Here is a 72,089-nt window from a genome sequence, read left to right as displayed (position 1 = left end):
TAACATGCTATGTTACTAAGTTAATATGAGTGTAATTTACAACATACTGTGACATGATAATCACGTGAACATCTCATGAGAGCTGCATGTGCATGAACTTAATGACATTTCTTTGGACTGCCACTGCAGCATTTCATTACTCAAATAGCTTGTGTAACAAGTACATACAAGAATGAAATTGTGGAATACATTGCTCTGCATGGCACGTATTTCAAATGGCATGTTTACTGATGTATTTGTGCCTCTATTGTTGCCTTCAGATTGATACATAAGTATCAGAGACAGGAAACAAAAACAGGCAAAGGCCACTTCTATGCAGACATATTTGGGTCAGTATTTTACATCAGTATTTGTAAGCCAAAACCAGTAGTGGATCCAGAATATGGAAGATGTACAAATCTCGTCATTATACTTTCTCTCTGTAGGTTCCATTCCTGGTTTTGGCTCACAAATACTGATGCAAAATCCTGACCCAAATACTGCTGTGTGAAAGCAATCATAAGGAGAGGTAGAGGAAAAGTGGAAAGCTGAAAATGTAAAAAAAAGAGAGGATGAGAAAGGGAAGGAGAAAGAACAAGAAAGTTAAGTAAAATAGTAAAAGAGAGAAGTAGGAAGAATGATGAACAAAATCAGAAAAAAATAAAGAGGGGATCTGAGAAAGAGAAGTGTATGAGTTGGCGCTAGTATTTCTGTGTTATGTGGTATATAAGGGCTTCTAGAATTTTTCTGTTGTCTCCTCTTTAGAGATTAATAACAAAGTATATCCTGCAGAAATCCCGTGATACCTTCCTCTGTGCCTGAACTAGTAAAGGAATTAATGAACTAGTGATGTATTTTGTTGTTTTTTTGCCCTAAGGTGATCATCTTTGAACACAGAGTAATTTATGAATCTGTTCACTAAAAACCTTAATAATATCAATCAGTTTTTCAGGAGCAGCTCAGCACATTTATTATTACTAATATCATTATTCTGCTTTTACATTAACACTGTTTATGCATCCTGCTGGATTAGCGAATGCAAATGTGTTTTAGAAAGCTAATTCTGGGAATATAGACTAACAGCTGCCACCTTGCTTCTTTAATTAACCAAGTTCCACTGGAACAGCTACTGTGAATTTGCAACATGGCAGTGACTTTGATAAGCTAAGCAGCTGAATTAAGCTAGCCATGAAATAAGAAAAACTTTACAGCAAATATGGCTGTCAACACTGACTGTTAACCAGTTGCAGGAGTTACTTATACCTGTGTTTGTTTTTAACTCTTTAAGGACACAGCTCTTTTTTCATTTTTGTTTTTTCCACTCCACTCTTAAAAAAATCATGAGGGTTTGCTTTTTTGCAGGATGAGTTGTATTTTTCAATTATACTATTTAATGCACCATATAATGTACTGAAAAACGTAAAAAAAATTATAAGTGGAGTGAAATGGAAAAAAAAAAGTGCAATTCCACCATCTTTGGGAGTGGGGTGGGGGGTATCTTGTTTGTACGGTGTAAAATGACATGATAACTTTATTCTATGGGACAGGACAAGTACTACAAAAGCAAATTTATATAGTGTTTTTTTTTCTGTACTACTTTTAAAAAATGAAATATCTTTGAAAAAATTTTCTTTTTGCTGCCATCTTTTGACCACCATAAGGGCTTATTCAGACGACCGTATATCGGCCGCGTATTCATGCCGGCCGATATACGGCGTCCTTCTCTGCAGGGGGAGGAGGCTGGAAGAGCCGGGATCAGTGCTCTGAGCTCCCGCCCTCTCTCCGACAACTCTCCACCCCCTCTCCGCCCCTCTGCACTATTTGCAATGAGGGGAGGCAGGACGGGGGTGGAGCTAATTCCCGTAACTTGTCCGAGCATGCTCGGGGGGGGGGGGGGCAGCGGGGTGTAGAGAGAGAGAGAGAGAGAGATCTCTCTTACTCTCTCCCCCACTACCACCCGCTATTCCATGCCGCCCCCCTAAGCATGCTCGGACAAGAATGCAGTTACTCGAGAAGAGCGAGGCTCACTCAAGTAACTGGCTTATCCGAGAGTGCTTGCTCATCTCTAATCCTAATCTATGCTTGACACTGCCACTAACCCTTACACCAGACACTACTGTCCCTGAGTAACAATCAGATATCCCTAATGAAAACCATATCTCAGAACTTGTTCATGAAAAAAAAACAATGAGAGGGAAAAAAAATAAAGCTGAACTACAGATGTGACAAATTTTACATTATTTGTGATAGCACGGCGTATCACTTTGTGTGATATGAGTCAAGCTAAAGAAAAGCCTATCTGTATGAAACAAGACTAGGTAGATACAAACAGGGAAGGAGCAGAAAAAAAATCCAAGGTTAGTAAGCAAGGACTGGATTAGATATAACCATACAAAACAAGACTACACTGACAAGAACAAGTTAGAATAGACAAGAATACTAGACTTAAACAAGGAATACTGGATTTAAATGCATAGTTTCCATTATAACAAGCAGATCACCGCAGAAGCCCAAATGAGGATGAGCTGCAGCAATGTGGTTGTCCCATTCGTCCTGGACTGCCAACATGAACAAGGTATAGGGGGCAGCCAAGACGGACACGGGAAAGCACTGGTACAAGTGGCTAGATGCAGAACAGACAGAGAGCACCTCCGCAGGAAGGTGGAGGCCTGTGTATCTCGACCATGGCATGTAAATGCAAAATAAACTAAAGGAAGTTCTCTCCCTGAAAACCCCTACCCCAGGAGGGAGCCCTGCCTAATCGGGGGCTGATCTCTTCCAGCAGGTGGGGACCCACACTTGTACCTGGGCCACTACAAATCCCTATCAGGGAGCCCTGAACGCATGGGGTACAGAAATAAACAGAACAAGAACAGACAAACAATAGACACAAACAGGGAACAAGCCAAAGTACCGGAGCCAGACACACAGCAGCTCTGAGCAGGCTGACTGCTCAGGGATCACTGAAACTTAATCAGCAACTCCCAGACAGCAAGAGCTGGATCTTATAGGGAGGAGGGAGAAGCCGATTGGCTGGCAGACAAGTCAATCACCAGCCACACCTCTCAGACACTAATTAACCTAGACTAGAAAGCATAGGAGCTGTTAACCCTGGCTAGTCTTCCTAGAACCTACAGAAACTAGGTGTGCTGGCAAATAATTAACTATGTGCTGACTGAGATGTGACAGTGGTCAGCTAACGCATTCTAATGAATCAACTTTTGGCAGTTGCATAGAAACTGCCCCAACAGCCAGCTAGAAGACAGGTGAAGATGAAACAGCAGGATAATTCCTTCAGATTTTTTACAATTACATCATAGTAAATAATTCCTGTGGAGGTTCCCATTAAATAAGTAAAGATAGCAAAGGTAGTTAAGGCTAAAATTGCACTTCTTTCACAAGTATTATTGCACAGCCTTAGGCCGGCTTCCCACGGCCGTGACGGGCTCCGCCGCGGAATTCCGTGGCGGAGCCCGGCATGGCGCCCCCCAGAGACCCTAATACTGCTGGATCCGGCGTCTTCCGTCCCGCATGACGCTTCGGCACGCATGCGCAATAGAGCGTGTGACGCGCCGGCCACGTCATATGACACGCCCACAGCGTCACATGACACGCCGGCTGTGTCATATTACGTGGCTGCCGGTGGGCGGGGAAGCGGTTTCACGCTATCTTCCGCTGTGCTACAGCGGAAGATAGCGTGACAGACGGCTTTTATTGACTGCAATGGAAGCCGTCCGCTCGTACACCCGCGGAAAATAGAGCATGCCGTGGGTGAGGACGGGAGATTTCACGGTGCGGAATTCCGCACCGTGAGCATTGAGCTATTAGGTTCAATAGAACCTAATAACTGCGGGCAACGCGACGGAAATCCATCCGTGGGAAGGAGCCCTTAATCTAAGTTGTGCCGCCCACAGCTATTCAAGGATGCATCATCTAGTTATTATAGATGCAGCAAGCATGATGTTTAGTGCATTATGATAACTCAACTACAATGTGTTACAATGCTGTAAATTAAGTCACCACAATGCGCCAGTTGTGTTAATGATTGCTACATCTATACCTCAAGCTAGGTCGAAACAACTCCTACAGAAAATGTCACTTAGTTTATAAGAATTCTCTAGTAAAATGACCTTTAGTGAGAAAGTACAAGGAACTATTGTAGTTGCAGACCTGAAGAATCTACACTAGAATCCTGGACTGTGGGGCGAGACATCACTTTATTCCATGCAGCACTCCATAGCTTTCCTACACAACCTCTTTCTATTCTTTCATTTCTTCTTGGATATCTCACTGTTGCTAGACTGAGCGTACAGATGGAAGAAAGCATCAAACACATTTACCGAAGCAGTTACAACATTACATCTCCACCAACTGAAGGTCATTTCATTACTGTGCCCTACAACCAGAAATCTTCATTTTACATCTAGGCAAAGTACATAGTGCATGATTACAATTAGAATACATTTAGGAAGAAGCATCAGAGCCTACATAGTTCTTCTCATTAAAAAGATCACAATTGTGCATATCAATTTCTGCCATCTATATACATGGAGCCAAGTAATGTTTTTGCTTGTATAAAAGGGACAAATAGGTCATATATAATGCAACAAATAATATTTCCCCCAGTCGTCTCCACGACAGCACCAATGAGATTGCCTCCTCCTGGTAGGACAGGAACATACTGAGAGGTTAAAAGCTCCCCCCCTTCCCCACTTTCCTCAGTGTCTTCCTGTCCTGCCAGGAGGCAGGATCTATGAGAGGAGCTGGTGGAGAAGCCAGCGAAAGCATACAGGCGGATCGGAAGGCAGTGGCTCACCCTGTCATCCCTTCGCAGCCAGACGACTCCCGGGACGCCACATCAGGGTGGTAACCCCCGGGCCAGGTTCCTCCCGCGGCGGCCCATGGGGGGTTCAAAGCGGGAGCCTCAGTCCCCCTCGTCCTCCGGCAGAAATTACAGCGCGGCGCTCCAGGAAGCCCTTTGACGGCAGGGGGCGGGGCGCCGCATCTCACGTCCAGCGCGATGACGTCATCGCGTCTGCATTAGGAGCGGAGGGGGCGGGGCTTAGCGCAGGAGCGCGAAAATTCAAATAGGAACCTGAGAGAAGCCAGAACACCAGCATCACAGGTCGCAGGGTGTCTGCAGCACTGGTATAAAGATGAGTGCTCCAGCCCCAGAGACAGCTGAAACCTCAGCCTCAGCGGCCGTAAGTAGCCAGTGCGGCAAAAATACAATGCAAATATCCAGTATGTTGTGTATGGAAAAATTGCATGTTTACCCGCAAAAATGCTTTGTTTGTCAGGGGGATAAAAAAGACATCCCCCCCAGAACAAAACTGCGAAAGTGCGTGGAATGCGGGACGAGACTGCCAGCCACGTATCAGAGGCCTCTATGCAAGGCATGCGTGGCTAGGCTAGTCAGAGAGGAATCGGGGGGATTCCTGGATGACGTTAGAAAGCTGGTGAAGGAAGAGGTTCAATCAGCTCTAACGTCACTGCCGGCACCGCCAGCGAAACGCCAAAGAAAGGCATATGTTCCCGAGGAGTCTTCTGATTCCGAGAACTCCATCGGATCAGAGCAAGAGGAGCAGGCGGCCGAAGAGTCCTCAGAGGAGGAGGACTACAGGAAATATTTGTTCCATCAAGATGAATTGACGGAACTAATTAAATCAGTTAGGGCTACGTTAAAAATGGAACAGCCCAGAGAGCCGCGGACCCGACAGGATGAGATATTCAGTGGACTTGGGGAGAGGCGCAAACATACCTTCCCGGTCCACAAAAACATCTCTAAAATAATTCCGAGAGAGTGGAGTAAACCAGACGCAGGTTCCTACTCCGCTCGAGGCGTAAAAAGGAGACACCCCCTGGAGGAGGAAGCTTGCGCAAGCTGGGACGAAATACCTAAGGTAGACGTCCCGGTGGCCAAGGTAGCCAAGAGGACGACTCTGCCCTTTGAGGATGCCGCACAGCTAAAAGACCCCATGGATCGCAAGGCAGAGGGACTCCTAAAGAAATCATGGGAGGCAGCGGCAAACATCCTTAGGCCAGGGATCGCAGCCACTTGCGTGGCGCGGACCCTGGGGGTATGGTTAGAGCAGCTGGAACTACATCTGACCAACAAAACGCCGAGGGATCAGATCCTTAACTCCCTTCCCATCCTGCGCATGGCCACTAACTTCCTAGCGGACGCCGCGGCCGAGACCGTCAAACTCTCAGCAAAAGCCACAGCCCGCGCTAACTCAGCCAGAAGGGTGTTATGGCTGAGGTCATGGTCAGGCGACCTGGCCTCGAAAAACAAATTGTGTGCCCTCCCATTCTACGGCCAATTTCTATTCGGACCGGACCTAGATAAAATTCTAGAGAAGGCGGCCGACAGGAAAAAAGGGTTCCCTGAGGAAAAACCACAGAGAGTGAAGACCTTTCCCCGGGCCCCAATGCAGCAGCCCGAGGCCTACCGAGGCAAGGGCAAGACAGGCCGCTGGAGTTACCCCAAGGGGGGCAGAGGAAGGAATATCCTCTTCAACCCCCATCAGGGGGAGCCGAAGCAAAGACCCTGACGCCATCCCCGTAGGGGCAAGGCTGGGGAGCTTTGTGGATCAATGGGCCGCAATCTGCGGGGGCCCATGGATCCCAAAGATCCTACAGCACGGATACCAGATAGAGCTGGTATCCATCCCCAGAAGGAAATTCATTACCACGCGAGCCCCAAAAAAACAGCTACATTTACTAGGGCAAAGCGTGCGCGACTTGCAGCGGTTAAACGCAATATCTCCCGTACCGCGAAACGAGGAAACCCAGGGCTATTACTCCAGGCTCTTTTTAGTAAAAAAACCCGGCGGGAAACAACGGACGATAATAAACCTGAAAGACCTGAACACCTGCGTCCGATACAGGAGATTCAAAATGGAAACCATCTCCTCGACAATAAAGTTGATCCCCAGAGGAGCCTACATGGCGTCCATCGATCTGAAGGACGCGTATTTTCACATCCCGATCCACAAAGATTCACAGAAATACCTGCGGTTCGCAGTGGACATGGGCGGAAGAACAGAGCACCACCAGTTCAGATGCCTGCCCTTCGGGATATCCTCAGCTCCCAGAATCTTTACCAAGATTATGGCGGAGGTAGCCGCCCACCTGAGAGAAAAATCGATCCTAGTAGTACCGTACCTGGACGATATTCTATTAATAGCAGAGTCCAAAAAACTCCTAACCAAACATCTGGAGACAGTGCTACAACTTCTCCAATCATTGGGATGGATTATAAACTGGGAAAAATCCAGCCTAGATCCCGGCAAGCAGAAGACGTTTCTGGGAATAACTCTCGACTCAGAATCGCAATGCTCCTACCTACCCGAGGAGAGAATACAAAAAATCCGCAGAATAGTCAAAACCTTCCTACGAAGACGATTCTGCACAATTCGGGAGGCAATGTCTCTTCTGGGGAGCTTGACATCATGCATCCCAGGAGTAGCATGGGCCCAGGCCCACACCAGAGCCCTACAGGCCGTAGTCCTAGCCTCGTGGGACAAAAGGCAGTCCTCGCTAGGGGCAAGGATGTACATCCCAAACAGGGCAAAAACATCCCTGCGTTGGTGGACATCCCCAGAGAACCTGCGGAGAGGGGTTCACTGGCTACAAAACCCAGCCATCCACATCACAACAGACGCAAGCGCCTGTGGATGGGGAGCGCATGTGGGGAACCAATTCTTTCAGGGTCCCTGGCCTCAGAGGATAAAAGAACAATCCTCAAATTTCAGAGAACTACAGGCAGTTTGGCAGGTTCTACAGCAGTTGGGCAACTCGCTACAGAACCATCACATAAAAATACTGTCAGACAATGTCACCGCGGTCGCTCACATACGACACCAAGGGGGCACAAGATCTCCCCCACTGCAAAGCATCGCACAGAAAATCTTTCACTGGGCGGAGGGCCGGATCCTCTCGATCACGGCAACCCACTTAAAGGGGACACTAAATGGAAAAGCAGACTTCCTCAGCAGGAAGCAGATAGACCCAGGAGAGTGGTCCCTCTCCCCAGAGGCATTCAGAATCTTAACCAACCGGTGGGGGACCCCACAGTTGGACCTCTTCGCAACCAGGGAGAACACGAAAGTAGGCAACTTTTTCTCCCTCCGGCCAGGAGATCGTCCGATAGCGGTAGACGCCCTGGGCCAGGACTGGGGACAAGGACTGGCCTACGCCTTTCCTCCCATACCACTAATCCCCAGGGTTTTACAACACTTCAGAACCCAGGGATGCACGCTAATCCTAGTGACCCCCTTCTGGCCAAAAAGAAGCTGGTTCGGTCTTCTGACAACACTGAGCGTCCAGGACCCAGTCACCTTGCCTACCTGGACGGATCTTCTATCGCAGGGGCCACTGAACCACCCCGGCCTAGACAAACTCCATTTAACAGCATGGCTCTTGAGGAATCCTCGCTAAGACAGAAAGGATTCTCAGAGAAAGTAGTAGAAACCCTAATGTCCAGTAGGAAAAAGACGACCCACCTGATCTACCAGAAGGTCTGGAGAAAGTTTTCCTCATGGAGACAGGGAAGGGATCGCGGGGATTCTATCCCCGACACTCCGCTAATCTTAGAATTCCTGCAGGAGGGCTTAGAGATGGGCCTCTCCCCGAGCACCCTAAAAGTCCAGGTTTCAGCCCTTAGCGCTATCTGCGACACAAAATTCGCAGACGATAGATGGGTCCACAGGTTCCTAACAGCAGCAGCTAGATTACGCCCTAGGCCCATAAACCTGTTCCCAGACTGGAACCTTAATTGGGTTCTAGGGGCCATGACAGCGGTACCATTCGAACCGATCAAAGCGCTACCTATAAGAATGCTGACAATCAAGACCATCTTCCTAGTAGCCATTACATCCGCAAGACGGGTTAGCGAACTACAGGCCTTGTCCATCCGCCACCCGTTTATGAAAATTACAGACACCAAACTAATATTTAAAACAGACCCGGCCTTTATGCCGAAAGTAGTGTCAGATTTTCATAGGTCCCAGGATATAATAATCCCCTCATTCTTCAGCCACCCAAAAAACGAGGAGGAAAGAACCCTAAGCTGCCTGGACGTTAGGAGAGCAGTCCTAACCTACATAGATACAACGAGCCACTGGAGGCGGGACGACAACCTGTTCGTCCAGTTCAGTGGCCCAAATAAGGGTAGCAAAGCAGCGAAAAGTTCCATAGCCAGGTGGATCCGCCTGGCCATCATAGAATCCTATAAAGCCCTCGGGAAGGAGATCCCGTTAGCGCTTAAAGCCCATTCCACAAGGGCAGTAGCGTCCTCATGGGCCGAACACAGTTCAGCCTCGGTCGAGCAAATTTGCAAGGCCGCAGTCTGGAAAAAACCCCACACGTTTACTAAACACTATAGGGTAAAAGTGCAGCAGGACGAGGACATGGCCTTCGGCCGCAAAGTCCTCTCGGCAGCGATCCCACCCTAATAAACTTTAGTTGGTACGTCTCATTGGTGCTGTCGTGGAGACGACTGGGGGAAAAAGTGGATTATACCCACCTGATAATCAGGTTTCCAGTAGTCTCCACGACAGCACCCGTACCTTTCCCGCCCTAGAAAAATAAAATAATAAATTTAAAAATTAAAAAACCCCGGTTAGGGGAAAAAATTTAAGTTGAGCTCCTGCCCCGGCAATTCGTTAGAATCCACTGAGGAAAGTGGGGAAGGGGGGGAGCTTTTAACCTCTCAGTATGTTCCTGTCCTACCAGGAGGAGGCAATCTCATTGGTGCTGTCGTGGAGACTACTGGAAACCTGATTATCAGGTGGGTATAATCCACTTTTTCCTTCATACTTACCTTTAAACGGACTATGTCTCTGTCTGCATACCCCAGTCTTGATATTTATTAAAAGCGCTGACAGGAACTTTTTTGATTTTTTTTTTTTTTTTTTTCTTCCTATTAATGACCTATCCTCAAGAGTTCAATGAGTGCTACACCCGCAATACCAATCTGGGCAGCTGCACTACGGTCAGCGTGGTCTGCTTCATGCGCTTTCCATGGTGACGGCAACGCAAGGAATCAGCTGATTGGCTGTAATCCCGAGTCGTGGACCGCTGCAGATCACCTATTGATGGCATATCCTGAGGACAGATCATCAGTAGAAAAAAATAAAAAAATTCTTCAATACTTTCATTGTTTTATTATAGCAATACCTTTGAAACCCATGACAGTGTTAGCATATAAAAAGACCTTCAGGAGAATAGTGTGAAGCCTCATGTCCACCCACACAAGAGATCCCCAAATCAAGCCGCCCATAGAGAAGCATGGGTGGCCGTAAATTAATTTAAGCATGCAGATTTGATTTGCGGACCTTTTAGTCCGGAAAATAAATCGCAGCATGCTCCATTTTTGTGTGCATCCCACACTGACGGCTTCCATTGAAGTCAATGGAAGCTGTCTGATCCGTGGTATGTCCGCAGCTAACACTGCGGATGAACTGCAGATCCCACGAGAAGGCAGGAGACTTTAAAAAGAAAAAAAACTGTACTGCACATGAGTGAGCCGTGAGGACCATGCGCAGTACAGCGAACCCGTAAGGGGAGAGATACAGGTAAGCATGGGTCACTGGCACTGCAGGCAGGGCTGGATTCCATGTGGGATTCCCCATCTGCGGACATAAGGCCTGATTGTATGTAATGTAGATTATTTATTTTAAAACACCGCTAATTCCAGGGCACTGTACAAATGAAAACAGGGGTTTAAATGCATTACATATAGAAAACACAGGGACAATAATCATGGACTAATCGACTTACAGATTGATCCAAAGGGCTAGGACCCAGCCGGTGAGGCCTTACAGTCTGCAAGGAAGGGGCATGGAAACAGTCAGAGAGGGTAGAAGGTGCTCATGTTGTGATGGCAGCCGGGCTACTGCTGTTTGTAGGCGTTTCTGAAAAGGAAGGTTTCCAGGTTCTTTTTGAAGCTTTTCAAGGTTTTGGAGAGTCTAATGTGTTGGAGTTACAAGTTCTTGGATATGGCGATGCATGGTAGAAATCCGGGAGACAATTATGTGAGCTGCAGGCTGGAGAAGATCTTGCAGGGACCTAAGATTAGGTGTGTGGAGGTATCAGGATATTAGAACAATGATGTATGGAGGAGCCATGTTGTGGATGGCCTTGTAGGCCATTCATAATATTTTGTACTTGATTCTCTAGATAATGGGTGGCCCGTGAAGGGATTGGCAAAGAGTTGAGGAATTGGAATAATGAGGGGAAAGGTACATTAGCTGGGCAGCAGAGTTAAGAATAGATTAAAGGCGTGCAAGTATATTGGAAGCGATGCCTCAGAGAAGGATGTTGCAGTAGTCCAGGCGGGAGATGAGGGACTCGCATGACGTGTGGGCCTATGCCTAATGTCATCAATAGCTTGCTATAGTTAGTCTGACATGAAATTAAAGACAAACTTATAGAAATAGCTTTTGTCTGTATTATATTTCTTCATAAAACATTCGATACGCTAAAGCACAATATAAATTATGAAATATACCCTAATATGACCATAACTTATAATGTCTATAATCTAGATAAATGTTATAACCTGTGAATACTTTCTTGGTACTCTGATTTCTTGGTTCTCTCTCGCTTCCTTGATGTAATTTATAGTATTCCACAACTCCTTGCTTTCCACAATCCCTGTGATTTAATTGGTACTTATGCAATTTAACGGCCTTGTTTCTTCCATTAATCGTTCATAATGAAATAGCTTAATTGTTATAATTGGTAGCGTGTCTGAAATCCATTTTGAATTATTTTCCTAGTTAATACCGGGTATCCTGCGAGGGTCAGGAATTAATCATTCCTATTTAAAACACAACCAGTGCCAATTTATTATCCTTTTTTTTAACGTTCAGATATGAAGCTCTTTTTATGTGTTTCAAATGTATCATGTTTTTGATGAATGTAATAAAAAAACATTATGCGCTTTGAAATATTGTCTTTGCATAATGTTGTGTCTAGGATAACGTCATTTCCTTTCTGTTACCCAAATAATCAAGTTTTGTTACAGAGGTTTGTTCGTGCTTCATTTTGAGTTTTTTGCCTTGACCACAATTGCAAAAGTTGAAGAGAGTATGGAGTCAATGATGTAGCATTGTGTTGGAAAACCTTGAGATGGTGTGCATATCAGAGCACCCCTGCATTGTGTTACTATGCCAGTCTGAGACACCACAGATTCATAAGAGATATAAAGAGAGAACATAGATTTCAGAATACAGAATGCTGTGATAATGCTCACTTGAACCTGTTAAAGTAACGCTCCGGGCCTAAAGAAACAAAGGTGGCCTCACCAGCTTCTCTGACTGCCTGATGTAAACTGTGCATTAGTATACATCATAAGTCTAAGACACTACACCGGCTTTGATTAACCAATGCTGCCCACATGAGCCGTACTGGCCAGTCAGATATCAATGTAGTGTCTTAGACTACCAATGTATACTAGTGCCCAGTATGCATCAGGTAGTCATTGCAGCGCTCCAGACATCTTTCTTTCTCCAGGTCCAGAGGATTATTTTAAGGGGTCAACTTGGTCCTGTTTCTGTCACCATTCACAATGCAAGGAAAAATACAATCAAATTGAACTTTCAAGATGGTGTAGATACGTATGTAGTGAGAACAATGTGTTTCAGAAAATGTGGGATGGCGGTTTGGGGGTGTAGAACCTCATGTCTTTCCATTCACCACCAGTAAACTGAAGAAAGAGAAGAACTCTAAGTTGTCTCAGGGAACAAATGGTCTATAACAGCCCCAAGCTTGTCTAGATAGCTACAGAGGTTAGCTACAATTCTGAGCTACGTACACAAGAAACACCTCACAAGACCTGTCATTTTGAAGATGCTCTGACCTAATGGTCTAGCCATCACAGTCTTGCTCAGTGGCATGTCACCAATGTGAGCAGACCACTCAACTGCTATGAGACACGTGGGACAGGAGGGCCTGGAGTTGAATGGACATGCCCCAGAAGCTGCAACATAGGTTACTGAATGACTTAGAGACCTGAGGGAAACACAGAGAGAAGGTGCCTGCACTATTAGGGGGCCGAAGGAGGTACCTATGTCTTCTTAGGGGGCACAGGTGTAACAATTGCTCTATGGGGAGCCACAGGAAGGATGCCTGTACTATGGGGAGCCATAGGTGGGACACCTGCACTAGGGTGGGGACCGCAGAGGGATGCCTGCACCGTTTGGGTGCCACAAGGGGGACACCTGTACTATGGTGGGAAAGGTTCATTGGGCTAGCAGTAGGATGGCGAGAGCGTGCAGAGATGAGTCATGGCTAGATCAATGTGTAGACGTAGAGCTGATATCTGACTGTTGTACGGCGATTGTATTATTTAGAGGCATACTACAGCTGAGCCACTGTGTCTAAGGCAGCAATGTTATAGATATGCTGCTTCTAATATAATCCTGAGTTTTGCTATGTGGCCCTATTCTATGTACACCCCGGTTTAGCTCTTGTCAAACTTGCTCAGATCCTTGCACTTGTCCAGTTTTCCTGTTTACAACACATGAATCTCAAGAACTGACTGTTTACTTACTGTCTAATGTGTCCCAACCCTTGAAAGGTATAATTAATTTTAATGTTATATATGATCAATGTATGTTCACCTGGATTAGTTAGCTTGCAATTGCTATGCTTTTTCCTGTCTTCCATGAATTGCATTTCACCATTTTTCAATTTGATGGACCTAAGGGCGCCTACCCACTTGCATTGCCGATTTTCGCGCGTGAAAAACGCGGCGTTTTCGCGTGTTTTTTGCGCGTTTTCCGCGCGTTTTTCACGGCATTTTTTGCGCGTTTTTTGCAGCCCTCCATTGACAATCATGGCTGCATTAAGAGAAAAATAAGGACACATATGCAACTGACAGTTCCTATGTGAAAAAACCCCAGATGGACAAGAACACATTCTATACTAATTGCTCTTGAGAAAAAACGCAAAACATCACAGGAAAAATCGCAAGTGGGTAGGCGCCCTCATGGAAGGTAAAGTACCTACTGTGAAATTTTATTAAAAGGCTTAATATTATTGAGCTAGACCTCTTATTTCCAATTAAATGAGTTGGTAATACAAACAGCACACAAAGACATTTTAACCCTTTCCAATCCACTGTCTGACATCTGAAGACATAATGAATTAAAGGGGTTGTCCCGCGGCAGCAAGTGGGGTTAAGCACTTCTGTATGGCCATATTAATGCACTTTGTAATGTACATCGTGCATTAAATATGAGCCATACAGAAGTTATTCACTTACCTGCTCCATTGCTGGCGTCCCCGTCTCCATGGCTCTGTCTAATTTTGCTGTCTTCTGGCGTTTTTAGACGCGCTTGCGCTGTGCGGTCTTCTGCCTGGTGAATGGGGCCGCTCGTGCCGGAGAGCTGGTCACCGTGTCGTCATCGTAGCTCCGCCCCATCATGTGTGCCGATTCCAGCCAATCAGGAGGCTGGAATCGGCAATGGAATGCACAGAGCCCATGGTGCACCATGGGAGAAGACCCGCGGTGCACCATGGGAGAAAACCGCAGTGCATCCCTGGGAAAGGACCGGTGGCCATCTTAGGGAGAAGATTTTTTAAACTCCTTATTTCGTCGGATCGGTGAGTAGCAAGCGGTTTAAAAGCCGCTTTAATTTGCTATTTTATGCCAGGGGGGTGACAGGGGAATGGAGTAATTTAAAATTTTGATGCTTGCCGCGAGACAACCCCTTTAAGGCTGTACAGCTCAGATGTTGGAAGGCGTCAGTCGGGGTACTCTTACTGTATATTGCCAGCCTCTCTGCTGTTGGAGCCTATCCAACGTGTCACCTCATGCAGTACTGATTTTGGCCAGCATATAGCGCCATTGTATAACGGCAGAAAAAGAGTAAACCCCCTAGGAAAACCAGGATACAAATTGGATTGGAAAGGGTTAAACAATTTTATGCTTCCAACTTTGTTACAAGAGTTTGGAGAAGGCCCATTCCTGTTCCAGCATGTGGCCCTCCATAAAGACATTGTTTGAGGACTTTGGTGTGGAGGAACTCAAGTAGTCTGCAAACAGCCCTGACCTCAACCTCATCATAGGCTGCCTGTCCACAGGTGGGTTTTCATTGCATTCCCCGCAACGATAATCTGGCCACGGGGAACGAAGTGAAAGGTCTCCATAGCATTGCTATGGAGAGCACTTCCCCCCTGTTCACGAGCGGAGAATCATTGCGATTCTCTGCTAGTGGTCGGCAATTTGCAACATGCTGCGAATTTACCCCGATTCTCTGCGGTCAGCCTATGTGTCAGATAGGCTGATGGTGGAGATCCGCCTGCCGGCTCCTGCTCCCGGGCGGCAGATCTCCGGCGGGGGATACCACAACGCCCGTGGACAGGCAGCCATATGCTTTTGGGATGAAATGGAATGCCAAATGCAAACCAGACCTTCTTGTCCACCCTCAGCACCTGACCTCACAGACACTCTTTTGGTTGAATGGGCAGAAATTCCCACAGACATACTTTCAATTTTTAGAACACAGTGGCTTATTAGGTATGTTATCTCGCATCCCTAGGTTAATGGGGTTGAATGTAGATATAGAATGGAAATTCCTCTTGCTACTTCAGTCTCAAACTGCATTTCAAAACCATGCTTTTTAAATTGGCTTTCTATAAAATGTACCTGACAGTGTTCATATACTCTACATGAACTTCAAAGCGTGAAGGTATATTATGAGTCCAACACGAGACAGAGGATAAGCTATGTGAGTGCAATCTCAAATATTTCAGTGCTGCAATGTGCATATAATGAATAATAAAGTAACATATTTAAGAGTCCTAGCAAAGTGCTACATTGACAGTTATTACCTCTTAACTGAGACACATCATGGCTAAACAATGAAAACTTCAGAACCACTGGATTTGGCACATGCCGGAGACGAATGGCACTGAACGGACTCCATTGACTATAATGACATCCGTCCGGCTTCTGCCATTTTAGACGGCATTTTTCTGGATGAAATAGAGAAGCATGCTGTGCTATTTCATCTGGGATTTTCTGCTGGATCTAACCTCCGACACAGATGTAAATGGGCCCTAAGCTAGGTGTTGAATATTCTTTCTGTTTGTAATATGGTAGTTTTATTGAATAAAAAAGTTAACTTTGAAAGCAAGGACTCCATGTTGTTGCCTATGACTGCAATACAACTCACCGTTTTCCTGTTAGCAACCTTATGACCATTGACTAAAGTTGCCGTATGGTCATGGTAATCTAGCAAATTAGCTGGAGCTCTCTATCAACTAAACTTGGCTATAACTATATGGGGTGCAGATGTTATGGTTGCATGCTGGTTCTTGAGCCTAATGGGGCCTGATTGTCCTTCTGCCCCATAAGAAGACATCAAAACTGTAACTAGGTCAATTAAATCTTTAGCACTTAGCTATCTATATCAGTCCCATATAAATGATTGGAATTGTGAAAACTAGCAAATGGGCAAATCACATTGTTTACCTAAAGTTGTGCTTTTCTTTTGAAAAATCATTCTAAAATGCTGCCTACTAGGGACCACCCTTCCTTCTAATTCCTTCAAAGTCCATGTTTTGTTACAGTAGTGTCCACCCACCAGTTCAGGGAAAACTGAAAATTAGAGATAGAGCCTGCAGAGGGAAAAAAACCTGGCAGAAATAGTGTTATTTCTCATGTGCACACGTCTTATTCTGAAAAATGGTCTAAAAGGCAGCCAGCAGAATTCTAACCACAATTATTTGTGCAGATTTAGGCTGCCTGTCCACAGGGACTGATCCGCCGGTGATTTATCACGCTGTTGCTATGAAAAGCACAGCCCCGGCATCCACGAGCAGAGAATCATAGCGATTCTCCGCTCGCAGGATTTAAATCGCTGCATGCCGCGATATGCCGTGATTCTCCGCGGTGAGCCTATCTGTCAGATAGGCTCACCACTGAGACATGTCAGTGCTCCCCTCTCGTTCCCCGCGGCGGAATATTGCTGGCAATATTCTGCCTTGGCTGTGGACAGGGGGCCTTAAATAGTGAAAACTTGAGATTTACATAAATCAGTGGATGTTCCAGTCTGCTCCTTTATACTACCATATATGATTATCACTTTAATACCTTTGCTTTTATTATTAATAATACAATTCAACTGTAAAGAAATTAATAAAAGTAAATGAAGTAACTAATTAAGATGGAACCGTTGGTTGTGAAGATTAATGAGTCACAAACATATTATGGGTTTCTCCCATGTAGAAGTTAGGAACCGCTCTCTAACCCCTCCTGGTTTGTAAACATTGACAACATCTGTACCTGAACCCATTTAACTCTGTTTTTTATTAAAGGGATTGTCTAGGGTTAGAAAAACATGTCTGCTTCCTTCCAAACAAAGTGCACCCTTGTCCATAGGGCTGTGTGTAGTGTTACAGCTCAGTTCCATTGAAGTGAATAGGAGCTAGCTGCAATACCAGACACAACCCACAGACAAGGGGGCGCTGTATTTGGGAGAAATTAGCCATGTTTTTCTAACCCTGGACAACCCCTTTAAGCAGCCCTTTGTTTTTGAAATCTATTGTTCAATATGTAAATATTCAATGATCAGAGTATAATGAGTTGTATTGATCCTCTTGTTTGCACTTGATGTTACAAGTTAGCTAAGTCAGACACCTCATCCAAATAAGCCTAATATAAAGCAGCACAATTAACCTGTGGCACATTTCTTCATTTTCTTGTGGGAGGAAATACTACCCAGATGTCTTTCCTGTTGTTTGTTAACAGCTCTTTAATAATGCACCTGTTAATATGCATTGCTAGATTTGTATTCCATATGAACTTTAGATTTTTACATTTACTAAGCTGTTTATTTTAATTAAAAGCGGCAATTCTCAATGACATTAAGGCTGTTCCTTCTCTGGTTACTGCTCGTCAATTTAGCTCTCTGTCAAATTAGTGTCTTGTTGACATACTGGTTTGTCGACTTAATGCGCTTCACCCTCCAGGATCTTATCTACACATTTTAATATGGGCTGATAATTTTCCCCTACATTTGCTTGTCATTTACACTACATTCACTTCACAGTTTCTAAATTACAGTCATTCTGCATTCCATATTTCATTGTGCATGACAGCCTCGACGGCTAAGTAAAAAGGGAGAAAAGAAAGGTCCTTTTGTTGACAGAGGAAACATTACATTAGATGGACAAATTATTTAAACCTCCAATTAGTAAGGAGGGTCCTTTCATGTTATCTAGCTATATCCCTGCAGGAGCTATTTATTCTACTGTTATAATACAATTATATATCTTTCAAAGCTTTTACCACTGCGTGGCCATACGGTACATGGCTTGTTTTTCTGACTAGTAGGACATTTGGAATAAAAATCAAGTTCTGTATGGTAAGATATATTGAGTATTTCTGCAATACTACATAGTTACATAATCAGGAACTATATAATATATAGTAACATGTGTAGCTATGTAATATGGCACATATTTTTCAGTATGGTAAAGAATCCATGCAAACTAGCTAATCCTTCCATAAGTAGAAGAGCTGGTTGCATTTATGATGCCAACACTTTAACATAAATCCAACATTGTTGCTTGGTAAATTACCAATCTTATTTAGCGCTGCCTAACATGCGATGTACTGGCTTAACCCTTTCCAATCCACTGTCTGATGTCTTCCTACATTTTGATTGAAGCTTGTACAGCACCAATGTCAGTGGTTCGACAGGGTATTCTTACCGTCTATTGCCAGCCACTGCGCTGTCGGAGCCTCTCTGACGCACACACACTGGCTTTAGCCAGCAGATGGCACCGTTGTATAACAGCAAAAAGAGAAAGCCTTTTAGGAAACCCTGAATCTAAAATTTGATTGGAAACAGTTGATACTCATTTGTGATTCTGCTTGCAGAGTTAATATGGCACTATCCAGGCAATGTATGTTAAAGGGGTTGTTGGACTTGTCCTATTTTATTATATTTTTATGTCACCCATGACCCAAACTATATTTCAGCAATATGGTGCCGCCGGAGCACTATGTCGTCGCTGGTTCTTCTGGCCTTGTGAAGTCCTGTAAAAGTGTCACTTGAGCTTCTACATAAGAAGTCCATATGAAGGCCCCGCCTATTTATGAGACATCACTAATCACGTTGGTGTCGGACCCTCTACTGACTGCAAAAATCATCTGGGTAGACAATTCTGTGACAAATGTAAACAAATGACCCGAGTGGCAGTGGAGAAGCAGCGCGTCATCAAATGCTATTTTTTTCTTAACATATATTTATTCCCACCACTGCCACCAAGAAATTTATATATCAGAAACCCCCTCAAATATTTGTTATCACTATTTGTACTATTCATCATTTATCTAGGTATAAGGAGCTACATTAAAGGGTTAAAATATTGCTATGGCAACAGTCTGTTAGATGTGCCAAAAATTACATCTAATTGCACCAAAGTCTGACATAGTAGGACTGAACATGCCTCGAGGACAGTTATTGATTGGCTGAGACTCCTGCTATAAAAAGGAAAATTCTGGCTGCGCCACAGTGAGACTGCAGGGACCAAGGAAGTGAACTGAGGTGCCGCCTGAGAGTTGCTGGAGGCTGAAAAGAGAGGCAGTTTAAAAGCACGATCAGGAGAAGATGTTGCTGTTGGAGTACAAGCCTAGTAGATCAGTAGAAGTGCTGAGCTGATTTGGGCACTGGGCTGTCTTGGGCGAGGAATACCACTTACATGTTTGCTGAGCCACCAATGGAGCTCACATAAAACTTTGATAAGCATGTGTAAAAATCTATTTGATTTGTTGTTCAGTTGAACTCATATTTAATAATATGTATCATGTTTTGTATAATAAAATTCAATTTTTTGAAACCCCACCATGACTTCTGAAACACAAACGTGGACACATTGTCTTTTATTTGACTCATGTTTCTGTTGTGCTTTATTCCAACCACATGAGACTTTTGAGTCACTCCATACATTGTATAGGAAATGTATAAACTACCTCTGGACTTTGCACAGCATTGATTCTCTGGATGGTACAACACTGTATTTATCTTATGGTCCTTTAACATGGGCTGAAAACTTGGCCTGATATAACAAGCCCTGATTGACATGTATATCGAATTGGAGCTCGTATCATGTTCTTTTATATGGGACAAGAATTAGCCTATGGGCCCATAAGCTGGCTGTATATCTCCCTGTTCACTTAGGAAGATGTACCAGCAATCAGCGAGCATTCTTATGCTTGCATAAATGAGCCAATCAGCTGATGAATGAGCATTTGCTTGTTCATTGGCTGATCGTTAGTATCTTTTACATTACCCAACTGCATGTTGAGAGGAACACTCAAGCTCAATAATTGGCCCACACGGGCGTAGCAATTTCAGGAGCCGCCGCCATATTCCGGCCAGAAGATAGTTCCTGGCCTATCTTTCCTGGCTGGCGTAAAAGTGCCCAGCTGAAATGCGCATCATATACACTATCATGGCCGTCTGGGTGCTTTAACCCCTTAGTGACACGCTATAGTGTTTTTACATCCTGCAGCTGCAGGACGTGTATGGAGGGAGGTAGCGCCGCTATCTCCCTCCATACAGCGCGGGCGTCAGCTGTTTATTACAGCTGACACCCGCCGGCAATAGCCGCGCTCGGCCGTTCGGACGATTGTGGCTATTAACCCTTTAAATGCCACTGTAATCCCCCAAACGCTGTTTGGGGGTCCCGCACGGCCCCCCCCGCGGTGAGATCGGGGGATTCGTGCAGGTGTCATGGCAGCCGGGGGCCTAATGAATGGCCCCAGGGCTGCCTTAGCAGACTGCCTATCAAGCTATCCACACAGGGTGGCTTGATAGACTGCCTGTAAAAAAGCAGTATGACGTAATGCTATAGCATTACGTCATACTGCAGGAGCGATCAAAGCATCGCATGTTAAAGTCCCCCAGGGGGACCTCAAAGTAAAGTTAAAAAAAAGATCAATAAAGTTTTTTAAATTGTAAAAAAAAAAAAGTTATAAAAGTTTAAATCACCCCCCCCTTTTGCCATATCAATTACAAAAAAATCTAAATCATAAAATAAAAATATGTATTTGGTATCGCCGCGTCCGTAAAAGTCCGATCTATCAAAGTAGTGCATTATTTTTCCTGCATGGTGAACGTCGTCCGAAAAAAAAAAAGAATGCCAGAAATACACTTTTTTAGTTACCCTGTCTTCCAGAAAAAATGCAATAAAAAGCGATCAAAAAGTTGTATGTATTCCAAATTTATACTATCGGAAACTACAGGACATCCCGCAAAAATTGAGCCCTTGCACAACTACGTCGACAGAAAAATAAAAAAGTTATTGCGCGCACAAAATGACCGCAGAAAATAATTGAAACAAAATTAAATATCTTAAAAAAAAAATACAAGTACTACAGCAAAAAAAAAAAACTATATAAGTTTGGTATCGTAGTAATCGTACTGACCCATAGAATAAAAATATCAGGTCACTTTTGTTGCAGTTTGTGCGCCGTAGAAACAGGACGCACCGAAAGATGGTGGAATGTCATTTTTTTTTCCATTTCTCTCCGCTAAGAATTTTTAAAAAGTTTTTCAGTACATTATATGGTACAATAAATAGTGCCATTGAAAAACACAACTCGTCCCACAAAAAACAAGCCCTCATACAGCGACATCGATGGATAAATAAAGCAGCTACGATTTTTTAAAAGGGAGGAGGAAAAAACAAAAATGGAAAAAAGCAAAAAAGCCTGGTCACTAAGGGGTTAACACCGTGGAAAAACGCTCATCTGAACTGTAAAGCAATCCATCAGATGGGCAGCGTATATCAGCCTTCTGTGAAAGCATGGCCGAAATATGCTTGTGTGAATGAAGCCTAAGGCTAGGTTAGTACTGCATTACAAGGTTTGCTCAGCCTTTCTGTTCTGTCATTCTATCTGTATAGAAAATAGCATTTAGCTAGAACCCTGAACATTGCTACAGGCTTTTATTAGTTAAATGGAGATCACTTAACCAGCTTGACATTTGTTTCTGCTACCTTTGCCAAACAGAATAGTCCACTGTTCTGTGCAACCACAACTGCTGAAAAGGAATGGAAACCTGGTCCAACATAAAATAAATCGGTCCCCGTTTGACTAAGGAGAGCCTATAGTTCAATCCAGAGTTCTGTCTGATTACCGCTTTTGGTAATTCACATGGAACCCTGGGATGGAAAGGTTGGGAGAAAAGTGGAATGCAGAGTGGAGCAGCAGCTTTGGATATGATGGTCTGTGTTGTATTGGAAATGCAATGGTAGATATGGGAAAAAAAATCAATTTTGCTGTTTCCATAACCACTGTTTTTCTCAGATATTTGAGATTTATATAATGCCATTTAGAATAATGTATCAATTATGTACAGTATGAAAAGGTATATGACACAAGCACATGAACACCCCAACTTCAAATTTATATGGAGCACTATAAATGAAATATCCACCATATTTATCAGAACATATTTCAATATTTATTTCTCTACCTTGCGTCTTAATTACATTCCCATGAAAGAAATCTACAATGAAAGTGACACAGCCAATAATGGAGCCCCCCAACTATTTGTAGTCTTTCATTTGCATGTTAGTTATTTCATTGGGCTTTTAGTCTTCTGATATTTTACACTTAAACAAAGTATTTCTTGAAGATGACAGAAATATTCTGATATCAAAAGCTTTTTTTTCTATTTTTAAAATGTTGCTCATAGTACTGAGAAGATTAAAAACTCCTCTGACGGACTAATATTGCTTGATGGTATAGATTATAGTAGTAGCGGAAGAGCAGATAATGAATGCTTATGGGCTCAGATGTTGGAAAAACTTGTTAAGATAAATTGTATCTTTGATTCATATGATAAGTAAAAAGTCTGCAAGAATCATTTAACTGGCATGATTGAGCTGCATTAAAAATGTAACCTGTTATACTGATTTGCCAGTCTGAATGATGCTTATTAAAGTATCTCCATGTATTTTTCAAATTATGTAAAATATGAAATACAGTATCATACCATTATTTGATAGGTGAGCCTCAAACAATAATCGTTATATCAAGACATGATAATAAATTGCTGCAAAATGTATTATCACATTAGAACCATCCTCCATGTATATATCTCTAAGTCAGAAATTTATCAATTGCTGCCTGAAAAAATGAAGCAAATGTATTGAAAGGGTAATGGAAGTAATTTGAAAGGCTTAGTGGAGTTACTGTGGGCCAATTGGTTAAATGAAGCCACATCAAAACAAAGGTGTATGGAGCCATACTGTAGATGAAAGCAAGCAATGGAGAGAAAGTAGAGGACGTTTTCCTCTGGACCTAAATCTCTTGACACTAAGCCACTGTATATCACTGTCATCACTGAGACACCTGGATGTGAATTATTATTATTCAATCAATGCCCCATCAATTTCTGGGCGCTGCATATATAAAAAAGCGTTTACGACATAAGACAGAAAATAGACAATAAAGATGAACTAAATGAGACTGGAACCGAAGGAGAGAATATGCTGTCTGCGAGGGTTACTCGTACAATCTAAGAGGGAAGGAAACAGCGGGTGAGGATAGAAGCTGATCATCTCCAAGGCTGTATATACAGCCCATAATGCCCTAGGCACTCAGCCTGAATATGCCTCTATTAAAGGCACATTTACATTCGCCTGTTTTTGTCATGATTCACTCCCTTTTGAGCTATCATAATGATAATTGTTCAGTGTTAACATAGGAGAAGATCAATGATATAACTGACACCATCACACCACGACTGGATAACACCACTCTATCTTAATGGGACAATACCACCACAACATGATAGGATAACACCACCACACCGTGACTGGATAACACCCATCTACCTTGATGGAATAATACCACCACACCCTGACAGGATAACACCACCACACCGTGACTGGATAACACCCCTCTACCTTAATGGGATAAAACCACCACAGCGTGACAGGATAACACCCCTCTATCTTGATGGGATTATACCACCACACCATGACAGGATAACATCACCACACTCTGACTGGATAACACCCCTCTACCTTAATGGGATAATACCACCAGAGCGTGACTGGATAACACCCCTCTACCTTGATGGAATATTACCACCACACCCTGACTGTATAACACCCCTTTACCTTGATGGGATAATACCACCCCACCATGACAGGAAAACAGAACCACGCCATGACAGGATAACACCACCACGCCGTGACAGAATAACACCCCTTTACCTTCATGGGATAATACCACCACACCATGATAGGATAGCACCACCACACCATAACTGGATAACACCCCTCTACCTTGATAGAATATTACCACCACACGCTGACTGGATAACACCCCTTTACCTTGATGGGATAATACCACCCCACTATGACAGGATAACACCACAACGCCATGACAGGATAACATCCCTCTACCTTCATGGGATAATACCACCACACCATGACGGGATAACAACACCACACCGTGACAGGATAACACCCCTCTACCTTGATGGGATAATACCACCACACCCTGACTGGATAACATCACCACACCCTGACAGGATAGCATCCCTCTACCTTAATGGGATAATACCGCCACAGAGTGACTGGATAACACCCCTCTAACATGATGGGATAATACCACCACACCATGACAGGATAACACCCCTCTACCGTTATGGGATAATACTACCACACCATGACAGGATAACACCACCACACCATGACTGGATAACACCCCTCTACCTTGATGGAATATTACCACCACACCCTGACTGTAAAACACCCCTTTACCTTGATGGGATAATACCACCCCACCATGACAGGAAAACAGAACCACGCCATGACAGGATAACACCACCACGCCATGACTGGATAACACCCCTCTACCTTAATGGGATAATACCACCACAGAGTGACAGGATAACATCCCTCTACCTTCATGGGATAATACCACCACACCATGACGGGATAACACCATCACACCGTGACAGGATAACACCCCTCTGCCTTGATGGGATAATACCACCACACCCTGACTGGATAACATCACCACACCCTGACAGGATAGCACCCCTCTACCTTAATGGGATAATACCGCCACAGAGTGACTGGATAACACCCCTCTAACATGATGGGATAATACCACCACACCATGACAGGATAACACCCCTCTACTGTTATGGGATAATACCACCACACCATGACAGGATAACACCACCACACCATGACTGGATAACACCCCCCTACCTTGATGGAATATTACCACCACACCCTGACTGTAAAACACCCCTTTACCTTGATGGGATAATACCACCCCACCATGACAGGAAAACAAAACCACGCCATGACAGGATAACACCACCACGCCGTGACAGAATAACACCCCTCTACCTTCATGGGATAATACCACCACACCATGACAGGATAACACCACCACACCGTGACTGGATCACACCCCTCTACCTTGATGGGATAATACCACAACAACATGATGAGATAACAGCACCACACCGTGACAGGATAACACCCCTCTACCTTGATGGGATAATACCACCACACCATGACAGGATAACACCACCACGCCATGACTGGATAATACCACTCTTTCTTGATGGGATAATACCACAACAACATGATGAGATAACAGCACAACACCGTGACTGGATAACACCCATCTACCTTGGTGGGATTATACGACCACACCATGACAAGATAACATCACCACACAACCCCAATTCCAAAAAAGTTGGGATGTTGTGTAAAATGTAAATAAATGTAAAGACAAAAGAATGCACTTGAAATCTCATATAAAACATTTTATTCACAATAGAAAATAGAACAGATATTAGAAGTTGAAAGTGGGACATTTTCCCATTTCATTTAAAAAAAAAAATAACTCATTCAAAAATTGATGGTAGCAACACATCTCAAAAAAAGGTTGGGACAGGATTAACAAAAGGTTGGAAAAGTGGTACTAATGAAAAACAACTGGAAGGTAAATTGTGTACTAAGGGTGGCTTCACACGAGCATGTTTTTGCGTGTACATAGGTGCGCACCCATGTACGTGCAAAAACACGCGTGAATGCAGGTCCGTGCATTGTTTTCAATGGAGCCACGGCTGCTGCCGGCGGCTTCATTGAAGGCAATGACCTGCCGGCACCCCTGAATTGTTTTTCAGGGAAGGGCTTTACATATAAGCCCTTCCCTGAAAAAAACAGAATTTTAGTGTTAAAAAAAAGTAAAAAATACACACATGGTCTTTAATGGAGCCGCGGCTGCTGCCGGCGGCTCCATTGAAAACAATGGTCTGCCGGCACCCCTGCATTCTTTTTCAGGGAAGGGCTTTACATATAAGCCCCTCCCTGAAATAAAAAATTTTAATGTAAAAAACTAAAAAATTTACTTACCTGTCCGCCGCTGCCGTGACCCCCGTGGGGATAAAGAACACATCTGCCGCATGTGGCAAATGTTTCCTTCATCCCTGCTAGTTAAACGAATTTCCTGCTGCTACATCTGGGCCAGATGCAGCAGAGGAATTCTTCAATTCTCTACCGCAGCTGTCACACATGTCAGCTGCGGTAGAGGATTCTGCTGCTTGCAATTGATTTCAGGGAAGGGCTTTAAATATAAGCCCTTCCCTGAAAATCAAGTAAAAGTGGTTTAAAAAACAAAAAAATACATACTCGCCTTGCTTCAGCTGCAGGGATTCAGCTGACTCTTCTCCTGCTGTCCCCTGCACTGTGGTGCTGATCTATCAGCAGGCGGGGATTTAAAATCCTTGCCTGCTGAAAGAGCTGAATGTGATTGGCTGAGGTGCTCAGCCAATCACAGGCAGCTCTCGCCCGTCATTCATTCGGGGAGAGTGGGGCTGTGCTGGCTTCATTCAATAGTATAAAACTTTATTAGTGACACCTAATGTGTGTCTATTAAGTTCATCAAGGAGCTGTCCACATCTATTCTGTATTATTTTTTTAAAATGAAATGGAAACATGTCTCTCTTTCACCTTCTGATATGTGTTCTATGTTTTGTTGTGAATAAAACATGGCTATATGAGATTTCCAAATCATTGCACTCTTCTTTTTCTTTCTAATATTTAATAAAGGGGGTTGAATATATTCAGGAGGTCTGAGGTCTGAAATTAAATTAGAGGTCTGATCTGGGATTTAATATTACTGTAGGGCTTCCGAAAAATTTTAGCCCCTCCTTTTTGCATAAGCCACAGCCATTGGAAAGGCTATTTTACTGTTTGCCACAATATGCTGTCCAAATATCACCCTGTGAAGGGCTCTTCCAGACTGCCATCACTGTCACCACCCAGTTCTCTCTAGCTCTTTCCAGACATTCGCAGCAGAAAAGCATGGCCATTTGCAAACATTTAAAGCCTACAGTACCCTCAACAATATAAAAGTTTAGAGGGGTTATTTGGGGATATTTTTACCTGAAAAACTGACTGAAGCCTACAGTACAAACATGAAAGAAGATATGTTCCCCTTTCCTTTCCTGTTTCGCTTATGCCAGATCCCCACTGGTCTTCACTTCTGAGCTCAAAACGATGATGTTCTGACACCACATCATGAGACTGCTGCAGCTAATCACTGGCTGAAGGGTGCAGGTAATTAGCTGCAGTAATCACCTGGCCCTGGTGTCAGTGACATCATCGCCAACTACCTGTACTCTGAAGTGAAGACCAACGTGGCCTTAGACCTGGTGGAATATGAGAAGCGAGGAACATGAGTAGATTTTTTATTTCATTTTACAGACTGTCTTTATTCACACAAGCCTTTTTACGTGGCTACTTAGCCGTGTTTATATGTTGGCCGAAAATTGCGACCATCGAAGCACTGGTTTCCAATGCATTCATTCAGATGACAGATTTTTAGCCGCATTAAAAAGGTTGTGCCGGAAAAAATAGGACATACGCGAATAAGATCGGCGACTGAATTTATAAGCTCCAGGAAAAGATAGGTCTGGCCCTATCTTTCGACTGATATATGCTTGAGGCTCCCATAGACACCTATGAGAACTGCAAAAAAAGGGAGTGGGAGGGAGTTTAGCAGGAGGATTTATGCTGACCGAGGGTCTTCCGGGCTGCAGCGTATTTTTTTGCTAATAAGTCGCACTCGGCCACATGAATGGACGAGAAAAAGCTAATTAAGATCAGGACTCGATCACGTCTTTTCTTCACTTGATTTTACAGCACGTGTGGGCAACCTTAAAAATACATACGCTTGTGTGAATGAAGCCTGAGGGGGTTTTGAGTAAAAAAATGTCCCTGATTAAGCTCTTTAAGTATGTTAGTATGTGCAGAGTTTAATCTGCAGCTTTTATTATTATGTTCTGTTCATTTTATATGGAGTTCTTACACCCATCACTTTCCACGACTAACTAGAAAACCCAGTGTGTCATTTTATTTTTTATATGAAGATGGAGATAAGCAGCTGCAAGACATCTCTAAAATCTAACATGTTTCCTCCTACGCAGACTCCAGCTGTCCTCAAACACATTGGATTGCTGAAAGATTTGGCTGACACCGCTGCTAAAAAGGGGTCTCCACTAACCTTCAGTCCGCTTTCACATGGCCAAGAAAATTACGCAAGATTTGTGCTTTGCGAGACACACAAATCCTGCACGAGTATGAACTGCATTCTTTTGAATTGGGTCATATACATGAGCGTTTTTTGCCCACATCGCATTGCAGTGCAGGAAAAAAACACGGAATGTCCTATTTTGGGGTGTTCACTCTAAATGCATTGCCCATTGTTTTCAGTAGGGTCCGTAAAAGCATTGCACAGCGAGTGAGATGTATGCAATGTTTCCCATTGAAAACAGGGAAACATTTGCTAATCTTCCGGCGTGGCTGACAACTACTGGAAGTGATGTGATGTGAGACGTTTTTGACACCAAAATGCCTCGCTTCAGCGGGGAAATCCTCACATTTCTGAGCTCAATATCGAGCCGAGTTTCACAGTCTGATATCGCACTTGCCCATGTGAAATTAGCCTTATCCAGCTCTGATTTTCTCCACATTGGCAATTTAAGGGCACATGCAAAAATACACTCGCCACTATGCAGCATATTAGCGCATGAACCAGTCAAAAGTTGTTGTTTTTTAACTGTAAAAACTTCACTCTATTGAAGAAAACTACATGCAAGAAAGATAGGGCAAGGTCACATTCAGCACATCCTGGCATTACATATGTAGTGTACAGGACTGTACACTGCATAATTAAATGTGGACTCTTAGATAATGAATATGCATGTCACTTTAAGACTGTTCAATTGATTGTTGGTCAACCACACTTTGTTTAGGAAAGTTCAGCCTTGGTCAGAGGTATGAGTCAGGCAGTCAGGAGTTAGGCAGCCTTTAATAGGTAGAAAGATCATTTGCACGGTTTGGTTAGTAATAGAGTTGGTATAAAACAGAAGGGAGGAGTTTAGGAGTCTAGGAGTTCAGCTCAGATCAGAGAAGAAGGAGGATGAGTACTAGCAAGAAGGAGCGAGAGCTGAAAGTCAGTGCTGTGGGAAGGAGTTAAAGTGTGAGTACCCTAAAGTTGTATAGTATCTATCTAGAAAAGGAAAAGGAGCTAAAGTAAATCAAGACTTCCAACAGTTAGAGAAAAGAGATTAAGAATAGAAGAATCAGCAGGGACCTAAAGTAAACTGTAATGCACTAAAAGAGAATCTTGATACTTGAAAAAACAGAAGAAATAGAAACTAAAAAGAGAAAAACAGGAGGGCAAAGCATAGAGGACAGAAAGGATTGCCATGCTTAATTACTGTAAGAGAGCCCGTTTGTGTCCAGAAAGAAAGTCTGTGCTTCATGCCTGCATGTATTCTAGATAAATTGTCTAAGAAAAAATCTGCCTCAACAGTAAAGTAATTCTGAATTGCCCTAAAAAAGCTTGAACTCTCGTTGTTGTGAAAAAATTAATTGTTTCATGTTTTTACCATTTATTCTGCCTCTTGGAGTCCCTTCCCACCACCGAACATCTGCACTGAGGTACTGCACCACACATCCGGGAAAAGAAACATTTTATTTTTCTCATTTTTATTATTATTTCGTCCAGCACAGATCTTGGCTTGTATACAGATTTGCGTCACGAACTGACAACTAACATCTTACTGCGCCCGACTCTGTGGGTAGCACAAATAGCCAGAAAGCTAAATTATTATTTTTTCAGACTGCAGACCACTATCCATGAGCAAGAGAAGCAGCTAAGCCACAGTGATAATTTAGCCACAATAAAAAATAGCGACCACCTGAAACTTTTTTTTTTAATGCATTCATTCAGATGAGCGATTTCTAGTTGCGTAAAAAACGTCGTACAGGGATTAATAGGACATCGGCGACCGATTTTATACACACGTGGAAAAGATAGGTCTAATGCTTTCTGGTATGTGCCGGTAGAAGGAGTTTAGCAATGGCCAATGCTGCGAAAACATTATGGCTTGCTCAAGGTAACTCTTAGTAGCCATGGAAAAATTTTGTGCAGACCGAGGGTTTGCCGCCACTCGCATTAATGGACGAGAAGAGGCAAATTATGTCCGCAACTCGATTGCAGCCTTTTCCCGTTAGTACGTTTTTTGCCCGCGATGTGGCAAGTGTAAAAACGCAATGCTCGTGTAAAAGAGACCTTAGGCTGTAAATGATAGTAATGTATGGTATGATAATGCACTTTGATTTGCAGTTTGCAGTAACCTGAATTGTTGTCAGGTTATCTAATCCATTGCTTCTTAGTAAATACAGGACGGATATGGCCAGACAGCTAATTTACACAGGAATTATACCTGCAGGCAGAGCTGTTCTACCGTATGCATAGTAATGAGGTTATTGTGATGGGTTGCTTGTTACTCCCAGATTCTTGATCTCTCTCATCAACAGGGAATATAATGAGCAGATCGGCACTGATTTGTATCCAGACCCTTATGGAAATAGGTTAATCTCTTCCTTTGCCCTGATATAGCTTGATTTAGGTTCCGACAATGTGGTCATCTTAGCTAAATTACTATTAATTATTAATTACTACAGAAAAAGCTGTGAAATAATATAATGCTCAGTGTGTGGCTCATTATTTGACCTTGAAGACTCATTCATACTGGGTGATAATGCGCTGCTTCCTAACCACATCATTATCACACAAAAAGTGCTGCAAAACTGCATATTTGAATATGAGTTATTTTACAGCGATTACTGTTCATTTTTTACCTCACTTACACTTTTAATAATAACTCAGTAAAAACTTTTCTTTAGTTTTTATATATTTCCAAATATTTTCTGGTTTCTTATTTATCCAAATCTAGATATATTTACAGCAGTTTAGTTTCACATCATGGTTAGGGATTCACATGGACGTATTTGCGCACAATATGCAGGCAATAGAACCTATTGACTTCAATGTTCATTTAAATTTCTGTTTTTTGCATGCGCATTCTGCACGTGTGAAAAAAATGCAGCATGCTCTATTTTAGTGTGCATTTGCAGACCTGAGGCCCCATAGAGATCTATGGAGGGTATTTAAATGCACACCCAAAACCCACTTAATTGCGCATTACACTGCTCAGTTCTGTGGGAAAAAGAACACATCTGGAACTAATTAGGGTACATAGCCTTTTAAATAATGTTGTGGGTGTGTTCTGCGCCCATGTGAAATGTCCCTGTCATCACAACAAGTACAGTAAAATACACCAAAGCGCAATGTTTACAGCACAAATACATTGCGCTAATGCGTGCGTTTTTATGCCTACGCCTGTGTGAAGCTGCCCTTAGGGCTCATTGACAAAAGAATTGCGGGTAAGTACTCTAAAAATTCAGTGAATGGACGATTTCTTGCTATCTAATCCGAGCCGAATTAGCAGTGAAATTGCCCATTCACACGCTCTGGGAGGAGAGAGAGAAAGACAAAGGAAAGCCCTGCATAACTTCTACATTATAGAAGAAAAAAATTAAAGGGTATATCACAGTTGAAAACAATGTTTTTTTTAAATTATCTCAGTGTAATGTACCAAACCTAATTCTCTAACTTCGCGACGTCGTACAAACATGAAATTTGGCATGACCATTCTTTAGGTCCTAAATAGGAAAAGTAGGGGGGCGTGACTTGCCAATGCGGGAATAAGCCGCGCTTCTGCCGAGCTCCCGGCTCCCCTATAGCACTGACCTGCTAAAACGCCAGATTCCCGGCACAAAAGCTCACCCAGCCCGACGATGGGAAAAAGGAGACCCTCCAGCAAGCCCCGGTCAGCGGGAGAAGATGATCCGCCAACTATCCAGTGGTTCTTCGGAGCGCGAGGTGCGGCGGTTCCCTCCCCAAAGATGGCGTCGGACCATGTGCGCTTCATCTCTGTTCCCCACAGCAGCAGCAGCATGGAGCCCCGTGGACGAGCGGCGCTTAGCGCGGACGGACCCGGTGGTCTCCTGGAACCAGATAAGTGCCCTCACATGCAGGGAGGACTCTCACCCTAGACAGGCAGCGCGGGTCTCTCCCCTAGTCCCCGCAGCTCCCCTAGTCTCCACAGCCCTGACAAGGAGCACAAGACCAGAGACAGACTTGGCCCCCCTGTGGCCAGTGAGAGAACTACAGCAGGCACACACTCACCCTTACTGGAACCCAGACAGAATGTGAAGAATAAAGATCCCAATAGTAAAACCCAAGGACCACAAAATATGACCCCCTACGCCGAGAGGCGTAGTAGTCCTGCCCGCCAGGGAAATCCCAGGGGACACTCAAAAAATGCAGCAGTCCACACGGCTAGTTCCCCATCATACAGCGACTCCTCGTCAGATGAGGAATGGGATTGAAAAGTACACTTAAGATCCCTCCCGACCAAGAGAGACTTCCAACACCTAGAAAATTCACAAAAGGAATCGCTGTCCCTCATCCAACAAGAACTTAAAAGCATGGGAAACCGCATAAATGTCGTAGAGGAGATGCAAGACGAAGTCCTTTCAACACTCGAGACTCACAGTCAGATCATAAATGCGCAAGCCCAGCAAATGGCGGATATGATGTCCCACCTCGACGACCTCGAAAACCACCATAGACGCAACAACCTATGCCTGAGAGGCCTCTCAGAGGAAATCGCCCCCTCAAAACTGGGAGATTGGGCCCGAAACTTCTTCAACTCCCTACTACAGCGTCCACCCGACCGTCCAATAGAAATTGATCGAATACACAGAGCCCTCGGCCCCCGAACAGACGACCCAGGGAAACCAAGAGACATAGTATGCCGCATCCACTTTTTTAGGGACAAAGAGGCCATCCTGAAAAGCGTTCGAGACAGGAAAGATCCCCTCACCCATAACGGCACCCCTATAGCGATCTATCCAGACCTGGCTAGACGCACCCTCCAGCTTCCTAGGGCCGTCAGACCGATCCTCGATTTACTGCGTGCCAACAAGATACTCTACAGATGGGGGTACCCCTTCCAGCTATCCGCCTCAAAGAACGGGAAGACAGCAATCTTCCGGTCCCCAGCTGATCTCCCCAAATTTCTCGGCACTCTGGAACTGCCAATGGTCACAATCCCAGACTGGCCACACATCCCAGCACTACCCATCACAGTGCCTAGAACACCCTGGCAGGAGGCTAGGACAAGGCGCTCAAAGAGCAGAAACCAACCGGCAAGATCACCACCGTGAACAACCCCACAGAGACATTCCTTATCCGCCCGGGCACGAACAGGACGCTAACCTGCCTAATCCTACGTTTTCCAGTTGCAGTTGGACTTTCCCAGCCTAATCTTATAGTTCCATATGTTACACAAGTTTAACACCCTTACACACCGGTCACCACGAACACCCACACAACCCACACGGCCACCTCTATTTCCCCCCACATACTACGGGCATTCTCAGGTCTCTCCCTCTCACCAGGTGAACGCCACCATGGTGCCGTCCGATTCTGACCTTAGGTCTGAAACCCACCTCGTGAGATTGGAACATGGTTCTCCAATCGACGGTAATACCTCTTTCTGTCAACCTCTACCCTTACCCCCCCTCTCCCTACCTCCCCCTCTCTTTTCACACTCTCTTTCCCACTCTTTTTCTTCAGCGTCTCGGTTGCCCCACAGACTACCTTCACCACAAACAAACAACCCCCATGACGGGCCTCTCGTTTTGCACCTACAACGCCAGAGGCTTTAACAACCCCGCTAAAAGAGGCCAGATTCTGGCACACTTACACATAAAACGAGTCCTAATAGCCCTCTTGCAGGAAACATACTTCAAGACTGGCTATATCCCCAAATGCATTAACAAATCCTACCCCACATGGTACCACAGCTCCCATCCAGAAAAGAAGAAATGCGGAGCCTCCATAGCAATCCACAAGAGCCTCCCCCACAGTCTGCGGGTGTCACAAATCGACCCCGAAGGCAGATACCTATTCCTTAAACTAGACCTGGGACACAGAGTGGTAACAATTGCTAACATTTATTCTCCCAACACAGGACAAGTCGCCTTTGGCCTCAGCATCCTGGGAAAACTAGAACAATTCGCAGAGGGCTCCAACATCGTTCTAGGAGGAGATCTCAACCTGGCGATGGATCCCGGCCTAGACACATCTTCGGGTAAGTCCGGGGTTTCCCCAGTGGCCTTATGTAGACTACGGAGACGCCTGCTAGAACTTAGACTTATCGACCTCTGGAGGACACTCCATCCAAAGGTCAGGGACTATAGTCATCACTTTCCGGCACACAATAGCTACGGGAGGTTAGACTATCTGTTTATATCACACGGGCTCCTGGACCTATCCCCCAAAAGCTCCATAGGAACCACCTTGTGGTCGGACCACGCACCCGTCTACGGAGCGCTTCTAGGACATGACCAGGGGAGGGGTTACGGGTCTTGGCGCCTTAATGACAATCTCCTGAGCGGCACTTGCTGCAGGGATGACATACACAGGACCGTCGAGATGTTCATCGAGACCCACCGAGTCGAGCCTACCCCCCCTCCTATACAAAGGGAAGCACTTAAATGTGTACTAAGGGGAATTTTCATATCCCACGGTGCGAGACTTAAAAGAGATAGAGTGGGCAAACTGAAAGACCTCACCATCCGCCTAGAGAGAGCAGAACAGATTAACAAAACAAATGCATCACCTTCCTCAAACGCAGAAATTGCCTCCCTACGCCAGCAAATCTTAGCTGTACTAGACCAAGCCCACCTCCGTATGAGGGACAGGTTAAGAGGAGGGTTCTACAAATACGGTAATAAATGTAGCAGCTGGCTCGCGAGGGCCCTAAATCCCCGTGATCACCAATCTTACATTTTCACACTAAACTCCCCAGGGAAAGGGAAGGTACACGCAACCGAAGACCTACTAGAATGCTTTCAACACTACTACGAAAAGCTCTCCAACATCACAGACCCTTCAGTAGCGGGCCAAAACAGCACCCAAAACCACATAGAATCATGCCTCCGCGAATTCGCTCCCAACTCGGTTGACCCATCAGACGCCGAGACCCTAGAGCAAGACCTCACGGAACAAGAGGTTTCAAAAGAAACCTAAAAGACGGCTTCACTCCCCAATTTTATAAAACATTTGGAGCCCTAATAACCCCAATGCTATGTAAGGCCTTCAACGCCATCTTTGACACTTGCCTGTTCCCACAACAAGCCCTACAGGCGGTAATTACAGTCATCCCCAAACAAGGAAGAGACCCCCTCTCCTGCGTGAACTACAGACCCATATTCCTGTTGAATGTAGACACCAAAGTATTTGCAAGAACACTAGCCACACGTCTGGGACCACTCGTCCCTAAGCTCGTCCACAGAGACCAGACGGGTTTTGTCCTTGACCGTGAGGCGAGGGACAACACCATTAGAACGCTTTCACTAGTGAACAGGGCACGGGAAGCAAAGAGCCCCCTATGCTTTTTATTGGTTGATGCCGAGAAGGCATTTGATCGCGTTAATTGGAAATTTCTAGAGACCACCCTGCAAAAAATAGGCCTGGGACACAGACTGAGAAGCTGGATAACGGCCCTATACAACAAACCCACAGCTCAAATACGTGTTAACAGCAAACTTTCCCGCCCAATCAGCATTAAGAACGGCACACGACAGGGGTGCCCTCTCTCCCCAACATTGTATGTCCTGGTGATGGAGTCACTAGCCAATGCAATTAGAACAAACCCAGAAATCCAGGGCTACAAAACATCCCAATCTGAACACAAAGTGGCCGCATTCGCGGACGACCTTCTGTTCTACATAACGAACCCCACCCGAGCCCTACCCGCTCTCCTACACGAATTCGACGAATACAGCAAAGTCAGTAACTTTAAGATCAACCTACAAAAGTCGGAAATTCTAAATATAACACTCCAGCCCGCAGAACTAGCCCAACTCAAACCTCTATTCTCGCTGTGGTGGCGCGAAGACGCCATCAAATACTTAGGAATCAAGTTACCCCCAGACCCGAGCCAGTTGTTCGACCTAAACTACGAACCCATACTCTCCTCCCTAGCAAAAGACACGGACAAGTGGCGCCCGCTAACGCTCTCGTGGTTCGGCAGAATAAACGCCATCAAAATGAACTCCCTCCCAAAACTCCTATATCTTTTCCAGACCATACCGATACAGCTACAGCAAAGTTACTTTATCAAATTAAGAAAGATAGTCACGCGGTTTGTCTGGGGAGGAGCAAGGCCCCGCCTGAGCTACAGACTCCTCACTCAGAAAAAAGAAAGCGGTTGGGCGGGCCTACCCGACTTGTTACTTTATTACAGAGTCACAATAGGCAGGACGGTTCTGGACCTCATGCACAGGGGGCAGCCCAAACTATGGGTCGAACTGGAGCAGAGCTCAGCCCCCTTTAGGTCGCAGGGCCTCTTCTGGCTCAGAGGAGGACTAGGTAGAAGAGGTGTCAAGGTCTCACCCTTCATGTGCTTGCTCCTACGCATATGGGACAACTTTGCAAACAAGGGAGGGCTGGTCTCTGTCCCGGGCCCCTGGACCCCATGGTAGGAAACCCGGACTTCCCCCTGGGGATGGGAGGCCTACCACTCCTAGAAAACCTGGGAGTTCACCTCCCGAGAATTCAAGATCTACTGTGGGAGGAGGGAATCAGACCCCTGAGCACGCTTGCAGGAGTTGGGGGGGCCATGACGGGTGCGTTGTTCCAATACCTGCAGCTCTGCCACTTTATTAGAGCACAAGGTCCAGTCTCGGAGCTGACCGTCCCTCCCACTCCTTTCGAAGAGATGTGTGCAAAACCCCGGGAGTTAAGAGGCAAAATCTCCGCGGTCTGTGGTATGCTGCTGGCCGGGGGGACCCGGGACTTGAGAGAGGGCTGCCGTAAGGCATGGGAGAAAGAGTTGGAACAGACCCTCTCTGACGAGGAGTGGGTTAAGGGCACCAACATGACTCACAGAATGTCGGTCTCGGGCAGGCACTACGAGCTAAATTACAAGCTCTTCACGAGGTGGTACCGCACTCCCAGCATCGCTAGCAAGAATATACCCTGATTCCTCAGCAGCGTGCTGGAGATGCAAGGGGGAGACAGGATCGCTCACACATATATGGTGGTCGTGCCCAGGGATCAGAGTTCTGTGGTCAGAGATTCAGGCCCTATACAACACCCTTAAAAAAAGCTCACTAGACCTCACCCCAAAAACGGCTCCTCTCTCAGTCATGCCAAGCTCCATCGCGGCTAGTAAAAAAGACATCTTGAGATTCTTTCTTTTAGCCATGAGAACAGTGATTCCACGACTCTGGAAATCTCAGACGTCGCCGACACACCTGAACTGGTCAACAGCCCTAGAGGATATTAGATACATGGAGGAGCTGAGAGCCAAAGACGACGACAAATGGTCCAAATACTACGCCCTATGGGAGGTTTGAACAATAGCTTGAACATGGGGTCCTGCCCATTTAAACAAACATACAAACCCCAACAGGGGCATTCCTGCGAGATGCTACCTTTCTTTTACCCTATCTTTTCTCCTCCTTTCGCTCTCCACTCACTTCCACTCCCCCCCACCCTAACCCACCCCCCTTCTAGACTTAACCTCGGTCACTCTTTCCTGCTCCCCATCCCCCCTCACCCCACTGTGCTCTTCCCCTTTACACTACATCACCTAGGAGCCGAAGTTCACCCCGAACTGCTCCGGCTCCTACGTATTCCTTAAGGCGTCAACATCCAACAAGTGACGCACATAGTTTAATAAACCTGAGTTAGGTGTATCGATGTTACTTTGCTAATGAGTCCAAACTCTGAAGCCTAGCGATATTTAACCAAGCGGCAGAAGTTGAGGAGACACGGTTGTCTCATATACAGCCGCCCGCACACACGGTTCTCTTGTTGGGTCACCGAGGTGACCATTGTAAATGCCACCAGTACTTTTTCAAACGAACATGTTAATTAGACTTCGAGGCTTGTTAATTTGAACGTCATTTTATTGGTCTTCTTATTGTTAAAAACCTCAATAAACATATTTTGAAACAATAAATAGGAAAAGTAAAGGGGTCACAACTTGATTATTCAATGCTAAGTGCAAAAGTATTAGCACCCCTGTGTAATGTACCAAATCTAATTCTCTAACTTTCCGCTGTCATACAAACATGAAATTTGGCATTCTTTGTGTCCTAAATAGGAAAAGTAAAGGGGTCACAACTTTATTATTCATTGCTTAGTGCAAAAGTATTGGCACCCCTATGTAATATAACTTCCCGGTATCGTACAAGCGTGAAATTTGGTGCAAGCAGGTTCTAAATGGGGAAAGTGGGAGTGGTGGTACATTCTGCAGAGGGACATCAGTATATGCAGTCTGAGGAGAATCTACCACTCCTCTATATGTATACATATTTTATTCTTCGGTTACTCTAAAGTAACCTTGACTTCATAAACTTTTCCGTGCGAACAACACTTAAAAACACCTGTATCAAATTAACTCGGGTGAAGCCGGGTATATCAGCTAGTCTAATATAAAAAAGCCTACAGGCTTTTTTTTGCACCACATTTTGACTCCTTTGCAGGACCTTTGCTGAATGATTTTGATGTAATAAATTTACTTAGATCCTCCCCACCGCTGACAAATCATAAAATTTGAGTTAGATTGATTGAGTGGGGTTTCAGGCCAGCTCAGAGTTGCAATGTTAAGTGTAGTGGTTCCCTTGTTTCAGCTGCTAGAGAGAGCGAAGCGTTGTTAAGCAAGTGCGAGAACCTTCACTGTCCCTAGCAGCTGAAGCACAACAGTAGGCCCCACTGAAGACATGCAGAAACCCCTGGATGTGAGGCGTTCTCACATGGAAACAGCCTTGCATTCCCTGGCGTGGCTGTAACAGCTGCGGCAGGGGGTTTTGATGTTCTCCCATTGTTTTCAATGGAGTGAGAGAGTGAGAGAGAGTGTGAGCGAGAGCTCTGCAATACTCAGCTCTGCTACATGCAGGTATATAAACTCAGCTGTGCTACATGCAGGTATATAAACTCAGCTCTGCTACACGCAGCTATATACACTCAGCTCTGCTACACACAGCTATATACATTCAGCTCTGCTACACAGAGGTAAATACACTCAGCTCTGCTATATGCAACTATATACACTCAGCTCTGCTACATGCTGCTATATACACTTAGCTGTGCTACACGCAGCTATATACACTCAGCTGTGCTACCCGTAGCTACATATACACTTAGCTCTGCTACATGTAACTCTGCTACACGCAGGTATATATACTTAGCAGTTCTACATGCAAGTAAATACTCAGCTCTGCTACATGAAGGTAAATATACTCAGCTGTGCTACATGCAGGTAAATACACTCAGCTCTGCTACACAGAGGTAAATACACTCAGCTCTTCCACATGCAGGTATATACACGCAGATATGTAGTGGTCTACAGCTCAGTGACCGTATTCTCGCTCTGTAGTAGATCCAAACTATAGAGTATACCAGAGGTACAAGATATTACTGAATATACTAGGGGCTCAACAGTAACATATACTATACTAAGGAGATAGCAGGAGATAGCAAGCCTGTGATCTGAGGATCAGCTCTCCGCACAGGTTGGTGGAATTAATTCCAGTCAGAGCAGAACAGTTGGTTGGGAGAGTTGGAGTTTGGGTGTTGAAGAGAGCATAAGGAAAGACAAGAGCAAAGCAGGAGAGAGACAGTGCATTGAGAAGGAGAAAGTGTGAGTACAAAAAGAGGATTATATTTAAGAGGCAAAAAGACCAGGACAGATAGTTTATGAGGACAAGAAGGACAGAGAAGAATTGATAGACAGTAAAAAGAGACAGATAGAGAAAGGAAGAAAAGGAGACCTATACAGACAAAAGCCAGAGAGCAAAGCAGATGGGCAAACTAATGTGTACAGATGTGTGTTCCTGTACTTACCTTAATCTGTCATTAACTAAAGCATATAGAAGTGGTCCCTGTACTTACCTGTAATTTTCTACCTTAAAGAATAGTAATGCCAACTGTATACATTATATGTATTAAAGACCTCTTTCAGAAAATAAATTGTTTAATGTTTAATTATTCAACCTGACTCCTGAAGTTTCCCTTTTTACCACTTTATCATCAGCACTGATGTACTATATCACCCTCCAAGGGAAGAGACTTCATCCCCTATTTTATTTTAATTTTTAAATTTTTTTATTATTTTGCCTGGTACAGCTCTCAGCCTGTATACGGGCTGACGTCATAACCTTGACAATTTACCCGTTTACCACCATACCCTGCCCTACTGGCGGGTAGCTCGATACGTCAAACTAAGATTTTATTTTTCATGCTTTCGGTAGCCGCCATTTGGAAGGAGAGCAGCAGAGCCATCGCTATGCCATCGTTACCACCAACACCTCACATTCCCTGGTGTGCGCACCACACAATCTCTTTGAATAAATTCTCAAACCATTGTTGAACCTCTGTACTAGACTTTTTACTCTACTTTATATTTCTTCGTTTTTAATATTGATAACATTCAAGATCGGGCCAGTTGCAGATTTAATCAACTGCGGAAAATGTATGTTTATGTCACTAATTATAAAATCTAGAATAGGAAACATAACTGAAATCTTCTGCAGCCACTGGAAATCCTTCTTTTCTAGATGCTGATTGCCTTGCCCTTTTTGTTGAGTGAAGAGAAAAGCCTTCTTTTGCAACTAGTCTTTAGTTTAAGCCTCTTTAGTTATTTTTTCAGATGAATCACAAAGCTGTTGCAATTTACTAAGCATTCGAGAAGAGTGAGTTCCACATTGAGTGTTATTTTGAATAACGTTTTTTTGCTGTAGAGACAAGACAGGGACCCAGGGATGTGATTGTTATGCTCAATAGGCCTGGGCCCCCTGACCATGGGGAGGGTCCCCCCCCATGTTGGGGCCATGGTAACAGAACTAGTGGAACTGGAAGGAGGGTAAGCTCCTACAGCTTGTGCAACCACTGTTGCAATGTTCGACAGCTGGCCTGGCTGCCAATGTTCCCTATAAGCCTTTGTAGCTAGTTTGCCACTAATTCCAAGAATGGGGGTTCAGTGCCCCCCCTACTCTCATCACTGCAGGGTCACTGTGGGAGGTGAGTGGATTGGGCTGTCTTTGGGGGAAGCAGAGCCAAGTTAAAGTAAGTTGTGCAGGGCCATTTCACGGTTCGGTCACAGAGACTGGGCGTACCTTTCTGGCTACACCTCTGGTTTCACCTGGTTGTCTTCTCTGTTGTGAGACACCAGCACCTCAGGTACCATCAGGGGAAACCCCCATTAAAACTCCCAGTCTTACACGCAATTACAGGCAGGGCCTAATCAGGACAGTAATCATTTCACATGAAAGCATCAGATCATCTCCTTCAAAGAGCAGAATTTGCCACTTTTATAACTTCTTAGTAACCAGGCAACAGTGGAGCATGCGTATAGCTCATAGACAGCAAGCACCCTTTCCTTGGGCACAGAGGGAAAACTTTACTTAAATGTTACAAAACAACGATAAATAAAGTACAAGCGCTCAACTATCTCTAGCAGTCCCATTGAAAATTATTGGATCAGCACCCTGCATGTGCGTCCGTGACCACATTCAATCTCCTCTTCACTGCAGGGGCTGCAGTAAGCCTGTAGAGAGAAGGAGGGCAGTTACGGGTTCTCTGTTCTCAGGATCAGTGGGGGTTTCAGTGGTGAGACCGCCATGAAATAGACTTTGATCACCTGTCATGTGGATAGGTAATAAAAGTTGAATTGGTATAGCTCCTTTAATGTTTTCATCCTTTGTAGTCTAGGGCAGTAAAAAAATTAATGTTACTGTCCTTTATGGTCTAGAAAATGGCATGGACATTGGCTTCTTGTTTTGTCCCTGCACTGATCATAGAGATCCTGCCTATAAGTATGTTCTTGGAGTATGGGAGAAAACAGATTGCTCAAAGGAAATCCATGCAAATATGCAGTAAAACACTCAGGGTCCCTTCACATGAGCACATGCGCAAAAACATTTGCATAAGCACAGAACATCTGCGTTGTGAACGATGCGCTTTTGCGTTCATTTTTGCACATATTACTGTACTGGTTGCTCTCACGGGGCCAGTTAACATGGGTGCGGGACACACCACCGCCATGATTTTAAAAGCTATTTAGCCTAATAAGTTTCAAATGTGTTCTTTTTCACGCAGAATTGCGCAGTGTGTTGTGCAATTGTGCGGGTATGGAGTGTGCATTTGCACACCTGCCATAAACATCTGTGTGGACCTGCATGCATGCTCAAAATAGAGTAATGAGAATGAACCCATTGACAACAATGTGCTCTATTTTCTGCATATAGTGCTCAAGTATGGTCGTCTGAAGCCGCCGTCAGACTCCATGCAGATAAATGTTGCTGCTGGTTGAATCTGAATCTAGGACCGAACATAGTGCTAGTCATTCAATGCTGACTTTACTGAATCAATCCTGCTATGATGAATATTTTGTTATGTGCATGAATCTGTCAAAAAGTAAATAATTATGACTAATAATGTTTTTAATCGGTTCCCTACAGGTTAAGATATCATTTAATGCGCCAAAATAAAAATTATACCTAGAGATTGCTATAATGTAATTGTGCTATAGCTTAATTAAATGGATGTTAGAAAGTGACATTTAATTTTACGGCTTTCTAATCATTTTTATGTTGGTCCAATAAAAGGTACCATCATCTGGAAAGATTCCATTTTACTTAATTCGGTTAACATAACACTACGGCATAAGTGGATTGAAACATGTGCGTCGCACAGAATCAGAGCCGCTTCAATCTACATTTATGTTTTACAACATCTTAATTTTTCACTCATCGCCACAAAAAAACGCATGGGCATAGGAATATGTTATGAGCACCACGTATGCTAATACTGGATATTCTACCTTCTTGTCATGATTTAGCGAATTTCCAGTTTATCAGAACATTTTCACTGTGCGATATATTTATCTTAAAGGGCCACTCACCCGCAAAATGAAAAATAATAAAATCTGTAAAGAAAAGTATGAGAATATTAACTCCGACAACAGAGAACTTCAACCGAGTTGGAAATAAGAGAAGAACCGCTAAGTTCTTTTTCAGGAGGGACAAATATTCCTCACAACGCTTTTATATGAAAAAAACATTCTTATAGCTTACTTAGCATTATAACCCAAAGCAACCTATAAACAGGTTAATCCACTTTTAATTTGTTTGGCAGCAGCAGGGATAAGGATGGTTGTGACTCAGTGGATAATGCCGCTAACTCCTTCCAATCACTCTAATAAATGCTAAGCTTTTCTAGTTTTCCAAAGAATTGGACCCATACTCTGCTGGTAGGAACTTTCTTACATCAGTTTGCTAATGATAACATAAAGTTAGGTCTCATGTACACGGTACAGCCATATCGGCGGAAGGGAAAGTAAGTGAACCCTTTGGAATTCTCTGAAATATAGCAGTAACTAAAAATTCCAGCGCTCATAAGAAAAGTGTAAATAAGTGTAAACAGTATTTACTGGAGGGGGATCTATTACCAATACAGACCCCCTCCAGAAGCAGCCCAAATGGCTTGAAGAAAACAAGGTTTATTCTTTAGAATACAGATATATGTCCTAAAAAGGTTTGTCGCAATGCGTTTTAATGATGAGTAATCACCTTTTCCAGGCATAACCAATCGATGGTGAGACGCCGCAATTTTTGAGCGCTGTCTGCTCTATTTTACTGCGTTTTTGCGCTTTTTAATGTACCTGATAACAATGATTTGGTGCGGTACAAAACCGCTGTTGGACGCAGTACCCTGCGTCCCAAAACAGGAATAAGATTGTGACAAAATGCTGTGATCAAAAATTGCTGCGTTTTGCCTACGCTATGTGTGAGAGTGGCCTCAGAGTATGTGCACAGGATTAAATCTGACGTGTTTTTTTAACAAGAGGATAATGGTAGAAATGTAAAGCTGTCACACAGATGTGCCAAGAATGTTCTGCAGATCTGCATGAGGATAAGCCCCATTTACTTGCATTGGATGCAGAATATTATTGGACTTGATGAGGATTAAAGTGCAGAATCCTTATCAAACCTGCATGTGTGAACAGATGCTTATAGGTCCCATTGGATTTTGGGGGTCCTGATCAGCAAGTCTGCATAGTCCTTTAAAATGGCAGGAGATTTCCTCAAAACCAGCTATGAATAATAATATACAGAGTAGAATAGTATTATAGTTCTATAAGGACTCATCGACAGGGATTACAGGACTAGAATATATCCTCAATATCTTACATTGATCCAATCTACAACTTGCACGAAAAATACTTGGCTTCAGACACGTTAATCTCTTGACTACAAACAATCTCCCAACATAGCAATGGGAAAAAAACCTAAATCTCATGTAGACGTACATGTGCCAAGGTATAGATATCCAAATGAGGTCAACTGCTGAGACTATTTACCGCGTAATTCCATTGTATTAGTGTTACCGGAGAAAGTAGGACAATGTATAGTTTCTCTGCTTCCAGGATTAATTCTGCAAACTTCACTCTGCATGGATTAATGATATTTGTTCTTACTGCATAGAAATGCTATTTAACAACTGGGATCGGATCCAAAACATGGGGGACATATAAGGCGTCTTTCACAGAGGGCTTTTTGGGGGCAGTTTTTGATGCATGCTGTATAGTCTTTCCTTTACTTTTGTCTTCTGTTTTCTCCTGATTTTGGCTTAAAAAGATGCATCTAAAATTGAATCCACTGTTGACTTTGTGGGCAATAACTAATATAAGAATAAGACGTGAATTACTCCATAATGATTAGTTACAACTTCTGTAGAAACCATTTCTTTTTCTATTCATTATTAATAGATAATGAAACTTTTTAAAAAATCCCATAAAGTATAACAAAACACATGGACTTACCTGCAATCCATCCACTAGTTTAAGTTCAAGATCTCCCAACTTATTCCAGGACTGGGAACAATTGGTTCATTAATTCTTTTTGCTTAATGAGTGGAGTCTCCCTGTCTTGTACTAACCTACAAGGTGAATTATTGTATGCAACCATAACAATGAGGTCTGATAAAGGACCAGACTCCAAGGTCAGTGGGACAAGGAAGTGATATATTTTTATTAATAAATGTAGATAGGAAAACCTCATTTGGAGCATAAAAGTTCATACTCCTGGCTGTTTTACTGGATGAGCCATATTCGGGCGGCTGCATGTGAGTAGCACCCTAGAAACACCACCCAGACATCTGTGTGCTGTCCAATTTCCACAGACCCTTCACATTGCATGTGTGATTCAGACAGGTATTGGACATGCACTGATTTCTTTCACATAGACCATTAGTCTGTCTGAAAGAACGAACAGGCAAAAAGCCTAATTACCTATAGTGGGTCCATTTGCAGCGTCCAAGGAGCAGGCCCTCATCCGAGGAGACAGCAAGGTAGAGAATTAACCTTGTCACGGGGCTCTACTGTCTGCTATGTAAGGGTGACTAAGAACCCGAGCTCATTACTAATTGGGGGTGATCATGTTTAGAAACCTGGGTTACCTCAAGTACTATTTTCTCCCTGTAACGCCAATGTTCCTTCTTCTGCAGCGGATCACCTAACTGGAATAAAGTAGTCCACACAGAGAGAGTATTTTTCAAACAAAAACCGAGAAGGTTCGGTCCTGCTCCTTTACTTAAACATTTTGCTAATCAACAGAAGAACATTCTTGTATATAGAAACTTGTACAGCATTGAAGCAATGTTAGTAGCAGGCTTACATTTCTCGCCGAACTCCCTTTTACTTGTGTAGTTGGGGTCTACCAAGGTATTACTCATCCACAGTCTCGGTTATCTGTAAGATCTTTCTCTCTTGGACGAAACTCTCTCAACTGGATGGATTCTGAATCTCTTGCACACTTGCAGACAACATTAAGCAGACACTCACTTCACTTGCCTGACTTGCAGTTTCTTTACTAGGTACATGCGGTTCTTGTGTTCACACTCCTATGTGTATCCAACATGTCCTGGATTCCACTCCCTATAAGGGCGGCTTCTATATGGAGGGTTCCTGGCATGGCTGAGCTCTAGTAGGAGCAGCAGACCACCTCTCCTCTTCCACCATCTCCCAAGCTCCAACACCCACAACTAACTTCACTCTCAACCCTCTACTAACTCACACTCACACATCACGTGCACATAATCCAATAGACAACTAGACAGACTGATTAATTTTCCAGACAACACCAGACATTAGCAGACATTAACCCCTTCTTGCCTGCAGGTGCCAATACACATAACATTGAATCATACCACATTACAGAAAATTATAATAGATATACATTTATCAGACATTTACAAATTCTGAAGACGACCCCAAACTCTGGGCCACTACACATGTGCTGTCCATATGTAAGAGGACGGAGAAGGACAATGACAAGGTCACTTGGACAAGGATTCAAGACGATATCTTTACTGAAGATAACTACAGGTAAGGTTCTCTGAACAATACTAACTGTAGTTATGGCAAGTCTCTGTATCAGTCTCTGTACTTTCTCTGTTGGGTGCTTCTGGCACAAACCTTAACTCATGAAGGTTATGCTGACCTGGCGTGCTTTCTGATCCTCATGTCGCAGGCCTTCTCCTGTTTTGGATTGCTGCTCTGACACATGGCTGTGTAGCTGTACTGTTCCATGGCAGGTTCTCTTCCTGCTGCACAGTCCTAGCACTAGTCTTAGCACACTGCAGGAAATGACCGTTAGGGCAAAAACACATTGGCGCGAGTTTGAAAGAAAAAAGCAGGAAGATAGGTCCTGCCCTATCTTTCTTGCATGTGGGAAAACAAGTTTTATCTATTCTCACATGTAGTATTAACGCACGAGAATCTCGATAGTGAGAATGAAACCGTTGATTTCACGGCCGCCAAACGGGACAGAGACACGCCCATGTATTTAAGCCCTGAGGGCTCCTTCACATGAGTGTATGCGCAAATTTGCATGCTTCACTGCAACATATTTGTGCTATGAACAAGATTTATTTGCACACATGTCTGCGCATTGTGCTGTACTTTTTTGTGCATGCAGGGCCTGTTCATATGTGCGCGCAGCACCCCCACTTACTGAGCTAAAGAGGTTCAGATTTGTTCCTTTCTCCTCAGTTTTGCACTGTATTTTGTGCACCCCCTTGCGTATTGCATGCACATTTTCAACCCCAAAGAGACCTCTAATACTACGTGCAAGAATCCCGATAGTGGAAACAAAGCCATTAAAATCAGTGGCATCGTTTCTTCCCGTTATGTGGCTGTAATTTTCACGGCCGCATAACGGGACTAAAACACGTCCATCTGTTTTAGCCCTCAGGGCGGCTTCACACTGACATATTTGCTCGTGCAATATGCAGAGAATAGAATCCAGTGATATCAGTGGGTTCATTCTTATTTATCTTTTTTTGTACATGCACAAAAATAGAAACTGCTGTATTTTGTGTACATTTGCGCACCAAAGAGCCCAATAGAAGCCTATGTGGGGGTGTGAATGCGTATGCAATAAACAATGGGATGCACAGAATACAGTGCAAATCGCCGACATCATTAGGATAAATAGCTTCTTAAATCAGGGTGTGGTAGTGTCCCTTGCACAAAAAATATGCCCTGCTGCACAAGAAGTACCTTAAAATACACCAATAAAAGCCTTGTCCATAGCACAAATACATTGCCCTGAGGCACACGCAATTGCGCATTCGTCCATGTCACGCCGCCCTTAGGGTGACTACCCACTACAGTTTTTTTTCACTGCGAAATTCGCAGCATTTTTTTTTTCTGCAGGGGTCTATGGGACTTGCAATGTTAAAATCGCGATCGCGCAAAATCACAATTTTGTGGTAAATTGCTGCGAATTTCGCAGTGAAAAAAAACTGTAGTGGATAGTCACCCTTAGGGCGCCCACCCACTGGCGATTTTTTTTCCCTGCGAAATTCGCAGTATTTTTTTCTCTGCAGGGGTCTATTGGACTTGTAATGTTAAAATCGCGATCGCGCAAAATCGCGATTTCGCGGTAAATTGCGATTTTGCGCGATCGCGATTTTAACATTACAAGTCCCATAGACCCCTGCAGAGAAAAAAATGCTGCGAATTTCGCAGGGAAAAAAATCGCCAGTGGGTGGGCGCCCTTAGGGTGCATTCACACGAACGTATATCGGCTCGGTTTTCACACCGAGCCGATATACGTCCTCCTCGTGTGCAGGGGGGGAGGATGGAAGAGCCAGGGGCAGGAACTGAGGCTCCCGCCCCCTCTCTGCCTCCTCTCCGCCCCTCTGCACTATTTGCAATGGGGAGAGGCGGAACGGGGGCGGGGCTAATTCCCGGTCTTAGCCCCGCCCCCGTTCCGCCTCCTCTCATTGCAAATAGTGCAGAGGGGCGGAGAGGAGGCAGAGAGGGGGCGGGAGCTCATTTCCTGCTCTGAGGCTTTCCAGCCTCCCCCCTCTGCACACGAGGACAACGTATATCGGCTCGGCGTGAAAACCGAGCCGATATACGTTCGTGGGAACGCACCCTTAGGGTGAAGTCACACGAACGTATATCGGCTCGGTTTTCACTCCGAGCCAATATACGTTGTCCTCGTGTGCAGGGGGGGGGGATGGAAGAGCCAAGTGCAGGAACTGAGCTCCCGGCCCCCTCTCCGCCTCCTCTCCGCCCCTCTGCACTATTTGTAATGGGAAGAGGCGGGGCAGGGGCGGGGCTAAGTTCTGCGCATTAGCCCCGCCCCGCCCCACCTCTCCCCATTGCAAATAGTGCAGAGGGGCGGAGAGGGGGCGGGAGCTCAGTTCCTGCACTTGGCTCTTCCATCCTCCCCCCCTGCACACGAGGACAATGTATATCGGCTCGGCGTGAAAACCGAGCCGATATACGTTCGTGTGACTTCACCCTTAGGGCTCCCACCCACTAGCGTTTTTTTACTGCGAAATTTGCAGCGTTTTTTTTTTTCTGCAGGGGTCTTTGGGCTATGGGAGTTGTAAAGCTAAAATCGCGATTGCGCAAAATCGCGATTTCGCGGTAAATCGCGATTTTGCGCGATCGCGATTTTAGCTTTACAAGTCCCATAGACCCCCTGTAGAAAAAAAAAACGTGCGAATTTCGCAGTGAAAAAAAACGCTAGTGGGTGGGAGCCCTTAGGCTGCATTCACACTTAGTGGAAATGCTGCGGATTTTCTACAGCAGTAAAATCCGCAGCATTTCTGCAACAAAATTCACGTCAAAATGTTGACTGTTTAAGCTGCAGATCTACAGCTGATTTTAGCAACCCCGCTCCTCACACCTTGGAATACTGAACCTCAGTGCAGTGCACATCCCTCACCCAGCAGCTGCAGACGTGCCAAGAATGTTCTGCAGATCTGCATGAGGATAAGACCCATGTACTTGCATTGGATGCAGAATATTATTGGACTTGATGAGGATTTAACTGCCCAATCTACATGGTTAGAGGCAACCAAATAACTATGTATAAATACCTTAGGGGAACAATACAAGGATCTCTCCCATGATCTGTTTATTCCTAGAATTGCGTTGGTTACAAGAGGGTGCCCTCTAGCAGAACGAAGGTATCATCGCCAACATAGAAGGTGATTTTTTACTGTAAGAGCAGTGAGACTGTGGAACTCTCTGCCTGAGGACGTGGTGATGGCAAAATCAATAGAGGAGTTTAAGAGGGGCCTAGATGTCTTTCTAGAGAACTATGACATTACAGGGTACGATGATGATTTATCCGTTCAGTCGGTCACCTTGTGGATCAGTATACGCCATGCTTCCCTATCTGTAGCCGCTTCCTTCAGATTTTCCACAGTCATGTTTGTGTCAACCTTGATTGTATCTAGCCAGCATGTCTTTGGCACCTCCCTCTTTTGACACGGTCTAGGATCGCCTTATTTGTGACCATCTCTGTCCTTAATATGCGCCGGATATAGACATTAAGTAACCAGAAGGGTTGTTGATCCGGGTATCTCCCAACTGCCAGACTAATCCACGATTATTCTCACTGCCATTATGGAGTTGGGAAGGATTTTTTCCTCCCAAAATGGGCTAAATTGGCTTCCGCCTCATAGGAGGGTGGAATCAGGCTGAACTGGATGGACAATTGTCTTTTTTTGACCTAGCATACTATGTTACAGCAACCTGACATCCTCCTCCAGCTCTCCCAGAAAACATCTCTTCTTTCACAAGATCTCCCAGCTACAGATGGACAACCCTTTTTGCTCCCTCTTGTGGCAACTTCAGGTTATACATGGAATACAAGGAACAGTACTATTATACAGACGTCTGAATGGGCCCTAAAAGCACATGTTGTATCTCTGAAAGCACAAGTAGTTTTTTATGTAGTTTGAAGTAAAAAACACATGGAAACAAGCGCTAATACGCACTACTGCACATGAGTTTAAAAAAACCTGGAAAATAGGTCCTGCAAGTCCTATCTTTCTCATCCATACTATTAAGGCGTGAGAATCCCGATAGTGGAAATGAAACCATTGAAATCAATGGTTTTGTTTCGTCCAATTAAGCAGCTATGATTTTTATGGGACAAAAGCATGCCTATCTGTTTAAGTCCTGAGGGCTTGATCACACAAGCGTATGGACATATGCGCACGCATCAGTGCAAAATATTTGTGCTATGAATAAGATTGATTTTGCACATGTTTGCGCAATGTACTGTACTTTTTTGTGCATGCAGGGCCTGTTCATATGCGTGCGCAACACCCCCCGTCATGATCTAAAAGTTTATTTAGCCTAATGAGGTCCATATATGTTCCTTTCCCCACAGTTTTGGGCTGTATTTTGCACACCTCCCATAGACTTCTATAGGGCCCTTTGGTGAACAAATGTGCAAAATAAGGCATATTCTATTTTTTTGTGTGTGCTAGAAATGATTGCGCAAAAAATGAAATGATTGATATCAGTGGGTTCTATTCTCTGCTTATTGCACACCAATTTCTGTGCGCGCAAATGCTCCTGTGTGAAGGAGCCCTGAGATGCAGTTTTTGGTACCGATTTTTCTTAGCCAAAGCTAGAAGTAGATCCAGCAGGAAGGCAAATGGAAGTTTATTCCTTTATACTTCCCATCACCTTTGAATGCACTCCTGACTTTGACTCAAAAAACTGCAATTAACCCATTAAGGACTAAGCACTGTAAATTGACAGCGCTTGGTCCCAGGCTTAAAGCCCAGCCGTATGTAAAATTACAACAGGGATTAAAGCCTCCTGCTTCTTCAATCAATCAGAAACAGGACAGGTTGTTAGCTGTTAGTCACAGCTAATAACCCGGAGGAGAAAGGAGAAGTGCGATATGTACTAAAGTAAAAGTGGAAGTGTTTCTTCCACTACGCGAGCCTGGTTCATGTGACTGCCAGGATTCCCTGCTACAGCAGAGCTGCAGGGTCCTAGCTGACCCTGATAGGCTCTGCCACTGACTATTGTTACTACAGTAGAATGTTTCCCTGTAACTGGGGCTCCTATGGATGCCCCAGCTACAGTGGAAAAATGTCAAATGAAAAAACCCGAAATCATTTGAATGTCCCCCATGACATAGATATAAAAAGAATAATTACATAAATAAGTAAAACAAAATTACAGAGTAAAATAACAATATATACGTAAGAAAATAACCCAAAGCCGATGTCAACAAAAAAACGTCACTATACGCACCCTGTAATCCAAAACCATAGTATTATATATCAAAATGTATGAAACAAAGTGACGAACCTTTCCCGCAGCTAAGTTCCGCTTGTCCCGCCCCCTCCCATTGCAAATAGTGGCGAGGGGCGAAGAGGGGGCAGGAGCTCAGTGCACTCCTCCCCCTACAGAAAGGGACACCGTATATCGGCCGGATGTGAAAACCAGGCCTATATACGGATGCCTGAATAAGCCCTTAAGGGGTTAAAATTGCTACAAAAAAACTGCCTGTGTGGTTTCAGCCTTGCAAATGTTGTTAGGTGCTAAACATAGACATTAAAGGGAACCTGGCACCAACTCTAAGCACCACAAAATAAGTTATGGTGCTGATAATTTAGGTGACATGAACTCTAGGGAGCCTCTTTTTTTACACTGTGCCCCATTGCTGCGGTGTTCTCCGGTGAAGTTAGCGCATGCACACCAGCTTGACTCTTTTCAGAAGGTTGTACATGCACACTCTCATCCATTTCTATGGGAGTGCATGCACAGCATTCTGAAGAGTAAAGTTTGCTGCGCGCACACTAACTTCGCTGAGAAACACCACAGGAACGGAGGACCGGGTGAGTATGACAAGAGGCTCCCCGGACTCCACATCACCTAAACTATAAGCACCATAACTTAGTTTATGGTGCTTTGAATTGGTGGCAGGTTCCCTTTAAACCATCAAAACATAAAGCGTCACTGCAGATAAAAGCAGTGTAATAATCCTTATATCACTTCTGACTCTGTGTCACCATATCTTCCAAATGTGAATATCAAGACAGAGACACACAAGCGTTATCGCACACATAGTTGCCACAGCGCAGCATATTTGCGCACGAACATGGTTTGAAGAGCTTGTAGTGCGGGTGTCTGCACATATTACTGTCATCTTTGGGCAAGCAAGGCCAATTCACACACACGTGCGACACATTTAATGGCAATTTAAAGCCTACTAAGGGCCATCTGCCTTCTTTTCCTGTATTTTGCGCAGTGGCATGCCCTTTCTTTTGTGTAATTTCTCACCTGCCATTGACTTATACTACAGTTTCTCTAGGCAAAACCCAGGAAAATAGTTTTTTATGCACGCATGAAATGCACATGCAAAACACGCTTATGAGAATGCATCCATTGAAATCAATGGGTCCCACTCTGTATTTAGCGTGCACAGAGTTTGCATGTTCATAACTTGCTGTGTGAAGAAGCCCTTAGGCTTATTATCCAGCCATCTCCATTTGAGTTTATGTATATCTCTATGAAAGCATTGGGGTTTATTACAACTAGATATACCGTGCTACCAGTTATAGCCCTTTACATGAGCAGACTACTAAAACGGCACAAGTGGGAGGCAATGCTCTAAGTCTCAAAGTTTCAGAAGCAAAGGAAACTCAATAAAAACCTGCATTAAATTAATCAAATAATTAAATCCCTTATCAGTGGGAATTGTTTAATTTGCGGTATCCAGCACGCTGCATCTTGCTCGGCACTGCCAGACCCCAGACAGTGCTTCTTTTGACCCTGATGCCCCATGGCATTCCATTTCTTAATTGACTAGAACATTAATGTGATGTTAGAACAGTAGCCAACGGAGAAACATTATCCTGTTTATGTTCACCAGTTTCGGAGCATATTCTCCCACACACATTATGTACAGTCGCAAAAGTGTGCAGTGCATATTTGGTGCACATTTAATGAATACAGGATTTATTACCCTGAATGTAGGAGCTCTTCTGCAGAGAAGTTGTTGCTCCCTAGGTGTTTCTGTGTTGTGCTTTTTATTTCGAGATCTGTGTTGCCGCTGTTTGAATGTTACATGTGTGCTCTTGGGCTATTCTTCTCAAAACCTTGGGAATTAATGATTTCTACTTAATGTTCTTCCAAACTGGTACATTCAGTCTTGGAAGCTATTATTCTTTATATAAAGGCAGCCAACTGGAGCAAATTCTGCATGAAAATCTCTGATGGTATTTTATGTGCAGAGCAGAGGTGATGCTATAGAATCTCAGGTCATAGAAGCTGCAATGAAGTATTTACAGTACATGCCATGACGGCATCTAAAAATATATTTACGGATCAGTCACCTGTCTATAGATTTGAGACCTATTACGAATGTATGGAAAATTCCAAATTGCTGATGCTTCATTCATCTTAGCAGGGATTATTTCAATGAGTATACAGACATATAAGATGTATACTGTATGTAAAGACTGGAAATATTGTGCAGAATAATTTAAACATGTAACTATTAATTTTTATTAAAGGGGTTATGCCAAGAAATAAAGGTATTCCCTATCCATGGGACAGGGAATAATGTTATGGTTGGTGAGGATTGGACGGCTGGAACCCCACTGACCCGGAATGAATGGAGCAGTGGTGCACATGCTTGTCCTCTGCTCCTATCATGCTGGGACTTTCAGGATCCCTGTTATCAGGATCAATTGGGGTCCCAGCGGTTGCATAGTGGATAACTTTATATTTTGGCATAACTCCTTTAATTTATAAAATACAGTACTAAGAATTTTTTTTATAAGAGGGTCAGTTCTGGGAGGCCCTTGAGCCTTAAAAAAGGACCCCACACGAGAATGGAGCATTGAAGAGGCAGACATGCAGCAATAAACTTGAATTAACTTTATTTCACAAGAGATGCAAGGCTTAATGGTCACAGGTACAATAGGCAAAGAACTTTGTGGTTACAAAGTCTCTTGAAGGCAAGAGCTTGGTGGTTACTATTAGCAATGAAGAGTCTCTTGAGGAGGCACATGGTGTGATAGCTATAGCTATATAACCATATTAGTTACAGTGTCTGTTAATTTCACAAGGCAACTCACTTCAACAGAACTTGGCAGAGCACTTTGGGTTGATGATAACCCGGTTGTTACCCCTGAGGAAGCCAGCCTTTCTGGAAAAACATGTCAGGGGGGCTATTTATCTTTTAAACTCATATCCATCACTGCAGTTCAGCTTAGCACAACGCCTCATTCAGCTGCTCAATAACTATGGGAAATCATATTTTCCATTTGCTGAGCGATTAAAAGTGTAGCACTTGGTTACTTTCATGTGTCCATAATAGAAACTTATTGGTGACCTGTACAGATGAGCGAGCACCAAAATGCTCGGGTGCTAGTTACTCGGGACGAAATTTTCGCGATGCTCGAGGGTTCGTTTCGAATAACGAACCCCATTGAAGTCAATGGGCGACCCGAGCATTTTTGTATATCGCCTATGCTCGCTAGGGTTTCCATTTGTGAAAATCTGGGCAATTCAAGAAAGTGATGGGAACGACACAGCAACGGATAGGGCAGGCGAGGGGCTACATGTTGGGCTGCATCTCAAGTTCCCAGGTCCCACTATTAAGCCACAATAGCGGCAAGAGTAGCCCACCCCCCTCCCAACAATTTTTACTTCTGAAAAGCCCTCATTAGCAATGCATACCTTAGCTAAGCACCACACTACCTCCAACAAAGCACAATCACTGCCTGCATAACACTCCGCTGCCACTTCTCCTGGGTTACATGCTGCCCAACCCCCCGCACGACCCAGTGTCCACAGTGCACACCAAAGTGTCCCTGCGCAGCCTTCAGGCAGCAACCCTCTTTAAAAGGGGCGGGGCGATAGCCCACAATGCTGTACAGAAGCAATGAGAAATATAATCCTGTGCCACCGCCATCAGGAGCTGCACACGTGGGCATAGCAATGGGGAACCTATGTGCCACACACTATTCATTCTGTCAAGGTGTCTGCATGCCTCAGTCAGACCGCGGTTTTTTATAAATAGTCACAGGCAGGTACAACTCCGCAATGGGAATTCCGTGTGCACCCACAACATGGGTGGCTCCCTGGAACCCACCGGCTGTACATAAATGTATCCCATTGCAGTGCCCTGGACAGCAGAGCTAACGTCAGATTAAATGCAGGTGGGCTTCGGCCCACACTGCATGCCCCAACCTGACTGGGGTTTTTAATTCATAGACACAGGCAGGTACAACTCCCTATTGTGAAGTCCCTGTGGACCGACAGCATGGGTGGGTGCCAGAGAGCCACCGGCGGTACATAAATATATCCCATTGCATTGCCCATCACAGCTGAGGTAATGTCATGTTTAATGCATGTGGGCTTCGGCCCACACTGCATGCCCCAGTCAGACTGGGGTTCTTTTGAAGTGGACACATGTAGTTACAACTCCGTGTGGACCGTCAGCATGGGTGGCTCCCTGAAACCCACCGGCGGTACATAAATATATCCCATTGCAGTGCCCATCACAGCTGAGGTAATATCATGTTTAATGCAGGTGGGCTTCGGCCCACACTGCATGCCCCAGTCAGACTGGGGTTCTTTATAACTGGACACATGCAGTTACAACTTCGTGTGGACCGACAGCATGGGTGGGTGCCAGGAAGCCACCGGCGGTACATAAATATATCCCATTGCAGTGCCCAGCACAGCTGATGTAACGTCAGCTTTAATGCAGGTGGGCAAAAAATTAATTGGATTACACTGTAGGCGAGGGCCCCAAAAAATTGGTGTACCAACAGTACTAATGTACGTCAGAAAAATTGCCCATGCCCAACCAAGAGGGCAGGTGAAACCCATTAATCGCTTTGGTTAATGTGGCTTAATTTGTAACTAGGCCTGGAGGCAGCCCAGTTAAAATAAAAATTGGTTCAGGTGCAAGTTTCAATGCTTTAATGAGCATTGAAACGTATAAAAATTGTTTAGAAAAGTTATATGACTGAGCCTTGTGGGCCTAAGAAAAATTGCCCGTTCAGCGTGATTACGTCAGGTTTCAGGAGGAGGAGCAGGAGGAGGAGGATGAATATTATACACAGATTGATGAAGCTAAAAGGTCCACGTTTTTGATGGTGATAGAGAACAATGCTTCCATCCGCGGGTGCAGCCTACGTATTGTTTAGGTATCGCTGCCGTCCGCTGGTGAAGAAGAGAAGTCTGGGGAAATCCAGGCTTTGTTCATCTTGATGAGTGTAAGCCTGTCGGCACTGTCGGTTGACAGGCGGGTACGCTTATCTGTGATGATTCCCCCAGCCGCACTAAACACCCTCTCTGACAAGACGCTAGCCGCAGGACAAGCAAGCACCTCCAGGGCATACAGCGCGAGTTCAGGCCACGTGTACAGCTTCGACACCCAGTAGTTGTAGGGGGCAGAGGCGTCACGGAGGACGGTCGTGCGATCGGCTACGTACTCCCTCACCATCCTTTTACAGTGCTCCCGCCGACTCAGCCTTGACTGGGGAGCGGTGACACAGTCTTGCTGGGGAGCCAGAAAGCTGTCAAAGGCCTTAGAGAGTGTTCCCCTGCCTGTGCTGTACATGCTGCCTGATCTCTGCGCCTCCCCTGCTACCTGGCCCTCGAAACTGCGCCTTCTGCCACTAGCGCTGTCGGATGGGAATTTTACCATCAGCTTGTCTGCCGGAGTCCTGTGGTATAGCATCACTCTCGAACCGCTTTCCTCTTCGGGTATGAGAGTGGAAAGATTCTCCTTATACCGTGGGTCGAGCAGTGTGTACACCCAGTAATCCGTAGTGGCCAGAATGCGTGTAACGCGAGGGTCAAGAGAAAGGCATCCTAACATGAAGTCAGCCATGTGTGCCAGGGTACCTGTACGCAACACATGGCTGTCCTCACTAGGAAGATCACTTTCAGGATCCTCCTCCTCCTCCTCCTCCTCAGGCCATACACGCTGAAAGGATGACAGGCAAGCAGCATGGGTACCCTCAGCAGTGGGCCAAGCTGTCTCTTCCCCGTCCTCCTCATCCTCCTCATGCTCCTCCTCCTCCTCCTCAACGCGCTGAGATATAGACAGGAGGGTGCTCTGACTATCCAGTGACATACTGTCTTCCCCCGCCTCTGTTTCCGAGCGCAAAGCGTCTGCCTTTATGCTTTGCAGGGAACTTCTCAAGAGGCATAGCAGAGGAATGGTGACGCTAATGATTGCAGCATCGCCGCTCACCATCTGGGTAGACTCCTCAAAGTTTCCAAGGACCTGGCAGATGTCTGCCAACCAGGCCCACTCTTCTGTAAAGAATTGAGGAGGCTGACTCCCACTGCGCTGCCCATGTTGGAGTTGGTATTCCACTATAGCTCTATGCTGCTCATAGAGCCTGGCCAACATGTGGAGCGTAGAGTTCCACCGTATGGGCACGTCGCACAGCAGTCGGTGCACTGGCAGATGAAACCGATGTTGCAGGGTGCGCAGGGTGGCAGCGTCTGTGTGGGACTTGCGGAAATGTGCGCAGAGCCGGCGCACCTTTCCGAGCAGGTCTGACAAGCGTGGGTAGCTTTTCAGAAAGCGCTGAACCACCAAATTAAAGTAGTGGGCCAGGCATGGCACGTGTGTGAGGCTGCCGAGCTGCAGAGCCGCCACCAGGTTACGGCCGTTGTCACACACGACCATGCCCGGTTGGAGGCTCAGCGGCACAAGCCAGCGGTCGGTCTGCTCTGTCAGACCCTGCAGCAGTTCGTGGGCCGTGTGCCTCTTCTCTCCTAAGCTGAGTAGTTTCAGCACGGCCTGCTGACGCTTGCCCACCGCTGTGCTGCCACGCCGCGCGACACCGACTGCTGGCGACGTGCTGCTGCTGACACATCTTGATTGCGAGACAGAGGTTGCGTAGGAGGAGGAGGGTGGTTTAGTGGAGGAAGCATACACCGCCGCAGATACCACCACCGAGCTGGGGCCCGCAATTCTGGGGGTGGGTAGGACGTGAGCGGTCCCAGGCTCTGACTCTGTCCCAGCCTCCACTAAATTCACCCAATGTGCCGTCAGGGAGATATAGTGGCCCTGCCCGCCTGTGCTTGTCCACGTGTCCGCTGTTAAGTGAACCTTGGCAGTAACCGCGTTGGTGAGGACACGTACAATGTTGCGGGAGACGGGGTCGTGCAGGGCTGGGACGGCACATCGGGAAAAGTAGTGGCGACTGGGATCTGAGTAGCGCGGGGCCGCCGCCACCCTAATACCTTTGAAAGCCTCCGTTTCCACAACCCTATACGGCAGCATCTGCTGGCTGTTAAATTTGGCTATGTGCACGTTTAACGCTTGAGCGTGCGGGTGCGTGGCGGCGTACTTGCGCTTGCGCTCCAACACTTGCGCTAGCGACGGCTGGACGGTGCGCTGAGAGACATTGGTGGATGGGGCCGAGGACAGCGGAGGTGAGGGTGTGGGTGCAGGCCAGGAGACGGTAGTGCCTGTGTCCTGAGATGGGGGTTGGATCTCAGTGGCAGGTTAGGGCACAGGGGGAGAGGCAGCGGTGCAAACCAGAGGCGGTGAACTGCCTTCATCCCACCTTGCGGGGTGCTTGGCCATCATATATCTGCGCATGCTGGTGGTGGTGGCTCCCCGGCTGATCTTGGTACGACAAAGGTTGCACACCACTGTTCGTCGGTCGTCTGCACTCTCAGTGAAAAACTGCCAGACCTTTGAGCACCTCGGCCTCTGCAGGGTGGCATGGCGCGAGGGGGCGCTTTGGGAAACAGTTGGTGGATTATTCCGTCTGGCCCTGCCTCTACCCCTGGCCACCGCACTACCTCTTCCAACCTGCCCTGCTGCTGCACTTGCCTCCCCCTCTGAAGACCTGTCCTTAGTAGGCGTAGCAAACCAGGTGGGGTCAGTCACCTCATCGTCCTGCTGCTCTTCCTCCGAATCCTCTGTGCGATCCTCCCTCGGACTTACTCCAGTTACTACTACCTGAGTGATAGACAACTGTGTCTCATTGTCATCGTCCTCCTCACCCACTGAAAGCTCTTGAGACAGTTGCCGGAAGTCCCCAGCCTCATCTCCCGGACCCCGGGAACTTTCCAAAGGTTGGGCATCGGTCACGACAAACTCCTCCAGTGGGAGAGGATTCGGAACCATTGCTGCCCATTCTGGGCAGGGGCCCGAAAACAGTTCCTGGGAGTCTGCCTGCTCCTCAGAATGTGTCATTGTAATGGAGTGAGGAGGCTGGGAGGAAGGAGGAGCAGCAGCCAGAGGATTCAGAGTTGCAGCAGTGGACGGCGCAGAACTCTGGGTGGTCGATAGATTGTTGGATGCACTTTCTGCCATCCACGACAGGACCTGCTCACACTGCTCATTTTCTAATAAAGGTCTACCGCGTGGACCCATTAATTGTGAGATGAATGTGGGGACGCCAGAAACGTGCCTCTCTCCAATCCCGCAGCAGTCGGCTGCGATACACCTGGATCAGGAGCTCGGCCTGTGCCCACACCCTGACTTGGGCCTCCGCGTCCTCGCTCGCGTCCACGTCCTCTAGGCCTACCCCTACCCCTTAGCATGCTGTATTACCAGTAGTGCAGAAACAGAACACTGTAATTAAATGTGCCGCTTATTGGCCTGTGGTTGGAGGCTGACTTCGCTTACGGAACGCACAGCAGAGCCAAGAAAGAATTTTGCGCAAACCTGCTGTAACACTTATCTGGCTGCGTATGAATTAGGACAACTACCCCCAGCAGAGACGCAGTACAGTCAGGACGGTCACAGGCAGTCCAAATAGATTTTTTTTCCCAAATTTTTTTGGAAAAGCCCACTGTCTATATAGACTGTATGTCTTTCACTGTCCCTGCCTCACCACCACTACTGGCCCTGGACTATGTAAAATTACTGCAGACTGTTTCACTCTGGACAGGATGACAGCGGTGATGTAAGAGGCAACGCAGAGCCAGGAAAGAATTTTGCGCAAGCCTGCTGTAACACTTAGCTGGCTGCGTATGAATTAGGACAACTACTTCCAGCAGAGACGCAGTACAGTCAGGATGGTCACAGGCAGCCCAAATAGATTTTTTTTCCCAAATTTTTTTGGAAAAGCCCACTGCCTATATAGACTGTATATGTCTTTCACTGTCCCTGCCTCACCACCACTACTGGCCCTGGACTATGTAAAATTACTGCAGACTGTTTCACTCTGGACAGGATGACAGCGGTGATGTAAGAGGCAACGCAGAGCCAGGAAAGAATTTTGCGCAAGCCTGCTGTAACACTTAGCTGGCTGCGTATGAATTAGGACAACTACCCCCAGCAGAGACGCAGTACAGTCAGGACGGTCACAGGCAGCCCAAATAGATTTTTTTTCCCAAATTTTTTTGGAAAAGCCCACTGTCTATATAGACTGTATATATCTTTCACTGTCCCTGCCTCACCACCACTACTGGCCCTGGACTATGTAAAATTACTGCAGACTGTTTCACTCTGGACAGGATGACAGCGGTGATGTAAGAGGCAACGCAGAGCCAGGAAAGAATTTTGCGCAAGCCTGCTGTAACACTTAGCTGGCTGCGTATGAATTAGGACAACTAGCCCCAGCAGAGACGCAGTACAGTCAGGACGGTCACAGGCAGCCCAAATAGATTTTTTTTCCCAATTTTTTTGGAAAAGCCCACTGCCTATATAGACTGTATATGTCTTTCACTGTCCCTGCCTCACCACCACTACTGGCCCTGGACTATGTAAAATTACTGCAGACTGTTTCACTCTGGACAGGATGACAGCGGTGATGTAAGAGGCAACGCAGAGCCAGGAAAGAATTTTGCGCAAGCCTGCTGTAACACTTAGCTGGCTGCGTATGAATTAGGACAACTACTCCCAGCAGAGACGCAGTACAGTCAGGATGGTCACAGGCAGCCCAAATAGATTTTTTTTCCCAAATTTTTTTGGAAAAGCCCACTGCCTATATAGACTGTATATGTCTTTCACTGTCCCTGCCTCACCACCACTACTGGCCCTGGACTATGTAAAATTACTGCAGACTGTTTCACTCTGGACAGGATGACAGCGGTGATGTAAGAGGCAACGCAGAGCCAGGAAAGAATTTTGCGCAAGCCTGCTGTAACACTTAGCTGGCTGCGTATGAATTAGGACAACTACTTCCAGCAGAGACGCAGTACAGTCAGGATGGTCACAGGCAGCCCAAATAGATTTTTTTTCCCAAATTTTTTTGGAAAAGCCCACTGCCTATATAGACTGTATATGTCTTTCACTGTCCCTGCCTCACCACCACTACTGGCCCTGGACTATGTAAAATTACTGCAGACTGTTTCACTCTGGACAGGATGACAGCGGTGATGTAAGAGGCAATGCAGAGCCAGGAAAGAATTTTGCGCAAGCCTGCTGTAACACTTAGCTGGCTGCGTATGAATTAGGACAACTACCCCCAGCAGAGACGCAGTACAGTCAGGACGGTCACAGGCAGCCCAAATAGATTTTTTTTCCCAAATTTTTTTGGAAAAGCCCACTGTCTATATAGACTGTATATATCTTTCACTGTCCCTGCCTCACCACCACTACTGGCCCTGGACTATGTAAAATTACTGCAGACTGTTTCACTCTGGACAGGATGACAGCGGTGATGTAAGAGGCAACGCAGAGCCAGGAAAGAATTTTGCGCAAGCCTGCTGTAACACTTAGCTGGCTGCGTATGAATTAGGACAACTAGCCCCAGCAGAGACGCAGTACAGTCAGGACGGTCACAGGCAGCCCAAATAGATTTTTTTTCCCAATTTTTTTGGAAAAGCCCACTGCCTATATAGACTGTATATGTCTTTCACTGTCCCTGCCTCACCACCACTACTGGCCCTGGACTATGTAAAATTACTGCAGACTGTTTCACTCTGGACAGGATGACAGCGGTGATGTAAGAGGCAACGCAGAGCCAGGAAAGAATTTTGCGCAAGCCTGCTGTAACACTTAGCTGGCTGCGTATGAATTAGGACAACTACTCCCAGCAGAGACGCAGTACAGTCAGGATGGTCACAGGCAGCCCAAATAGATTTTTTTTCCCAAATTTTTTTGGAAAAGCCCACTGCCTATATAGACTGTATATGTCTTTCACTGTCCCTGCCTCACCACCACTACTGGCCCTGGACTATGTAAAATTACTGCAGACTGTTTCACTCTGGACAGGATGACAGCGGTGATGTAAGAGGCAACGCAGAGCCAGGAAAGAATTTTGCGCAAGCCTGCTGTAACACTTAGCTGGCTGCGTATGAATTAGGACAACTACTCCCAGCAGAGACGCAGTACAGTCAGGATGGTCACAGGCAGCCCAAATAGATTTTTTTTCCCAAATTTTTTTGGAAAAGCCCACTGCCTATATAGACTGTATATGTCTTTCACTGTCCCTGCCTCACCACCACTACTGGCCCTGGACTATGTAAAATTACTGCAGACTGTTTCACTCTGGACAGGATGACAGCGGTGATGTAAGAGGCAACGCAGAGCCAGGAAAGAATTTTGCGCAAGCCTGCTGTAACACTTAGCTGGCTGCGTATGAATTAGGACAACTACCCCCAGCAGAGACGCAGTACAGTCAGGACGGTCACAGGCAGCCCAAATAGATTTTTTTTCCCAAATTTTTTTGGAAAAGCCCACTGTCTATATAGACTGTATATGTCTTTCACTGTCCCTGCCTCACCACCACTACTGGCCCTGGACTATGTAAAATTACTGCAGACTGTTTCACTCTGGACAGGATGACAGCGGTGATGTAAGAGGCAACGCAGAGCCAGGAAAGAATTTTGCGCAAGCCTGCTGTAACACTTAGCTGGCTGCGTATGAATTAGGACAACTAGCCCCAGCAGAGACGCAGTACAGTCAGGACGGTCACAGGCAGCCCAAATAGATTTTTTTTCCCAAATTTTTTTGGAAAAGCCCACTGCCTATATAGACTGTATATGTCTTTCACTGTCCCTGCCTCACCACCACTACTGGCCCTGGACTATGTAAAATTACTGCAGACTGTTTCACTCTGGACAGGATGACAGCGGTGATGTAAGAGGCAACGCAGAGCCAGGAAAGAATTTTGCGCAAGCCTGCTGTAACACTTAGCTGGCTGTGTATGAATTAGGACAACTACCCCCAGCAGAGACGCAGTACAGTCAGGACGGTCACAGGCAGCCCAAATAGATTTTTTTTCCCAAATTTTTTTGGAAAAGCCCACTGCCTATATAGACTGTATATGTCTTTCACTGTCCCTGCCTCACCACCACTACTGGCCCTGGACTATGTAAAATTACTGCAGGACGCAATGCTCTGCACGGCCGATATACAAAAAAAAAAAAAAAAATTGCAACACTGCAAAAAGCAGCCTCAACAGTACTGCACATGGTCAGATGTGGCCCTAAGAAGGACCGTTGGGGTTCTTGAAGCCTAAAATCAATCCTAACACTCTCCCTATAGCAGCTCCGGCATCAGCAGCACTTTCCCTGATCTCTGTCAGAATGCATCTGTGGCGAGCCGCGGGAGGGGCCGATTTTTATACTCGGGTGACACCTGATCTCGCCAGCCACTCACTGCAGGGGGGTGGTATAGGGCTTGAACGTCGCAGGGGGAAGTTGTAATGCCTTCCCTGTCTTTCTATTGGCCAGAAAAGCGCGCTAACGTCTCAGAGATGAAAGTGAAAGCATCTCGAACACGCTAATACTCGAACGAGTATCAAGTTAGGACGAGTACGTTCGCTCATCTCTAGTGACCTGGGTCAGTATAAGTAGGGAGTGCTGGCATCCCACTTGGTCTGTAACCCACCGTACAGCTTTCACCAATGCGCCTGGCTAATTATATGCAGCCTTGTACTTTATACCTGTCCTTTTTGATCTGTGGACACATTCAGGCAAATGTTTGTCACATCTCGTCCATGCTGTTAACACTCCTTCACCTCTGTAATTGCTTTCTATTTCTCTTGTAAGCAAGCTCAGCTAACAAATAAATAATTTATGCAATGCCAAACATCTGTTCTTGGTTTAATCCACATGTGTGGTAGCAGGTGTGCTAATTACTCAGTCCCTGTCTCTCTTGGTGTGCACACCTAGAGGTTTAACTGAGGCCTGCCTCACTTACGATTTGTTGAGCAGGGGGTACAGCTACTGACCCTGGTGTCCTGCAGCATTGCATGGGGTTAGCAGTGCTCCTCTCCATTGCTATCTGGCAGTTTCCTCGGTGGTGATGGGCTGGTTTCTGTCTCCAAGCTTAACACAAACTTGATCCTCTGCCTTCTGGATCTTCTGGTCAGCAGTCCCCCTCTTGTCTGGCGCTGTCTCTTTTTTCCACCTCACTCTTAGGCCATACGCTCACCTGTTGCACAGCAAAAATCATCCATTTTGTATGAGAGCCTTATCTAATTAAGTGTCTATTAAGCATGCTCAGATATGATGCATTGTGATTTTCGTGCAAGCTTTGGTGCGCTTTACAGTCCATCGCAATAGCAGCCTTTTAACCCTTTAGGGTATTCCACAACTAACAGATGTTGCAGACGGCATTGCTAAGTTCATGAACAACTCACCCAAGCTAGCCTGTAGGGACAACGCCAATCACCTGAAGACACTGTAACACCTGTGCCCACCTTTAATCATGCAGAAATAACACAACCAGCAGTAAACTGTTAGGTCATTGTACCACTGTCATGCAAAGATACTTCCAGTCATTGAAGTGGGCAATTAGGGTAATCAGTTCAATACATGTTATTTTCATATGCAAATGAAGGTTTTTTTGTGCAAGTGAAATATACTTATGTGAACGAACCCATTGAAATCAATGGGTTCTATTCACTGCATGTTGTGCACACAAGTATGCCTTAGGAAGCACAGCACCTGTGAAGAAACCTGGTTACAACACGCAATGGCCAACAGTGATAACACAGGTCTGCATGGCCAGTCCCAGCTACTTGACTAGAACTATTGTAGTGCAGTGTATGGAAATAGCATTCAGTTCAGGCATATACTTGGGAAGGGGATGCAGTTCACGTTTTTTAGGTGGTTCATCTCATCCCGCTCCTTATGTTTCCTTTTAAAAATAATAGTATGATTCTTTATGTAAAAAGCATATATGTATATTTTATATACCCGTATTAGTTTATGTTAGTACTGCAGCTGTGCTTTTCTTGACACAGGACAAACATTCAATTTATTGCCCTTCACTAACTGGCAGTAACTATAGTGCTTCCATACACCCTAAGTGCTCTTTCACACGACCATATGCGTTTTTACGTTTTCTCGTCTGCGCTGTAAATTCACATCAATGGACGACTTTCTGCAATCACGGCCAGAGATAATTAGTGTTTTCTCGTCAATTCACACAACCATGAGCATCAGTTTTAGCGAAAAAATATGCCGCACACCCGAAAACCCTCGCTCAGCATAAATCCTCGGGACGCCTTCAAATGCCTACATAAAGGCACCTGTAAGCTTTTTGCAGCATTGGACGCTGCTAAAGTGCCTCCCCCTTCCTTTTTTTTCAGCTCACATAGGAGTCTTTGGGAGCGCCGCCGTATATATCGGTCAAAAGATAGTTCCAGGACTATATTTCAGTTGTGTATGTTCCATTTTTCACAGTGCAACTTTTTATGAGCCGTATATTCGCCTGTGTGAACGAATGCATTGAAAACCAATGCCTCAGATGGTTGGCCATAAAAACGCACCGTATATGCGCTCGTGTGAGTGAAGCCTAAGTGTGCTTTTGTATGAAGTTAGATTATTCTCAATCCCTTCCTATTGATTTTGCCTAAAGCTGTCCGTACACATTAGATTAAATTTGGCCAGACTCACCAATTTCCAGAGGATCAGCTGACTATCTAATGTTTATGACTCTTCCTTGACAGTAACTATCAAGGATGAGAAGGAGAAAGCAGTTGGGATCTCACCATGCCCAGTCCTTTGTTCTCAGGAGATAAACCACAGCCAAAGGAGTCTGGGAGCGGCTCATTCCCCTCTCACCATTGCCCAACGTCCATATGTATGGGGAGTCGGTAGTGACATCTATTGTCTAAACGGGGTTTGCCCGAACGCTATCTAATGTGCATGGCCATCTTTAGAGTCACAATAGTTAGCAGATTTTCATTCTAATCCTAAACCGGTAAGATCAGGATGATCTATAAACACCTATCCAGACAGGAGACTAGTAAATCTGGGCTGAAATACATTTTACAATGTCAGATTGTAAATAAATCTTGCTATTTGTGTAGCGCCAACTTATTTCGCAGCGCTTTCAGGTAATTTATTTATTCCCCCCCCCCCCACCAAGCTGGGTACTCATTTTACCGACCTCATAAGGATGGAAGGCTGAGTCGACCTTGAGAGGGCTACTTGAACCACGCTGGGATTGAACCTGCAACCTTCAGGTCGTGAGCGAGAGCTTAGGACTGCATTTCTATTGGCTCAGCACTCTGTGCAACCCCAGGCTCAAAATAAGCAAAACAATTAAAAAAGACAATAAAGAATGTTATTAGCATTTGTGAGCAATTGATGTCATGTTTTGGGGCTTTTGAATAGCTACTTGTAAACATAATAATAATAAACATGTCAGCAATGCCTGATAGCAGGGATTCAACCACTTGTCATTTTCTATTGACGTCTTTTGGAAATACTGTACGTAAATAGCTATTTCAGAGGTAGTAGGAAGTGAGGGATCATGGGAGTTCCCAACAGTTGGACCCCCACCAATCAGTCACTTATCGCTTATCAAATTGCCATAAGTTTTCATTGTGGGAACATTTCTAACATGTATGTTCTCTTCCATAACCGTTCAGAGAAAATCAGATCAGATTTCCATGTTGGTGCAGAAAACTCAGCTAGCGAATGTTCTCAGATAAGATTCTGATTGCTCCGTCTTACAGCAGATATTTGTTTTTTTTCTAAAGACGGTTCTAACTAGACTGTGACATTTTCTTCATAGTATAAACCTTCATCACCACAAGTAATATTCCATCAAAGAGCCGCATTCTGCATTACTTTATGTATCTGTAAGTAATAATATTTTTTTCCCTTTGATCTGCACGTCTGCACATCTAATTGCTAGAAGATATATGGCTGCAGAAAAGGCCAATGTGCATTTTGTAATGAGGATTCTTGATAAAAAATGAAAATGTCTTTCATTTTAAAGGCAGAGATAGAGAGAGACTAACGATTTTAAGATGCACGCTTTCCCTCATAGTAGAATAGAATAGAATACCATTATTAAACACTACTGGCAAATCATAAATAATAGTTATCAAAGGAAACATTCCAAAAACTGCTATCTTACTGTGTATCATAGCAATAAAGGTTAGCTCTAATCCATGCTTGCCTTTTAACAAATAGCCTGCTTAGCAGAAGTATATCTTCATCAAATTCAGTGCTGTAGAGCCTGAACGTTTGTAAGATTTATGTACAGAATGGCTAAAAGCTCTTGTGTCTTCAAATTCTTACTGGATAATCATAAGACCTTGGCCGTAGGTAATCCCATTTGTTGCATTGGGTATATAGCTATGGGTCAGCAATCTGTTCAACTCTAGTCTAAATCTTCCTTTTTATATTTCTCTACAGGGACAAAGAAGAATGCAGGGACAGGGAGCTCAAACATACTGCAAATTCGTCCTGTGAGTTTTAATTCTTACATGGAAGAAGGGCATTGCCTCCTTCATACACCATTCTGTATTGCTAGGGAGAATAACACCTCATATACCATGGTGGCATACCAAAGTAATCATAATTCAATACAAGCCTATCCATGTGTAAAAGGCACATACCTGGAGTAGACAGGGTCAGTTTTAGACAAAGTGTGGCCCAAGGCAAAATTAAAAGTTGGTCCCCAAATTCCGAGCATGTCTGTGGAGTATGATATGAGTCTGAGGCTAAGGTTGATGTCCTGTTTGGGCGCCACTGTACTGTGTCCTGATGCAGTCCAGACCATTCACTGCCATTAACTATTCTTTTTAGGAAATCCCGATTAAATGACCCATTGATGCAACACTGGCGCCCAGGGGCATTGCTGGTGTCTTAAAAGATCAAGTATACAAGCTCTTAGATGTATATTTTGCTTTTTCACCCCAAAAACATATTGGAGGCAACTTTTATAACACAGCAGATTTAAATACAGTAGCTCAGCTCTAGTATATTTTTAAATAATGCAGTCAGCATATAACAGATACTAACTTTACACAGTGATAGTGATTACAGTGCAGTTACCTACAGCGATCACAGGTGATGTCTCCTCTAATTGGTGTTGTTTGTTTCCTCTTCATTATCAGGGCCCAGACCGCCACAATGACTTCTTCTACCTACAACTTGTCTTTGCACACTCTACCGATTTTGCCATTACTTCCAATGCACATCCCAGTGCCTTAGACAGTGATACTGGCATACAAGGTAATAATTCCACTATATAGGGATCATCAAAACAGTAATACTACCCTCCTCTGTGCCCTCAGATAGTAGTAATCCCCCTTTTTGCCTCCAATGTAATCAGGATTCTCCTTTTAACCCCTCACATGGTAATAATTCCTCTTTTAGCCCCCCAAAATACACCTGCTGTGTTCCCACCAAGTAATAATGTCCCACTGTGTCCCCACAAATAATGCTATCTGTGTCCCCGCAATATAATAGTAGCTACTATGTGTGCCTCCCCAAAGTAATGGTTCCCCCTCTACTCCCCCCCTCCAAAAAAAGTGCTCCTCTCTGTCCCCTTTGTATCCACATGTGCTCCTTAAAGTACCAATGCCCTTTAGAAGAGCCCTTAAAGGGGTTGTCCCGCACCGAAACGGGTTTTTTTTTTTTTCAACCCCCCCCCCGTTCGGCGCGAGACAACCCCGATGCAGGGACTGAAAAAAAGAACAGTACAGTGCTTACCTGAATCCCCGCGCTCCGGTGACTTCAATACTTACCGGTTGAAGATGGCCGCCGGGATCCTCTACCTCCGTGGACCGCAGCTCTTCTGTGCGGTCCTTTGCCGATTCCAGCCTCCTGATTGGCTGGAATCGGCACGTGACGGGGCGGAGCTACACGGAGCTACACAGAGCCCCATTGAGAACAGAAGAAGACCTGGACTGCGCAAGCGCGTCTAATTTGGCCATTAGGCCATTTTAGACGGCAAAAATTAGACGGCAACCATGGAGACGAGGACGCCAGCAGCGGAGCAGGTAAGTGAAAAACTTTTTATAACTTCTGTATGGCTCATAATTAATGCACAATGTACATTACAAAGTGCATTATTATGGCCATACAGAAGTGTATAGACCCACTTGCTGCCGCGGGACAACCCCTTTAACCCCTTCCCGCTCCTGGACGTACCTGGTACGTCATGGCAGCCTGGTACTTCCCGCAACATGACGTACCTGGTACGTCCTGGGGATAGCGCGGGATCACATGTGATCCCGCGCTATCCCGCAGCGGGAGCCGGCTGTCAGTCACAGCCGGCGTCCCGCTCCAACAGCGGGGGGGCATCGGAGATGCGCCCGCCGCTGTTAACCCCTTCCCTGCCGCGATCTAAGTAGATCGCGGCAGGGAAAGAGTTCACAGAGGGATCGCGATCCCTGTGTGTCTCCGGCCGGAACTCGCGATGTCATCGCGAGAGCCCGGCCTGTCACCATGGCAACAGGACGCCAGACACTGGCGTCCTGTATTGCCTGTGCCTATAATCGCTGTACAAGCGATAAGGCATGGGAGAGCAGTAGCTTTGCCATGCCTTATGACAGCGATCATAGGCACAGTGATGTAAGTCCCTCAGAGGGACTCAAATGGTATAAAAAAAAGAAAAGAAAAGTGTAAAAAAAAGAAAAATGTAAAAAAAAAAAATTTAAAAAACCCCTTTTTTATGCTTTTTCTAATATTAGCATAAAAAAGGGAAAAAAAACTAAAACCCCACATATTGGATATTGACGCGTCCGTAACGACGTGTACAAAAAGTTGAACACGCTTTTTATTTTGTACGACAAAAAGCGTAAAAAAAAACGCTAAAAAACAGAGGCAAAATGCTAATTTTTAGCATTTTGCCTCACAAAAAATGCAATAAAAGTGATCAAAAAAGCCGTACATTTCGCAAAATGGTACCAATAAAAACTACCGCTCGTCTCGCAAAAAATAAGCCCTTAAAGAGCTCCGTACATAGAAAAATAAAAAAGTTACATGACTTTGAATGCAGCTATAGAGAAAAAAAAAAGATTTCCAAAAAAAGGGGGTTTTATTGCAAAAAAGTGTAAAAACCTAAAAAAAATATAACAATTTTGGTATCGTTGCTACCATACCGACCCGCAGAAAAAATTTAGTGTGTCATTTATGCTGCATGATTAACGCTGTAAAAAAAAAAAAAAAATCTATGGCAGAATTGATGCGTTTTCTCTCCCTGTTATCATTAAAAAAAAAAAAAAAAAAATTTTACGATATTGTCTATGTACCCAAAAGTGGCACCAATAAAAACTACAGATCGCCACGCAAAAAACAAGCCCTTATACGGCCGCGTCCACGGAAAAATAAAAACGTTATGGCTTTTGAAAAATGGAGATGGAAAAATACCAAAAAATCGCTTGGTCCTCAACGCCAAAATAGGCCATGTCATTAAGGGGTTAAACCCTGCAGTCGTTGTTCCTGGTCACATTTACAAAGCCAACTTGCCTGGCTTTGAAATTATGGGGTATTTTTCCCTGCAGCCTAGTGTCCTTTCCATATTTACAATTTGATTGTGCTATTCCTGGCCCTATAACTTACACCATCTCTCTTTCATCATTGTAAAGTCACACTGAGCAGCTGCCACAGCGCGGCCTGTGCGGCCGTGTGTATTCACATACCCAACTCCTCCTACTTTCCATAGATTCACAGCAGTGGCAGAGAGCAGGAGGAAGAGTCAGGGATGTAAATGATTTACATTGCTGCGCAGTCCGCAGTGCAATCTTAGGGTGCCTACCCACTGGCGATTTTTTTTCCTGCGATGCTAAATTGCCTTTTGCGTTTTTTCTGAAGAGCAATTAGCATAGAATGTGTTCTTGTCCATTTGGGGTTTTTTTTTCGTTTCGTTGCAATTTTTCACATAGGAACTGTCAGTTGCATATGTCTCCTTATTTTTCTCTTAATGCACCCATGATTGTCAATGGAAATTAACGAAAAAGGCGCGAAAAAGGCGCGGAAAACGCGTGAAAAACGCTGCATTTTTCACGCACGAAAATCGGCAACGCCAGTGGGTAGGCGCCCTTAGGGTGAACACCCACTGGCGTTTTTTTCTTCACTGCGCTGCGAGAGTAAAGGTAAATTCTCGAAGCGCAGTGCGAGGAA

Source organism: Eleutherodactylus coqui, chromosome 1, assembly GCF_035609145.1.
Source record: "Eleutherodactylus coqui strain aEleCoq1 chromosome 1, aEleCoq1.hap1, whole genome shotgun sequence".
Lineage (NCBI taxonomy): Eukaryota > Metazoa > Chordata > Amphibia > Anura > Eleutherodactylidae > Eleutherodactylus > Eleutherodactylus coqui.
The sequence above is the reverse complement of the archived record's forward strand: the minus strand, read 5'-3'. Positions refer to the sequence as shown.